The following is a 71,321-nucleotide window of genomic DNA, read 5'->3' as shown; positions in this document are numbered from 1 at the left end:
TTCTTTTTGTTTTGCTTCGTTTTCTCCAGTTTGGTTTGGGGTTCTCACGGTTTCTTTCGTAACCATGTGGGGCTTCAGTTGAAGGGGAAAATGGTGTGGCTTGCTGAAACTCGCCCTTGTCGGGGTTGCAATTCTGGTACCCTCACCTCCCTCTCTTTTGCTCAATTGCTGCCAGCTACAGCAACGCCCCAAACTCGGACTGGTTGTAGCCTCCTTTTCTTCGGCCTGACACGGTCTGGACCGAGTCTGGTCTGTCAGGAGGTCCCCCTTGCGTATATTGTCACCAAATGCGATGCATAAATTCGTGCAATATGGCACGTGTTCGATATGCTTAAATTGTCATAATTGCAAATATCAAAAAAAGGGCACGATTACTTGCGTATTGTTATGGTTGACCAATGTCACTTGGCACTTGTACATAATTACATGTTGTGAATGGAAATGAGATACATAAATATTGTCATTTATGTTTGATGATTGTGCGAGGAAATTTAGAATATATTGTATTCTTGCATGCTCGCACTTAGCACACCATGGCACATATCATAGACTGTCATTTGCTTACATCGAGTGTCGTGTTGAGTATCGTGCGCTATCATATCATAAGATGCACCATGTCACTAGACCCAACTAATGCTTATTTATTATTAAGTATTGTAGTTTGTCCTTGTACGCTATTCATGTTTGTCTAATGTATTACATGTGGATAACCCACGAATTCATGCCGCACATTATGTACTTGATGTGTCCCGACAAAGGTTTAGGATCGAACACCACGTTAGGGTATTGACATATTTTTTAATTGATATTGTTGAACCCCATATGAGTTGCGTTGGGCGATGTTCCCGCATTCACGAGTGAGCTCACGTGTCGTAATACCCTTAAAACATAAAATGATGTGATATCGCCTTCACCGGCGAAGTGCTCATCTTGACGTTGTTGTATTAGAGCACGTGAATGAGCGGGCTAGATCCTTGTACATTGTTCGTGTTGCCTTGAGGGGAACACAAGGCTAGATGGGCTTAAGTACCTCAAGAAGAGGAAATGTTACTATAAGTCACTACCCAGTTGCCCTTTTCACAAACCGGTTTGACTTGAAGAGTGTTGTTTGAAATATGTTACCTATGCGAGTTTTTTTCGCATACCCGAAAGAGTAAGTAAAAAAGAACATAAACAGAAAACTATCACATGCAGACTCAAACTTGCTAGTCTCACTTGTTTCTTTATATTAGAAATGCTTAGTTACATGTGCTACATGCTTAGTGTGTATCGTGGTTTCACATCCTTGTAGGTGTCTTACCTTGATTACATGTTTCTGACTATCTCATCGTGATACTCATAGTCATGTTTTCATAGTTTTTGAGTCATGTCATTAGTTGTTATTATGATTCATATTTTTCTTAAAAATGATATGTGGTGAATGGTTTATCTCACAAACTCGCAAAAGTACTGATCATACTTTATGAGGATACAAGTGATTACTAGTGGTGTGTAATTGATTTTTGAGGATTTTTGCTTGGATTATTCAAAAAAAAGTTTGACGCTCCACTTGGCAGCATAACACCTATCCAATTCAGGCTTTGGCCTAACAAGTGTTAACTAATTATTCATATGTTTTGTGGGGCTCAACAACACGTGTCTTGCAGTCAGATGAGGCCCACATTTGTTTTGTGCAATGTGATTGCACCCGATTACAAGTCTGCCAGGACTTAACTTGGATTGTAAGAGACTGGGTTGATTCATCAGTCAACCAAATCCACCCTAATTAGCTCCCACATCATCGCCGCAGAAGTCACTAATTGACAGTGATGGCTTGATCATTGAGTTCAAAATTTTGCTCCAATTGGTCAATGTCTCCCACCTCATTTGGCACAACATTATATCCTGGCATGGTTGGCAAATTCATAAGCTACACTCATAGGTTCTAAACCCATAATTAAAAATTTTAAAACAAGCATTTCTTTTAGCTAAGACCCCCTAGATATGGTCTACATATTTAGTTCAGAAAGAACGATCTTTTTTTGACATTTACACAGAGAAACCACCCTAAGGATTAGACACTTAGTTGTGCTGGCTTTGCCTGCCATACTTAGGGTCGCTGTCTAGCAGAGTAAATTTTCGTGGGCTTACCCCTTGCCCCTAGTGAATCACCACGTTTTGGCTTATGCTAGGGTTGACACCCATGGGAATTGAACCTAGACCACCTGCCTGGCGGCCTAGGTCCTATCCCAGCCAAACCCCTTTGGGGTAGAAGGACCAATCCCTAGAACATAATTTTTTAATATGTATGTAGGACTTTTCATGGCTTGAAAAATCAATGACCTATAATGTATCAAATTTTCATCACCCCTCAAAAATTCAAATTTTATATTAAAAATGTAATGGTCCATGATTACTATTTGTATGGCCATGCCTAACACATGGATTCACTGAAATAAGAATTTTGAAAAGCACAAGAGCGAGTAAGAATTTTCGAAATTGGAATTTTCAATTCCACTTTTAAAAATTATAAAGGTAGGCGCTAAATGTAATTAACAAATTTTTGGTTATCTTTCTGTAGATTACTTTTTTCTATAATTCACTTATATCTTTGAAAAAACCAACCCAAGATCAGAGACCTAGCCGCGCTGGTCTGTCTGCATGGGCTTACCCCGGGAGTCGCCAAGCTTCGGCATGCTCAAGGGGTAATGCCACCTGCCTAGTGGCCTAGGTCACATCCCACTACGCCAAACCTCTTCGGGCACTCTAGTTAACTATTGAAAATAACAATTTTAACCTGTTTTCTTTTTGAATTATTGAATGTCACTTTTTTAGCCATCTACTTTTCCAACTATATTTAGCAGTAAATAAGTAATTTTGAAAATCAAAATAAACTAAGGCAATAATTTGAACAATTTCTTGAAAGGTTAGGCGTCTATATTAAATATTTAAAACCTATGGCTACTAAAACGCAGATTTGTCATTTGTTAGGTAAATTACCCCATATTTTCTTAATTTTTATTTACAGCTTTTTTCTTTGTTATTTAACACTATTTACCATAAGATTGGCATCTCAACATTGAGATCTCCATTACATGTATTTTCTCGTATTGTTTCATATCTATCGATACAGCGTTACAATGTTGGTTTCACTAGTATAGGACAATAACGTATTCAAAATTATTGTCACAAGCTAATATATAACCAACTTATCGTTTTCTATTAATGTCTCATATCAGCCATGCCACTAATATATCAACAATTTAACGATATCAAAGAGAGGAAAAAGTGGAAGTTTTTAAGAACCCAAATCTTTTGTGCCATTGTCAATCAAAACCTTTTGAAAGCTTTAGAGTTTCCATGATTCAACCTAACAGATAGTCTGCAGGTAAAAAATGTTAAAATGTACAAATATCAGTAAAGAAACTTAGTGGTTCTGCTTTAAATGTTGAAATATACCATGATAAGTTTTAGTCTATAGTCTTTCATCCGCTAAGTTTGTTTTAGTGCAATGTTGTGCCTCAAGTTCTTTTTCATATATATGGACCATATAGTGTTAAAAATCGGATCCCATAAATGAATTCGATGTGATCCAAATAGTAGGAATCAATTCTTGGATCGTAATTTTTGATGGAAAAAATTTTGGTAAATTCTAAGTCAGTTTTTTTCAACCCCCAAAAGTCTTACACCTCTAAAAAACATTTTTTAAAAGCTAATCCCTACTAAACCGAACATGTAGATCACATTTGAAGAGTCCGATCCACAAGAAATAAAAAAGTTTTTGCAAAATAATCGCCACCGTATTTGCGATTTGCAAAATAGTCCCTGTCTTTTCATTAACCCTTGCAAATTAGTGGTTGATGTTAACAACCATTTGAGGCAGGCAAAATTGACAATTTTGCAGTCGCAAGAGGACCATTTTGCAAAAACTCAATAAGACAGGAACTAATTTGCAATAAGTGAGTAAAAAATGACTGTTCTGCTTTCATCGAGGACCATTTTGCAAAAAAAAATAAACAAATAGAGCAGAAACTGATTTGAAGAGGGATAAAATACTTTAGAAGGTAGGATGATCTTTGTTTTTTTAAAAGGCAAGCTGGGGTTAGTAGGGATGGCAGTGGACCCCGTTTCATGTCTTCCATCCTTGTTCCGAACCGGTATCTTTTCTCCCGGTCTACTGCCATCATCCTTAGGGATTAGGCAGACCCCTACCAGTTATAAAATTACACCTTGGGGTTTGAACCTGCAACGACCCAACACAAGGTAACGTGCACCAGTTGCTCCTACCAGACAAGCTAAGCCCCCATTGGTGTATAATGATTTTTTTTTTAATATATAACCGTGGTAAATTGCCTCTGACTGTGGTTAGCTTGACGTCAACCTAACGAAAGGGCTATGTTGCACTAATGGAGCAAAAGGTGGGAAATCAATTTGCAAAACCCCGTAAGGCAGGGCTTTATTTTGCAAATCGACAATAAGGAAGGGAGTATTTTATAAAAAAATACAAAAAAATATTTTTCACTCGTTTTTTTTTTTTTGAATAATCAAAGGGAAAACCCCAGCTGCATATTGGCTCGCCTCCTGTTGGTAACCCTCTTGAGGTCCCCCTTCCCTTGCCCAACAGGGTGTACACCCTTCGACTTTGTGACATGGGATGGCCCGGTTATTAACGGGCTCGGGTTTGAAGAGCATCCCATGATCCAACCCATTGATTCAATGGATCAATGTGAAGTGGGCTCGGCCCGGCCCAAACCCATTTGTAAGATATTTTTTAAATAAAATTAATAGATAATTAACAAGTTTTCATGTACCCAACTAATTATCTTTCTAGTTTCTATAAAATTAATGCAACTAATTGGGTAAATAATAATAGTTGCAAAGTTACTATGCAATCAATTAACTTTTTAGCTTTTATATTATTAAAAATTAATAAATAGGTGGTAGCCCACAGGTCGACCCAAATTCAGACCCAGACCGGACTCGGAGCTTCCGCCTAGCATACACTGCCAGGTAACTTATAGGCACGTAGGCCAGGAGGGAAGAGTGATCCCTCAGGGATCCACCACCGCAGGATAGTTTTTCCTCATATACACAAACAAGCTACAAAATTTCATTTTAAAAAACTCATCATATCAAAACTTCTCATAGGCAAAATTTTCTCTTCCTATGAGAATTTTTCTCACTTTCAAATGTGCCCTTAAGTATCGTTTTGGTGATGCTCAAAACCTGTATAGAAACTAGGTTTGCGGTGTATTTGGTAACCATGTTTTGTCAAAACCTGAATAAGTGGAAAAAAAAAACCTCCCCGGTTTTTCAACTGTGTTTATCAATAAAGGGATTCTACCACCACCCCTCCCCAATGTCCTCTACCCCTCTCCCCTAGCCAGCATAGAGTACCGCCATCGGCCTTAAAGTGGTCGGACTGGTACTGCTTGGCCAGTCGTCCGACCATTTTCAGTTGGTGGCGAGACATAAATTCCCCTCTTTTTTTTTAAATGTTGTTCGCCCATTTTCTGGTTGGTGGTTGGCCGAAAAATGACTTGATTTCTCTCTTTTTTTTGTCTACCCACTTTTTGGCCAGCCACTGACCAAAAATAGCTGAGATGGTGTCGTCTAAACCTTTTTTTTTTAGTTTTTAGTAACCAAAAATGTTTTTGGTCAACCAAATAAGTAAACAACTTGGTTTGTTGGCAATCCAGGTTTTGCCAAAAAATAGTTTTTTTTTTTAGAAAAATCCAATTTTCTCAAAACCTCAAAACCAGGTTTTGCCCCCTATCATCCAAATGACCCTTTAGGGTTTTACGCTGTCGAGCATGGTGATCATAGTACATTAGGGCCTTCCGGCACGGTAGGTCTTTCTATCCAAATGTCAGTTACAAAAACGGAAAAGACCTAAGTTCCTGTGATTTAGATCAAAGATCTTTGATTTGACCTTCTAGGTAAGGCCAGAAACCTTGAATATATAAGGGGAACTGGGTTTATGAGATCCCTCGTTTGAGGGAGGATCAGGTGTAAATGCAATGTAATTGCACACTTTTAGTATCTGCACCACCCTCCAATCAGATCACAACTGTGTTGCAGTAGCTGAATTTAGATAATCAAGTCCAAAACCCATTGAAGCTGAATCGCGGATATGAGATCCAAAGTTTAGGATCGCCTATACCAGAGTAAGGACACCCTGCTACACCGAGAGGCTATTATAGCCTAGGCGCCTCTACTATGCTTGAGCCTACCTGATGCCGTCTTAAGTCCTCAATCTTAACCTATTGGGTCCATTATGTTATCCCAGGTCCACAAAACCCCAGTCGCGCAGAAGCTTTGTCGGATTCGCTTCATGCTTGTCAAACCATCTAGGAGGGCTACCCAAGCTCGTGGTGAGCACTCTTACTCTCATTTTTACCCAAAGTTTCTGTGGATACCGGTTATGAGAAATGAATGAAATAAAAATGATCTTCAAACGGATCCGGCCCTGACATACGAACCAAAGCAGCGAAACCACAAAAACTCCTTGCATCACTGACCTCTCACCACTTGGAGAGAAAATGCAATCAACTTGCAAACCAAACACCCACATTTTAGCAAATATGATTTTAAAACCTTGTTTATCTTTTTAAAAAACTATTTTTTGGTGGAAAATCAACATATTCATAGTATTGTAGGTTCTTCCAATTTATTTTCAGAGCCTTTTGACAACTCTGCCTTAATGAATTTCAAGTTAGGCAAACTTTCTTCTCCAAGGACATGCTCTTGGGGCCTAAATCGCTTGTCAAATCCAAAGGATGTCTTACATATGGCAATGTTGTTGCTGATTACTTGGTGGGAAATATAAAAGGACCTCAACAACAGAATTTTCAAGGAATCAGCCTCAACACCACGCTCATTGCTTGCTCAAATGTTGGTTTTACTTTTTGTTCCAAAATCTCTTTAGCCTATGTGGTCCAATCCAGAGTTGTGAGAGACGTGTATGGGTACGAGATACTGGATTGGGTAAACAAGGCCCTCAAAAGTTTTTTTTATTGAAACATGTATCTAAAAATTTTGGTAAAAGTTTCTAATAGACATTAGTACGAGATTTTGGTAAGCAACTTTCTTGATGATGATACGAGTTTATGAAAATTATACATCATTTATTTAAAAATAATAATATCATCATATATACTGTAACAAAAAAATGTTAAGAAAAGCAAAAACACTAAAAGTCAAAATATCACTAAATTTTATTATGTATAGCTATAGCAATGAGCCAATGTCTCAAGCAGCATGTAAAAGCAAAATATTGAAAGCAATAAAGAAAAAATAGAGAGCAATCTTAAGATGTAAGGGTGTCTCCTATAAGAATTTATGAAAAGTATATAAGTATGAAATTGATCTCTTGCATGTCTTCTCAAATCTCAATCATGAAATTGATATAAAAAGTAAAAAAAATCATATAATAGATGAAAGAGAAAAAAAACAACCTCTCGTGGAAGACTCAATGGAAGTAAGAGAAGCATGATGATGGTTTCAATGGAAGCTAGATTCACACATATAAGAAAGGTGTAAGAGGTGTTGGATGTAGGAAGAGGAGAGGAGGGAATTCAAATAAAGAAAATATTGATGACCACTCCTTTATGAAGTATGCTTGGACTTTGATGATGTCGAATAGTCCCACATTGAAGAATCTCAAGAAAGTTGTGTGATTTATAACCTACATGGAGATTCTAACACTTATTCTAAAAAACAAGGGAGTGGGATGACTACCACACACGTGTGTGCCCGCCCGCTCGAGCTGAGCCGGGTTTGGATAATTGGCCCTTTAGGGCTATATCCTTTCTAAGTCCAATGTTCTTTTTGTCCGGCATTACCGTTTTTTTTTTATTTGGATTAAAATAAAGAGAAAAAGCAAAATGGATAACGGATCGATCGATTGGATCATCACATCCGTTGGATCGAATGGTAACCAGTCTCTTCCACGTCTTTTGTAACCGTTCAAAGGTTATAAAAGGGCGTGGTTAGAGGGTTACTGCAGAGACATTCACAGAACGTGAAAGGTTTCTACTTTTTCTCTCTCTCGTACGTTTCCCAGAAAGGGGTTTTGAGAGGTTGTCGTTGAAGGGCGATCTACCATCGGAGTGCACCGATCCGGATCGCTGAAGCTATTGTATCCTGGGGGAAAGACGTTGGACCCTTTTTGCACCGCATGTAGGGGTGAATCTTCTCTAAGGGGAGTATTTTCATACGCCTTAGCCTGTTACATAGTATTAACATGTTACTGTTGTTTTTATTATGTTCTATGCATCTGTTTGGTCATTTGTATTTGTCTAGATTTTGGTATAATATGAAAATCGACATTTTGATCTATGTTTTCATTTTGATCGACTGTTAATCATGTTTATTATGTTAATACTTATTCGGATTTATATCATGATGTTGATTATGAAACAATGTGATCTGAAATATGATCCAACAAGAGGCAGGTGCAAAAGTCTTATTATCCCATGTCTTACCTTGTTTGAGAGAGATGGAATAAGTTTGGTATTGTTGACACTCAATTTTGGACTAAGATGCTTTCTATACAAAAAATTCAATGTTTTCAGGATATTTCAATGTTCTGATAACTTCAACTTCACTTTTAACCTTCAAAACATCATCTTCATTATTTTTATCCAAAAGGTCAATTGAACTAGAGGATTTTTACTTTTCAATAAGTCAAAATTGGAGTCAAATCCAAAACTTTTTCCTGTAAATTAAAACCTTTATTTGTGGCAACATGCCTTGAACATATCTCATCTCAACCATTAATTAAAAAACAATCAGGAGTCGTTCATTGCAATCTAGATCGGATCCAATGCTTTGGATCTTGGATATGCAAAAAATATATGCAAATCCACGCAAAAACTATAAACATGGATGTTCCACCCTTATTTCAAATCTTGCCCTTGCATTCCTAGCACTATCACTCTATCAAAATCATGTCAAAGACTATACTAGCCCACGTGGCCTAGCCAACTAGCCTAGTCCTAGTTCATATTAAATACAGTCTAAGATCCAAATCCCCAAGCTCACACCTATATTAAGCTTGTGTCAAGCCGAATTGTCGCACAAGCTCTCATGTTGGTCACGTAGAAAGGGGCTACCTAAGCCCAAGGTGAGTTTAATTGTATTTTAATTATTATTTTATTTATTTTATGTGTTTTATTAAGTTTAGATTGTTTTAACTTAATATATTTCAGCCTTTTCGTGTTTTTTTTTTCAAGTTTTGGTGGTTTTCACTACCAAACTTGTTTTTTCTTAGAATTTTGTGCCCAAGGTATGCTCTCTTTTTCAATGCAACTCCAACAATGAAGATCTGACATCCCTGATCCTGCTTATCCTTGCTTAACGGATGGGAAAAAATGCAAAGGCCTGAAGAACTATTTTCTAAAACAAACTTTTGGTGAAAAACTTGCATTTTTGCTTTTAAAAATTTAAGGATCCACATATATTGGTTTCACTTATATAAGAAATTGATCTCTTATATTCTTAGGAAAAAGTTTCATATATGCATTTGTAGATGAAACTAGGTTTGGTACTGTTTTCACTTATATAATAAGCGGGTTTCCAATATTATTAAGAATGAGTTTCATATGCATTTTGAAACAAGTTTTTTGGTGTTTTTGAAACCAATTTTGTACCAATACTAGATAATGATATGCATGAAACGAGATACGTGGAAAAAAATATAGTTTCTATGCAACTATGGTCCAATCTAAAATCCTACTAAATTTCTCAAAAGGTAATAAACCAAGCTCATTTTGCATTTATTCATAATTACCAAAGTGAGATTAATCCAAATGCCTAATGTAAGCAACTTAGCATGTTTTAGTTTAGGGCATCCTTGAGCATTCAGCTCCCTAGATAGGATGGCATGTTGTACTTGTGTAGATTTCAGTGGTTTAAGGACATCACTTTAAACAATATGTGGACAACTTTGGATTTGTTGAGATTTCAACAAAACCCACTCTTCTCTAAGATTATTAAGTCCAAAATTGTCATTATTCATCACTAAAACAGGAATATTCATTTGCCCTAGAGCATCCAGGTTCCACTATCCAAAGTAATCCTCAAGAACAATGGTTTTTAATAAATAATGGTGTGAATGTGGACCATGGATTCTGGAATCTCTTAAAAGACATGACTACACATCACTTTTAGACTATCGTACACTGCTTTTATTAAATAAATAAACCATGTAATGATGTTTGTAGGCCTTGATTACATTTAAAAAATGCTACAAAATCCGTGAGGCCTACTAAACAGTATGATAACAGCCAATGTGTACACCTTTTGGTATTTTTGTTTAAGCCAAGGAAAAATTCTTAAGGTCACCCTTGCTCACTTGATCTAGCTTCCATCTTGACAGCAAGGGATGCTGTCTGTTAGTTTCGAATTCATAACCTTCCATCAACTTTGTGACTTTCCCTAGTCGCTCCTGATCTTTTTAAAGTATCTTTTTTACAAAATTTAAATTTAATGTTTTTAAGTATTTTTCACCCTTCTATTTTTTATGATTTACAACTTGGTTTCGATAGATGATGGCAGAAGTGGTTAGTGCACGTCACCTTGTGTTGGGACGTTGCAAGTTCGAATCTCAATGGTATATAGTTGTATAACTCAATGTTTTAAAACCCAGTGACTCATCACTGGTCTCGTCTTTGAGTGACTCGTTCGGGTCAATTCTGTGACTCGGCTGGGTCATGTTAACTTTTATTTTATATAAAATATAAATATATATATATATAATCTATATTTTATAGTATTTTACTAATAAATTATATATAATATATATTATATGATATTTTTTATAATATATTTAATGTAAAATTGTATTAATACATGTATAATCATATTTTTATATATAATATACATAATACATATATTATATTTCATATAATATATGTAATTATATATATATATAATATAATATATATTTATATATATATGCATGACTGGGCCGAGTTTTGTTAAAGCCGGGTCACACATAGTTTTTGACCCAGTGACTGGGCGTTCTGGGCCAAGTCAACCGAGTCACCAAGTCAACCCGGCGAGATTTTAAACCTTGGCATAACTGGTAAGGGTCGGACTAACCCCAGCTTTTTCTGTAGAAAAAAAAACTTGCGACTTTTTTTCTCCCCGCTACTTCTCATCCTTATTCTAAAATTCCAAAGTTATATTTGGTTATTAGCCAACCAGGCACCAAATCAAATTCGGGTGAGATGAACAAAAGAACTTGTTTATTTATTTACTTAAAGAGTATTAAGGGCATGAGGTAATAATGCAGATAATAGGTCTCATAAGACTGCTGAGTTTGGCGCTCACTCTCTCGCTTAATGGACGGCCAGTGAAACAAATAATAAAAAAATACTAAAAGTGTTTCTAGCAGCGGTTTTTTATCACTCACTGTTGGGACCTTTAACGGAAGTCAAAACCATCGCTAAAAGGGCAAAAACATGTAAATAACATATTTTTGCTTTTTATTGTGATCGTCCATCACATGTGCACCTAAGGGTTATATATATATATATATATATATATATATATATATATATATATAGAGAGAGAGAGAGAGAGAGAGAGCTAAACATATTAGGCACCTAGATGTATTTAACATTATCGATTTAGTGAGAATCGACTCTTGAACCATGTTTTTTCAGTGTAAAAATATATTTTTATGAGTCAGGAAAAACTGGCACCTTCGTGTCCATTGATTTTGGATCACTAAAAAAAACTTTTATACAAGTCAGATTCTAGCAATACAAACGATAGTTCCCACTAAACAAAACCTATAGATCATATCTACCGTATTAGACGTGATAAAAAATACTTAAAACTATAAATTTTAAAGGGCCTAACGAGACCTAACAAAAAAGGAGGCCTAAAAAACTGTATAGTGAAATGCGTAGTTGCTTGATGCATAGCTGCTTGATGAATAAAGTCCTTGAGCACCTACTTAATCGCGCTGACAGTCCATCACACACATTGATGGATGGTCAGCGCGTAGAAAACGGGAAAATGCATTTTGGCACAAAAATGGGTGAAATAATCTTTTAGTGGCACTTCAAAAAGTGCTGCTAAAGGTCCCAGCAAAATTGATAAAAAAGGATGTGGTATTACAAAGTTATAATGCCGTGCACAGCCTTTTTTATGTTTGCGGCACTTCAAAAGGGTCGCCAAATGGGTTTTTTTCCTGCTCGTTTGTGTCAAAATGCATTTTTTTAGTGGTTTTTTTTCTGACCGTCAATCAAGTGCATGATGGACGTTAGCACGATTAAGCATGGGTTCAAAACTGCACTAAGGCGCCTACCTATCTCTCTCTCTCTCTCTCTCATATATATATATATATATACCACTCAGGTGGTAAGTGGGGTCCTATGTGAAGTTGAAGGCTCAGGTTCGAATCCCTCTGCCACATGGGGCTTAAAAGATACCTGGTATGGTCTCCCAACTTGCCTTTCAAAAATATATAGAGAGAGAGTTCCATCTTCCCCCTCTTGGATACAGAAAACAACGGGAGTGGAGGGTTTTCTTGAAAGTATGTCTTCATCTTTTGACAAGAAAACCTTCGTTTTTTTTCCTAGGCCTCCGTGTTTCTCTTCTGAAGCTTATATCCTCTTCTTCATTTCAGGGTTTCCTTCCATTTGTAGGTCTGCACTTTTTTGCTTCATCTTTGAAAACACAACCACCGCCAGGAGAGAGAGAGAGAAAGCGCAAAGAATATTTTGGATAAAGAAATTCTTGTGGGGGAAGAAATGGAGGATGATGAAGAATTTGGAGAAGGCCAGAGAAAGCAATTCCAGAGGCAAGAAGTAATATCGGCCATCGCCGACGAAGGGTTCTTGGGGGATGAGGATGACGGCTATGAAGACCTTTACAAAGATTTAAACGTCGAAGAGGGCTTTCACCAGACCTTGCAGAGGAGCGATTTGGGGTTCAAGAACGAGGAGGAAGGGAAGAAACCCGATTCCGAGGCCGAATCCCGGAAGAAAGATGAGGGCGAGGCCGTCGTTGCTCCTGGATTGGGATTAGGATTAGGTCAGGTGGGTGGAATTGCGCCGGAGGGAGGAAATGGATTCAACGCATCGGCTTCTAGGCCGCCCAATGAAATCGGTGTGTTTCCCGGTTCGAGGCCGGAGAGGGCAGACGGGCAGGTTGGGAGTTTAGGGTTTAGAGGCGGAGGGGATGCGCCTTCGAAGGGTTCGGCCACCGGTGGCAGCGCTGGGGTCGATTTCAGGCAGCCGGCAGTTGGTGGGCAGGTTGTTGATAATCCTGAGGTGTTGAATAGGGTTCAGATTTCAGGGAGGCAAGTTGGTGTTGGTGGTGGTGATAGCCGTGCCGCCGGTGGTGGAAATGGCGGGACGGTTCTTTTCGTCAGCGAATTGCATTGGTGGACAACCGATGCCTGTCTTGAGACTGAGTTATCAAAGTATGGTCAGGTGAAGGAACTGAAATTCTTTGAAGAGAAGGCCAGCGGGAAATCAAAAGGGTATTGCCAAGTTGAGTTCTATGATCCAACTGCTGCAGTTGCTTGTCAGAAAGGTATGAATGGTCATGTATTTAATGGCCGCCCGTGCGTCGTCGCTCTGACTTCGGCGCATGATGTGTGGAGAATGTGCGAAGCTCAGATGAACAAGAACCGGGCAGCCCAAGCTCTTGCGCAATCGAATGAGAGGATGGAGATGGGTGAAGCCGGCAGTAGGGGTGGTGGTGAGATAGCTGGCAATGCTAATTATCAGGGGGGAGATGGAGGACGCAATTTTTGGTGGATGGGATATGGAAGGAGTGGTCAGGGTATGGTGGGCAGAGGACCGAGAGCGCAGATGATAAACAGAGTTGGCTTTGGTGGAAGAGGTGTGATTCCAAATGGTGGGATGGGCAGCCATGGTTGGGGTGGTCCCTTTGGTCAGGGTCTTGCTACCCCTCCTCTGATGCATCCACAAGCAATGATGGAGCAAGGTTTTGATCCCACATATGGGGCACCGATGGGAAGAGTGAGTGGTTATGGACGGTACCCTGCAGCGGCACCTCCATACGTCGGGATTCGGCCTTCGTTTCCGCCGGTTGGATCAATGGCTCTTCCAGGAGTTGCTGCACATGTGAATCCTGCTTTCTTTGGTCGAGGGGTGCCAACTAATGGAATGGGAATCATGCCACCCTGTGCTGTTGATGGAAACACTGCTGGGCTTTGGTCCAACACAAATATGAGTGGATGGGGAGGCGATGAGTATGGAGGAAGGACAGCGAAATCAAGTTACCGAGAAGATGCTGCTTCAGATAATGGTTATGGTGATAACGTAGACCATGAAAGAGCTGCTAGATCTGGTGGTGCACGGGAAAAAGACAGAAGTTCTGGTAGGGATTATGGAGTGAGTTCCGAAAGAAGGCGCAGAGATGATCGGGACATGGGACGGCAACGGGAGAAAGATGCAGGCCATGATCAAGAATGGTTGGAGAGAAGGCAGGGTGATGACAGGGATAGGGAACAGGAATGGGAACGAGGAAGGGATCAGGATCGAGAACGAGAACATGACCGATACAGAGATGACAAGGAGAAATATGCAGATCATCACAGGCACAGGGATCGTGAGCGGGGAAATGATGATGACAGGGATAGAGGCCGCTCTTCAAGATCACATAGCAGGCCCCGACTGTTGCAAGAGGAAGAACATTGTTCAAGTTCGAGGGATGCTGACTATGGGAAGAGGCGAAAAGAATGATTTGTTCTGACATTACTCACCTTCTATTCTGCAAACTTCATCATAACACGCTTGGACTTTTTGAACCTGAATGCAGGAAATCGCCACTAGGCTATGTTAGGGATGGCATGTTCTCTTTCGTAGGCCAGCAAGAGGTGCTTTTTTTTTTCCTCTACTCTTTTTTCACCTTTTAATTTTTTTCTCACTTTGTTCTTTAAACTCAACATTAAAGTGAAACATTTGTTATTTGTTTGGTTAACTCGGCTTCAGAATCAAGTGAATCAGATTTATTGTATTTTTTTTAGAGAAAGATAAACTTGATTTTAATAATGAAGAAGGTGAACAAGACCTGGATTTGGTTCTGATCCAGATGGAATCAGACCTGGTCACGATTTTTTGGGTATGGTATCAGGTCCGGACCTGGATTTAATCAGACCCATCATAAGAAAAACTATACCCAGACCCGATAAGAACTACATGAACAAGACCCGAGCTATACCTGCTAAAACAATAATTTTTATCATTTTTATATAGCAAATTTGTGGGTCTTAATCAGGACTCGGGTTGGGTCCGAGTCTGGTGTAAAATTTCACAAACTATACCCAGGTCCATGTATTAATCGGACTTGACCCAACCCGGGTTTTAATCAGGTCTTATTACTTATCACCATACCCGGGCTCTATAGGGTTTGGTCAGGGTCCAGTCTAAGTAAACCCGACACATTGACACCCCTAGATCCAACCCACGTCCTCCCTTGGCCACTTAGCAAAACCATATGAAAAACATCCTTAAAGAATGTGTGCAATCAAAGAAGTTGCTGGTCTGCCCTCAAAGGTCCTTGAGTTACGCTCAGAATGTGTGCAATCAAAGAAGTTGTCGGTCTGGCCCTGCCCTCAAAGGTCCTCCAGTTACGCTCTTTCAAAACCACTCACCAAGTAGTCATGAATATAGTTTAAAAACTTGCCAGTTTTGATTCGTGACTAAGTTGACTCAGCCCAGATTGCTTAGTCACCTGGTCAAGAAAAAAGGATGTGACCCGGCTTTAACAAAACTCAGCCAAGTCATGGGTGAGTCATATATATATATATATAATTATAAATTAAATATGTTAAAAAAAATATCATATAATGTATATTATATATAATATATTACTAAAATACTATAAAATATACATAATATATACATATATTTATATACTTTATATAAAATATAAAGTTAATATGACTGCGGCCCAGTCAAGTTGACCCGACCGAGTCACGAGTCACTCAAGGATGAGCCGAGTGACGATTCACCGGGTTTTAAAACATTGGTCTTGAGCCAACATCGGAAAACCAAAACCACTTGCTACCCTTTGGCAGTAAACTCGTCCCAGCACCAGTTCTCTTACTGCGAAGATGGTTTCCCCATTCCACATGAAAAAATGTGGACATATAGAACAGGGAACTCATGTCTTCTCTTGCTGGAAGGGGCATAGCTAGGGACTTGAAGGAGTGTGTAGGGGGTCGAAGAAGGTTTGAGGAGCGTGTGTGTGTGTGTCTATATATATATATATATATATATATATATATATATATATATATATAGAGAGAGAGAGAGAGAGAGAGAGAGAGAGAGAGAGAGAGAGAGAATTTAGCTATGGGGAAGCCTTGTCTCTTTTGCAACTCAGCTGCTATATCATTGTTGCAACCAAAGATGTGTTATTTGTTAGATTTACATTTTTCCTAATATTTTTCCTATTTATCTTATGGTAAATATTGTGTGTAATATAGACAGATTACCGTGAATCCCTGTGATTGAGGTCAATCAAAAGGGGTTTTCTTTTTCTGTTATCATGTATATATTTTTTGCATTCTTTCTATAAAACAAAACAATAGAAAATAAGATTTCTTCTCAACTATGTTTTCTTCTTCTATATTGTTTTCCAACATGGTATAAGAGTCACGCGATCTAGAGGGAGCGCTGCAAAGCTAAGGATCACCCAACGTAGCTGCATTCGTTCTTCTTCAGTTGTTGTCATCGTGTGAACCCATATTTGTTTCCAATGGTTTATTTGTAGTATTGTTTATCTTTATTCACCAACCATGTTCCGTAGTACTCACAAATTTTTTAGCATTTATTAAAATTAATAAAAATGAATTTTATGTCTTAATTATGAATTTAATTTTGAATGTACATTTAGTGTATACGTTAAATTAAATATAAATCTCAAGTTAATGTGAATTTTAATTGAATCTAATTTGAAGTTTGAATTTAATTTCACACAAATTGGAATTTGGATTTAATTAAGCATGAATTCAAATTTTGGATTTGATACTTAAATATGGATCTAGATCTTATTTAAAAATAATTTGAATTTGGATTGGATATAGGATATAAACTCAATTAGATTTGGTATTTGCATTTGAAATCCAAAATAGAAATTTTAAGGAATTTAATTAGTTAATTTAAATTGAACGAATTCGAAAGGTATACCAAGTGGGTGCCCCCCCCCCCGGATGTGGGACCATCTTAACTAGGCACAACTACTTTTTAAGATAATGAATTACCTAGGATCTCATATCAAAACCAAAAGTCAAAAGTTTCCTATTTAAAAATTAGGGTAGCTAAGTAGATAGTTTAGGATATTTAATTTTTTTTAAAGCAACTTTGGGATCCATGTGAGATGCCCCCTAGGTGAGCCCTCCTACATGGGAGGGAGTCCATGTGGCATGGACTTCCATATGGTAACTAAGCTTCAAAGAGGGGTGGGACGTCTCCACCTACCTTGCTATAAGGGACATATATATAATAAAATAAAATAAAAACAAAAGAAAATTAAGAACTTGGAAGCCAAATGCATCCAACACAAAAAGAGAAGAAAGGAGGGAGTTACCACATGGGTTGAGAGGCTCCATAGGGTTATAAAAACCTTATTCACGCCCCATGTTCCTATTTTGATCTCTCTCTATTCTCCTTTCTTTTTCTTTTCCTTTTTCTTTCTTTCTTTCTTCTTTCCCTTCCACACTCCTTGGGAGGTTTAGAGCTCATCTTGGAGGTCCTCCATTGTTGGTGCTACCAAGTGGAGGAAGGTGTTCACCAAGAGAAGGAGCTTCCCGGTTTTCAATTTTCTCAATTTTTTATTTCAGTGTTATATTTTGGTTCGAGGTAGGTACATTCTAATTATAAATGCATATGATGCTCAACGGCATATGAGTGCTATGGGAGGATCACATTAATATAAATATCAATCATAGGAAGATTGATATTGTATTGAGGATGGGGTTTTTAAACTCTGAAATTGTTTGTACCAAAATCGTTTTTTGGAGAGTTGCATAAAATCAATAAAATTCTTTCATAAAATCGATTTATGTGATTCTTGATCCATGCCTTGTGTTAGATAATTCATGAACATGTGGTAGATTAGATGCATGTTTGATTTAAACATTCATGAATAGGATCCGTTTTTATGAAAACTGATTTTTAGTTTGTGAAAAACCTTCTTTTAGAAAATTAGTTATGTGGAGTTCTTAATTTTTTTGTGGATCTTTATCATAAATTTGAACTCTGAGATGTCAACATGCTTGAATATATGCATACATGTTTATGATGTGTTATATTAAGTGAAATCATGTATAAGCATGTTTATATGGTTTAGTTAATGAAAAACAAGCATTTAATGATGTATTAATTGAAAAACGTATTTTGTTCGGGATTCTCATTCCAACCAATTTGAAAGAATAGATTGGATCTCAAAAACAGTGAATCCAAAAATTCTTAAATTTTAAAAAGATATTTCAGACAAGTAGAGGAAATCCTAAAAGAAAATTTTGCTTCTTTTGAGGTCTTGATTGAGAAATACGACCTCCGCAAGTCAGCAGAATGTTTGTCCTGGCAGAAATTCTGTAATGACTGCACGGTCATGTTGATTTTATTTGTCCCAATACGCTCCATGTTTGTGGTCAAAATTTTTAGCAGTATTAGTTTACATATTGATGAAGACACTGTAAAAAATTTAGCATAGATTCATTCTTATTTGTGAATTAAAAATCATGAAAGTTAGTTCCATAAACCCAGAATATCTAAACTACATACTGTCCAATAACAAAACGGGTTGTAGTGCGTAAATATTAATTTTCAGATGGCATGACGTTTAGACCTGATTTCTATGAGAGATTTTGTCAGATGTTCATCTAACTACAATAAAATTTACAGAATTTTTTTCATTTTGTAAATTTGATAGTTGATGCTTCTTCGATAAGACCGAACCGGACACATTTGTTCAATTAACAGAAAACCAATTTTAGTAAATGATTTATTTCTCCATAGTTCGAATTGATTTTGAGGCAAGGTTTATAGCTATAGTTAGCTAACACATCTTAGCATCTACTGTAAAAAAATCAGATTTTATTTCACTGTATTTCGCTTGTGACACAATTTACACTCACTGATAAATTATGTTCATGTTGTTTCGAGTTGGAACTCATGTTTGAATGTATGTCATAGTTCATAAAGTGAATCAGCTAGACGTGAATGATGTCCAGAACTGAACTAATTGGATATTTACCTTATTTAAATAGACTAGGTGGTCCAAAGGATGTTAATTATGTTGGTGTTTGATTATGAACATGTGACTATGCCTATGTTGTAATTTTCAATTACAAGGCGAAATGAATGCATGTCATGTTTACATGATTAAATGAGAATGATATGCAACATATGTTTATGACATGATGTTAGGGCATGCATCATAATGTTAATTGAAATGGCTATGCGCTATTATATATGAATTGCATGTTGCACATGTAAATGCTCTCAGATGAGCTTCTCGGTTCAAGGAACCGATTTGTGCTATGTGAGCACAAGCTAAGAAGGTTATGTATGCTTATGTAAATGTGCATTCAGACATTAAGAGACATGTCTGAACTTGCCAATTGATGATGCATGGTTCAAGGAACCAATGAAGTGCCATGGGTGCACGAATGTAACTCGTTGTGGGATGATTGTTATTATGCTATAAGACGTGTAAGACATGCACGCACACAGGATCGTTCATGAGTGAGAAAGGGGTTTGATAAGAACCCAATGAAGTGATGAGTTGCACCAAAATATGAAAATGAACTCACCATGCAGACACACATAATAATATGGGATCGCCTTCACAGTGAAGATGCTCGAATGATTTAAAGAATCTAAGCATAATGAATGACTTATGTAATTTATTAAGCTAATGAATTGTGTGCCTACCAAGATGAGTATATGTTGCAATTGCCTAAAAGGCAATCTAAAGTGACCCTGGAAGGATACTTGAGATTTTGGAGCCTGTGGTGCTATATAGGTAAATGAGATAAAAACATATGGAACCTTGTTTTAATAGCAACACCTAATAACCCAATCAGATTCAGGCTTACCTTGGAGAGGGTAAGTGGTACAAAACTCTATTGGATCATCTTGTATTTATTTAAGAGCAATGGCATCTCACTTGGGTCCCTAGTTCTTGGAGTTAAGGAGCCAAGATTACCAATATATCATAGGTGGTAGGTTTATATCTTCTACAAAAGTGGTTATGGTGCATCCTTGGAATCTCGACCATTGGTGGGTTTTCTCTTAGTTATGGACTGCCTTAAGTGAATCAGTCTCAATAAGTCACTCAGAGAAATAAAATATTTAGAATAACAAACACCCAAGTGGTATCCTTTGAGGCTGCGATTATATCGCAAGTACCCGCAGGGGTAATAAAGAGAAACTTAAAGCCTTAAACTGAATAACATTTATGCATGAAAATTTGTGTGAAAATATGCCCTAATAAGTCAACTGCATATTCATAATATTGTTCTTAATTTATGGCATCTTACATAGAAATATGATTTGTGTGTGTTCAGTTGAATGCTATATGGTTTAATTATGTAATATAATGGTTTCAATTGATATTTGACATTATGTGCACTTAGTTTGTATATATGTGCTTAGTTATGTTATTTTTTACTGAGACACCTTGTATTTTGACCCCCACCTATTTTATAATTTTTCGGATAAAAAAGTATGAGTGGATACAGGATTGACGAGGAAAGAGTCATGTGAACCAACAATTTGAATCCCAGGAACTTACTTTTGAATTTAATGATTATTAAACTTAAGACTGGATTGTAATAACTTTTATTTATTTGATAGATACTTTAAGTTTATAAATGATGATGTATTTGAATACATGTAACTCACCCAAAATGTTTAACCGACTTCAAACTAATGATTTTCGATGTGATTTCAAAATTATTTGATAGAGTTTTTAAAATTGGATGTCTTCTCTCAAATTCGGTTCTAAGAAGTTATTAAACGTTGGTGTATGTGCAGGTTGACTCCTTATAGCTTAATTCGATCAAGGCAATGCCATAAATGAGACCACGTATTAAAATGCATATTTTATATATAAAAAATAATTTTATAAATTTTCAGGTTAAAATTTTGGGGCGTTACATGTTGTCTAGAGGAGCTGATAACCAGCTACAAAGCAACACGACTACAAAGTTCAATCCTTAACCCAAAGAAGATTTTTCAAGGGAACGCCAGGCTCGAAACTAGCTCAAATGTGAGTATTGTGGCAAGTTTAGGCATATTAAAGCAAAGAGTTTCTACCTTTATGATTTTTCAAGTTGTCAAGGGACGTCCTCTAGTGCTCGAACAAGTGGTCAAGCTAATGTCAATGTTGTTGGTGCTCAAACCAATTTCAAAGTTTATGTTCTCCATAGTACTCCCAACTCCACGATTTTGGTACCTCAGTTCACCCATGATAAGTATGAAAAAGTAAAGTCGTTCATTCATCAAGGTAACCCACAACTTAACCTAGAAGGTAATCTCTTCTCCCATTTTGCACCCAAATAGTTATATCTATATATGCTATGTTTCAGTTGATTATATGTGATATATGGGGTGGAAATAAAACTCCATCATTATTCTAGGTTCCTCACTATTGTTAATGTTTTTAGTCATTGCACATGGGTGTATTTAATGCAATATAAATAAAAAACTCAAAATATTCTTCAAAATTTTATTGCCAGGGTTAGCAACCAGTTTAACTATCGTGTTTTGAGCATCAGATCTAACAATGGATTTGATTTTTTTAATGAAATGTAATCATACCTTAATAAAAAAAGGATAAATCATCAATATAGTTGTGTTGGAATGCCACAACAAAATAGTGTCGTCAAACACAAACACATAGACCTCCTCAATATTGCCCGAGCACTTAGATTTCAAGCCAATTTGCCCATACAGTTTTGAGGGAAATGTGTTCTTATATCTGCCTATCTCATAAAGTGCCTTCCCTCCAAACCGTTATATGAGAAAATTGCCTTCAAGGTCCTCTACAACAAAAAACCCTAGTATAATCATATTAAGGTGTTCAAATGTATTTTCTATGCTCATAATATGTATCACTTGCATAAATTTTATAGCAGGGCTTGAAAATATATTTTCGTTGGGTACTCTCATGGTCAAGCCGCGTACAAAGTTTTTGATATCAAAAAACAAGAAATATTTTCTAGCAGAGATGCATTTTTATGAAAAACAATTTTATTTTCAAAGTCAATGCGACAAAGACAATTATGAGAATAGTGTCATTCTCATTATCATATTTGAGCCAATTGAGACAGATTTGAATGTAAAATTAGTCCAAAATCTACAAATTGCATATCCTGAAAATCAAGAACATGAAAATCAAATTCAGCCAAGCCAAGAATCTCAAAATCGCTCCATAAGACCTACAAGAAAATCTCAAAGGATTCTCACTCAACCATCATATCTTCGAGATTATCAATACTAAGTTGCAGCCCCTGTTCTCCAATTGAACGATTTGAGTGATAAGGTTAAGAGCTCATGGTATCCCTTGTCTCAATAGTTGAAATATGAGTATTTTTCAATAATACATAGTGTTTTTCTTGTTGCCATTACACAAGTCCCTGAAAGTGAGTCTTTCAATTAAGCCATAGAGCACAAGCATTGGCAAGATGCCATGATCGCAAAAATTGAGCACTAGAAGAGAATGGTACCTTAACGATTGTGAATCTTTCAAAAGGAAAAAAGGTCATCGGGTGCAAATGGGTCTATAAGACCAAGTATAGATTATACAGAACTATTGAGAGACACAAAGTTCATTTTGTTGTGAAATGATATACCCAAATTAAGGGACTTGACTACAATGAAATGTTTTATCATATCATCAAACTTGTCACAGTTAAATGTCTTTTGGCCATCGTTGCCATTCAAAACTAGTACCTTTACCAAGTTGACGTAAGCAATGCATTCCTCCATGAAGATCTAGATGATAAAGTGTATATACATCTGCCACCAGGCCTTGATAATCAGAGGGAGTGTACGGTTTGCTGACTAAATAAGTTCATTTATGGACTAAACAATCTTCACGGAATTGGTTCTCTAAGTTAACATCATATTTAACAAAATTTGGGTACGTGCAGTCAAAGGAAGATTTTTCTTTGTTTTCGAAAATGTTAGGAGCATCTTGTATATTCTTGTTAGTCTATTTTGATGACATTATTATAGCAAAAAACGATGTTGACAACGTTGAAAAGTTGAAGAAAAATATCAACGCAAAATTTAAACTGAAGACTTGGGCCAGCTCAAATATTTTTTTTGGGATAGAGGTGGCCAGATCTAAACAAAGAATATTCTTATCCCAAAGAAAGTATTTTGATATTTTGAATGACATAAGATATCTAGGAGCAAGTTCATGTGATTTTTCAATAGTGCAATAGTTGAAGTTAAATAATGAGCATGGAGAAATTCTAAATAATGAGACATTATATCAAAGGCCTATTTACCATGTGGTAAATATGGAGTGCAATCTTATCTTTTGTACTAGATAGATGTTTGTTTTTTGATTTGCTGAAATTAAGGAGAAGATAGATTATTGTGAATCCCTTCATTTGGGATGTGATAGAGGTCAATCAAAAGGGATTTTCTTTTTCTTTTATCATGTATATATTTTTTGCATTCTTTTTGTAAAAGAAAACAACAGAAAATAAGAGTTCTTCTTTTCCACCAAATTTTCTTCTTCTTTCATATCCTTTTCCTATATTATTTATAGTCTTAGTGACTTCTTGGAGGTAAAAAGTAGTTTGTCGGGCTTAAACCTTCGAAATTTTCAAATGAATAAAGATCTGGACCATCTGTGCTAGAAACCAATGTCTTAATGTCTTAGTATGAATGCTTGAGTTTCAGTAATCACACTGAATAATTCCTTGTAAAAAAGATAATTTGTTATGCTTTTGCTTAACCAAAAAAAAGGAAAAGAAAAGAAAAAAAAACTGGTTATGCTTTTGCTTAACCAAAAAATAAAGGAAAAGAAAAGGAAAAAAACAGTTGTAACGGCAATTCACAGATTTATGCTGGTATGGTATGGACTCACGGCCAGGCTGCTGGTGGTTCTAATTTTACAGGTGTGTTTTGAATACCTCATATCTAAGATCCGAGGGGATCTCAGATTATCTATTTGCTTGCAAATGAAATTAAAAAAATTGACTTTTAATTCTCTGTTTGATTACCACCAAAGATTTTTAGATAAGATTTGGACAACAATCATGATGCAACTGAAAAAATGAAACTAAAAAAAAAACACTAACTGAAGTTAGAGAACCAACATGGTGCAACTGAAAAAATGGAAAGATCACGATGTATGTGGATGCCTCATCAGATATGATAGACCATTCAACAGCCATCATGCACAAGAGAAAAAACTCATACATGAGCAAAGAGCTTTAATGTTTTTTTATAAAATGGAGGTATAAATATAAGATCCATAAATAGAAATAAAAACAAAGATGCATGATTCATATATACATAAGACACAAATTCACTTCATTTGCCTAAAACTCAGAAGGTTTCTAAGAAATGCCAACATAAACAAACTAATCAAGACCCTTTTCCCACTAAATGCTATAACACCATGTTAAAAAAAAAAAAACTCTTTTGAGGCAAACAAAACGGAGAAAAACACCCCCCACACCACAAATTACAACCCGAAAACTCTACGATCATAACCACAATATGGCTCCGATTGAAAACGAGATCCATGCTCCACTAAGACACCCACCTTCCTATGTTATTACCCGGATGAAAAAAAGGAAAATTCAAGGGCTTGACGATTCTTTGTGTGCAAAATTTAATCACTCAATCTCAGCAAAATACACACATGAAGACATCATAAAAGAAAAAAAAAGCTCACCTGATTACAGAGGAAACCACGTCTGGAACGAGCTCCCACAAATACAAGCCAGAGAGAGAGAGCAAAAGGGGGAATAGGGTTGAAGGAAAAAGGTGGAAAGTCTCCCGCACGGATTAGGGGCTTGTTTGGTAGCGCAAGATGTCGCCGCCGTTTGAAACGCCGCTGCCGGAACGCCGTCCTCCACGTCCGTTTTCATGGTGAAATACCGTTCCACCCCTGTTACGACCAGAACATGGACGGGGAATGGTCGAAATAAAAAAAAATAGTCGAGGAGAGGGGTCCCCCGACTCTCTCTCTCTTGCAGCCGGCGTCGAGGCCACCCGGAGCAAGTAGCAGGCGGCGAGAGGCCCTGGTCTCTCTCTCTCTTGTGCAGCGACCGACGGCGATACCAAGGTGTTGTCGCCTTAGTCTCGCTTCTCCCTCTTCTTTTTCTTTTTCTTAAGATCTTTTTCTTAAGATCAGGGCTACACGGCTTCGATTGCAGTTTTTCTTTGATTTGATTAGGGTTTTTTTTTAATTATTGGATTAGAGCTTTGAATCAAATTTTTTAAATTAAAGCGTTAATTTAGGTTTTTGATTTGATTTTCTTTAAAAAACCCTTGAATCAAATATTTTAAATTAAAGTTTTTATAATTAATTTAATTAGGCTTTTCTTTGTTTTGATTAGAATGGGTTTTAAATCAAATTTTCTAATTAAGATTTTTTATAGTTAATTTGATTAAGGTTGTTCTTATATTTGATTAAGGTTGTTTTTTTATTTTAGGATTTGAATTAGGGTTTTCTAATTTAATTTATAGTTTATTTTTCTTATAGTTTAGGGCTTTTTGGTTTATTTATGATTTATGTTTTTATATTTTAAGGTTTTATGATTTATTTATGATTTTTATATTTGTATATAAAAATTATGAACTCTTATTTTTTCTCAAATTACCCAAAATTTATGCATTTATTGTACTTGAATCTGAGATTCATATTCAGGGCTTAATCCATAATTTTTTGATAAACGTTTATAATTAGATCTAATATGACATTGATTAAAGTATTTATATATTAAAAAATATCAATTATTTTTTTAATTACTTAAAATTAAAAAAATTAATATTTAGATCCAATCTAATATCCATATCCAAAGTTAAAACTCATAATAAACATGTTAAAATACTCATATGATTGGGCAGATGAAGTCCTATTGTCCAAAACAAAGCCATCCAACCCATTATCACATAGCAGATCTAACAAACGTTGGGTTTTAGAACATAACTTTAGTGTATAATCAAAACAAACGTTGGATAAAGTACAATTGTTACAGAATAGACAAAACCTGTGTTCTGTCTATTTTGTTCTCTCTTTCTGTCCAATCGTGGATAAGTCATTTGTGTATCTTTGGTCCGACCTTTCGGATTAGAGATACTCAGATTTCAGGTCCTTCACAGATTTTGGGTCCAGGGGTCTGATGTTTGATTAAAGCATGGATCTTGGGGGGGGGGGGGTGGGGGGCCACGCCAGTTCACGTATTCAAAGAAGGGATGTGAACGGGTAAGATTCAGGTGGGAGTGGGATGGAAAACAGATAAAACTGAATCAGATTCGGATTTGAAATTGGATGAAAAATACAAAACCGAATCCACATCTGACTAGTCTAAAAGCTGATATTTACACTTAATCAGATTCTGATTCTGATTTCAATGCAAAATTAATACTGAAACCAACTAATTGGATTGAGATTTGGATATCAGGTAACATCAGACCCATTGATATCCCTAATTCAAACGCACTTTTATGGTTTGGTACCATTGTCACAAAAACCATCACTGACTGCACATTGGCAAGCTTCTTGCTTGTAAAAATCATTGAGGTCCCTTATGTTTACAATAGAGTAAGTAAACTCATATAAGAGACGCTGGGTTTGGAACCTGGTGTCCAATTCAGTTGACAAACCATTGCAGTCCCTAACCAGGAAGATGGAACCCTTGTGGGAAAAAACCGGCCATTTTTTTTTTTAATTTCACTTATTAATATATTGGAATGACTAAAGTTCTCAAGCTTGTTCACTGGATCTGCTCCGCCTGTACCTGCCCCAGTTTTGATTATGAGTGACTGCAATTTGAACATCTTAACTGGGGGTGTCAATGGGTCGGGTTTGACCTTGACCCAACCTGTACCAAACCCTATAGGGTCATGGTTTAGTGATAAATAAGAAGGCCCAATTAGAATCCGGGTCGAACCAGATAGATCTGATTAATATATGGAGTCTGGTATGGTTTGTGAAATTTTGTACCAGACCTGGTCCCGACTCGAGTTCTGATTAAGATCTGCAATTTTTCAATGTAAAATTGATCAAAAAAATACTAATTTACTGGGTGTGGTCCAAGTCTGGATCATGTAATTCTTTATAGGATCTGGGTGTGGTTTTTCTTATGATGGGTCCGATTAGACTTGGGTCCAGACCCAATACCATCATCTCAAGTCAGGTTTGGGTCTGGTATTACATGAATTCGAACCAAACCAAACCCATTAATCTTAACCAGTGGGTCTTGGGTTAACTCACATGCCTCCCATCGGCACTTCTATGAACTCTTGAATCACATTTCTATGAAGGGTGGATGTTATGCTGCGGTGTCGAACGGGCGCTGAGAACTAGGTCTAAGATGGGACAGACTAGACCCAGAGCTGGAGCTTAAGCCTGACTGGGTCTCGTGGTCAAATGTGGAAAGATGGCATCTAATGTGGGCTTTTCTTCATTAGCCAGCCTGGTCCAATTCTCTTTACCCATCTTAATTGAACCAATCTGAGTTGATATGAACTGCATATGGGGAGCTTGTTTAAGTTCCAAAATCAGCCAACTTTGGGCTGACTGACCCAAAAGGTTTCTGTGCCAAACAAGTCAAAACAGTGGTTGACTGGCCCATGGGGGTTCTATGGATGGTTTGGACCTTGAGGCATTCAAGTTGAGTCTGACCCATTAAGCTTCTGGCAGCCTTGAGCTTGCAGAGCCAGGGCCTGACTTGGACTGGTCAGACATTTATTTGTTTGCTCCAAACTTCAAAGCGCACGTTAGTCAAATCAGGCGTGATGATGGTTTTTCATCAGGTTCTAGAATATTTTAGACGTAACCAGTGTCCAGCAAAGGTGCTGTGGTGTAGTCGGTTATCACGTTAGTCTTACACACTAAAGGTCCCCAGTTCGAACCTGGGCAGCACCACCCACAGTATGTTCTAATTTTTTATTTTTTTAATGAAATTCCGTGAATAAATTTTCCAAATAAAATCAGATATATAATGATTACAAATCATTCACCGTATGATAAAATCCATAAGTCTCCATCATTCCATGCCTGAAAGTTCCCAAAAATTTTGGGGCACTTTCTTTATTCGTGAATTTTTTTACGGCACGTGGCAGTAGCTAACAAAAGTACTTATTTTACCAACTTATCCATCACTGTAATTTTGTAGTTAGCACTAATTTTAATCATTTTCATGTTCCATTCATTAATTTTCCATGTGTGAGTCAACTCCAACACGATGTTTCTTGTTATTTTTAAACCATCCTTGACTTGAAGAATTGTTAGCCGTTGAATTTTTTACCACCTTGAAAGTTGAATGTAATGACATATTGGAAATGATTAAGCCAACTAACATAGTAAATAAACTTTAACAAACGCATTTGTGTGGTTAAATCTAACATTTCCTAGCTAAGCCTTTGAAAACAGAAGCATGTGCCACCAATGATATCATGGTTCAAAATCACAATAGATTTTCTCAGTCAATTGTGCCATGTGCTTTGGAACATGGCTTGTCTCTGATTAGACTAGATAATGCCCAAGTAGAGTGTATGGGCCAGATTATGGTAGATCCAAATTTCAAATCCAAGAATTGTGAAACAAATCCTAATATAGATCTGACCTAAAATGTTGTAGAGTTGAATCTGAGTCCAATCTTTAAACCACGATGGAAAAAAAAAGGTAATGTTGAAAACAAGAAGAGTGCATATGGTTCAGATTTTGTCTGCATCCAATTGTAGATCTGACAGAAAGAAAATAGATATCCAGATCTGAATCCGACTCCAAAAGATTTGATCATGTAACATCTTATTTAAGATCCATAACCTCAAATAATGTGTCAGATTCAGAATGGACGTTGAATCGGATCCATTTGCGCCCTTGGTCTAACCTTAAGGAGTGTGGGTATAACAATATGCTCCATGATTCTGATCACTTTTTGAGTAGCGATCCAATGAACCTTACTGAATTTTAGGTTTGGGACCAAGTGGGCCTGGTTTAGGGAGCTTTTAACTTTGGACATAGGAGATCTCATACAGATTTGGCTTATAAACATTCAAAACTAAATCCATGGCAAACTCTTACTCTCAACAAAAACGCATAGCCCTACAAGTTTTTTCATAAAAGACGAGAAACCACACCCAGAGTAAGAGACCTGGTCGCACCGGCTATGCCGGCCATACCTATGGTCACTCCTCCGACGACATAAAACTGTGGGACACCTCTTACCCCCAGGAAGCAGTGGCACACCTCCGATGGCATAAAACCATCGATGGTGATCCCTTTGATGTTGCAATGCAGTCCCTCCCAGTAACACGAACAGGATCTGCCAACTAAGAGAGCCAAAGTGCTTCTACCTTGGGCTCCACATGGAGACTCTCCTTCTTTCCACTAGAAAAGCAGAAAGCACTTGCAAAACTACATGAGCCTTGAACCATTTACAGCAAAGCAAAACCAAATGAGCAAGCTGCAACTGAACAAGTAGGTCTAGTTCTAGACAGCTAACATTTTTACAAACTTTAGCATAGCAATGAGAATGCAATCCAGCTTCAAGCAAAAGGGACTAACAGCACAGTGAATGTCAATACATCAACTTTGATTCTAGTCTGAAAAAAGAAATTTCTAGCATGGAAAATCAGATTCTGTCTCTACATATAACTGGAGATCTGTTCATGCTCAGGACAAATAACAGGCATTCCACTCTGTCCCAGTCTGAAAAACAAGCTGATCCATCCAAAGTAGGCATCCACTTTGTAGAGAAGCAGCAGGAGTAAGAACCTGAAAGCACAAAAAATTGGTGCCACAGCATATAGCTCAGAGTTAACGCCCACGGCCACGACCACGTCCACGCCCACGGCCACGACCACGTCCAACAGGTCGCCCTGAGATAGTTTCAAAATACATAATGTGTCACAAAGTGGGACTAATCTAACATTCCCCCTTTTGTAAAAAGACATTTTGCATGCACAAGGAGACTGAAAACAGATGGCCTATTTTAATCCTCTCTTGGCTCAGGTAGCCATAGTACAATCACCCAAGCCACGCATGGCTGAACAAAATCAGAATGTGCTCATGTAGCAGAAACGCAGAATTACCAAAATAACGACATCTGACTTGACAGATCATTCATTTGACAAAAATCGCAACCATATAAATCAATACCTCCTATCTAGTCTAGTTTCATCGGAAACATGTAGATAACCAGTCCATGGAGGAAGAAAAGTAAAAAAGAAAAAAAGAGGTGTGATAAGAAAGAAAAGAAAGGTGAGTGGATAAGTACCTGCAGTAGGTTTCTTGGGCTTCACTCTTGGCGTCTCCTCAACCAATAAAGTCTCCAGGTTCAAGCTGTCAGGGAGGATATAATATCGAACATTGTTACCTCGCACACTGAGGTGATCAAGAGCCACCGGATTTTTACCTTTTAGGGTTAATTTCACCGTCTTCAGATGTGTATTCATACTAATATCCACCCCTGCCACAAGCAAAAAAAAGTTACAATTGGCATTGTCACCAGCAACAAAATAACAAATGATCTATGTCACATAGGTGTGGGTGCGGGTACGGCGATGCAGCACTTTAAAAAACTTGGGTGCAGGGGTGCAGGGAGGGTATATATATAATTTTTAACAGTTTTAAGTTAACACTAAGTGTATGTGTGTGCATTTATGTATTTATATATATAAGATAGATAAAAATGGACTTGATTAGGGTTAACTTAATCTACTTTTTGATAGAAATGGACCTCAGTGTGGTGGACTTCACCTAACACAAAGGAAGTTGTGTCCAAGTGTCGCGTGTGTGGTGCCCTGTTAGAAGAGTCTTTGTGACATAGCAAATGATCCATGTAATTCTTCCAACACTGGGAAAACCATGCTTTTGCTTGTGTGCTGTTATAGTGTAACATATTTACAACATGCCACAACTAGCAGATGCAAAATGAACACCTGCACAACCAGCTTTATAGACAAAGGAAAATTATAACCTAGTGATGATAAGGATTGAAGCCAGAGCTTTCTTTCGTTCCAGGGTGTGATTGCCTAAGCAGCAAATTGTGTATGATGACAAACAAGTTTACGATCAAGCCTTAATTGTAACATCTTTCTAGAATACTGTGCACAGTATCTCATTGAATAAAGCAAACAAAACGCACACACAGAAAACCTGCCAAGAACACAAGAACCCCTCCATCAGTGTGGCTGGAGTGTGCCTTGCAACCAAAAACAAATGCCCAATCGGTTAACATGAGTCTTTCCCAAGAAAAGTTATAAGCATCATCACATTCTTTTCTATCCATTTCACACATTGTAAAAATCAGACGGTTGAAGGAAATCAACACTATGTCTAAGCTTAATCCAGAAAAATGTTCTACCCCAAAGTATTTCAGGTCAGTTTAATTGGGACGCCTCAAGATCATGACAGAATATGCAAATAACCAAAAAAAGATGTTTACCATGGAATTTCAGAATTTGTTATGGACAAAGAAGACATGGCATATTTGTCAACATCCACCGTGTGTGTTCCACCCTGCCATGTTGATTCCTCCTTACTTGATGTAAATACCTCTTAGGACCCCTGTGAGTGCTCTATAAATGGCCTTTGGCCTAAGATCCCCCGTTAACCAAGAAAAGTAACGGGTCCCTCCCCCCTCTCTCTCTCTCTTGCTCTCCCCTCCCCCTTTGTAATTGCCAACTTATGAATGGAAGTTGCTTTCGTTGCCTATGTTGCTATCTCTCTCTCTCTCTCTCTCTCTCTCTCTCTCTCTCTCTCTTTGCTGCCCTCTTTGAGATTGTGTATGCTCGGATGTGATTAGACACCCTTGTGAGGGGTGTTTGCGTGCTTTCTGAACTAGGAAGGCTGACCTGGTTGGGTTGCCAGGTGCCGCACGTGGCTTCCAAAATAAGCCCGTGACAACTGGTACCAGAGCCTAGTTGAGAATTTGGGAAGTAGAAAGGAGGGGTACTTGTTGAAACCCTCGTGACGTTCAAGAATGGATACTGAGTTTGGTGAACTCGTCGGAAAAGTTCACAAAGCGAAAAAGGCAGACAAGGAAAAATCTGTTGTAGAGTCGACAGAGATGTCTCGCCTTGAAGAAACGGTTGGTCCTCTAGATAAAAGAGTGACCAAGATGGAGAAAAAGATGACAGATTTGACAAGTGATGTTCGTGGTTGCTCAGCTGCGCTAGAAGGTGCACATGAAGATTTTGAAAAGTTGAATGAGGATGTGAGGGCTGAGGCCGAAGAGCTGAGGGCCACAGTCCAGGAACTATCTGATCGGTTGGTGGCTCAGGAAACTGACATGCGGGAACTTCGGGAACGATATGGAGTCTTAGAAAGACTATTGGGAAATGGAATTGGTGGTGTGGCCAATGCCGGGAATCGCGGGGGTAATGCAGTGGTGGTTCATCATGAACGACCGAAATTGAAACCGGTGGAACCGGCAAAATTCAAAGGTGAAAGGGATGCCAGAATCGTGGAGAACTGGCTATGGGACGTAGAACAATTCTTCGATCAAGCAGAGATTGAGATCGATGCTGATCGAATACGCACGGCAACCAGGTACTTGATTGAGAACGCTGATGTATGGTGGAGGACGCAATATCGTGGCATGGAACGTGGAAGGGTCCCTATTGAATCATGGGATGACTTTAAAAGGGAACTCAGGGGGTATTTCCTTCCACATAACGCTGAGGAGCTTGCTCGTGACAAATTGATGGCCTTAAGGCATACAGGAAGTATTTCGGAATATGTAGCGGCATTCTCCACAATGATGCTTGACATAGAAGATATGTCAGAAATGGATCGCATGTATTGCTTTAAAAAGGGCCTACAGTTCTGGGCTCAACAGGAATTAACTCGTATGAGACCGACAGACTTGATAAGTGCAATGACTATAGCGGAACAGATAGTTGAGAACCCAAATCGCGGGGCCGCTCAGGGACGGCCAAATCAAGGCAATGTTGTCGGAGGTCAAGCCAGGAACCAGTATCGACCCCCCCCTAGAGACCAGAGAAATCAGCAACAAGCACGTCAAGAGGGGATTCTAGGGAACAGGCTGATTCACCCAAATCTTCGGTGTTGGTATTGCAGCGGAAATCACTTTGCTCGAAATTGCCCTAATCAAAATGCGGGGAATGCAGGAAGAAGGGCGGCTAATGCCATTGAGATGGAGGAAGCCCCGGTAGAGGAGGACGTCAGGATGGGGGCGGTACAAAGGGTGAATGCGCTAGGAGAATCTTCTTCTGCAGCCCCCACGGTTAAGAAGGAACTAATGTACCTAGCGATGTCCATCAACGGAAGAGCTACGAAGGCAATGGTCGATACGGGGGCTACTCACAATTTCATGGCCGAAGATGAGGCCCGAAGGTTGGGCCTACGATGGGAACAAAAAGTTAGTCGCATAAAGGCTGTGAACTCTGCAGCACAACCTATTCTGGGAGTCTCTCGAAATATGACAGTTGGGGCTGGTCAGTGGGTTGGCAGAACAGACTTCTCTATTGTTCCGTTGGATGACTTCAAAGTCATTTTGGGGATGGAATTTTTACGAGCAAGCAAGGTTGTGCCTATGCCTCACTTGGATGTTGTCAGCTTTATGAGTGAAGAATCGCCATGTATGATTCCTGCCTCGACGTTGGGGGCACCAAATGTTCGTTTGGTTTCCGCCCTGCAAATTAAGAAGGGCCTCCAACGAGGTGATCAAACATTTCTAGTGACAATGAGAGAGGAAACCAGTGAGAAACTTCCTACGGAAGTGCCACCACCTATAGCCGCAATATTGGAAGAATTTCAAGAAGTAATGCCCGATGAGTTGCCGAGACAGTTGCCACCGCGAAGAGAAGTAGATCATCAGATTGAGTTGGTGCCAGGTGCACGACCCCCTGCCATGGTGCCTTACAGAATGGCCCCACCCGAGCTGGTTGAACTCAGAAGACAGTTAGACGAAATGTTGGCTGCCGGAATCATTCACCCTTCAAAAGCCCCTTTTGGAGCCCCTGTCTTATTCCAGACCAAGCATGATGGGTCCAAAAGGCTCTGTGTGGACTATCGGGCACTGAACAAACTGACTGTCAAGAACAAATATCCCCTGCCACTGATCGCTGATTTATTTGACCAATTAGGGGAAGCCCGGGTGTTCTCGAAATTGGATCTGCGTTCAGGGTATTGGCAAGTCAGAATTGCCGAAGGAGACGAAGCCAAAACCACTTGTGTGACGAGGTATGGTGCTTTCGAGTTTTTGGTGATGCCGTTTGGCTTGACGAATGCTCCTGCAACGTTCTCTACACTGATGAATCAGATATTCTATCCTCACTTGGATCGTTTTGTGGTTGTATACCTCGATGACATTGTGGTGTATAGCCAGGATATGGAAGAACACATGCGACACCTGCGCATAGTGTTCAAGATTTTAAAAGACAATGAGTTATGTGTAAAAAGGGAAAAGTGTATGTTCGGCCAGGATGAGATAAGTTTCTTGGGCCACATGATCGGGAAAGGCTGCTTAAGGATGGATAGCCAGAAGATAAGAGCTATTCAGGATTGGGGAAGTCCAACCAAGGTTCCGGAGCTTCGATCCTTCTTAGGTCTGGCAAACTACTATCGGCGCTTTATCGAAGGATATTCAGCTATCGCGGCGCCGCTAACTGAATTATTGAAGAAAGACAAAAAGTGGGAGTGGACAGAAGAGTGTCAGCAAGCCTTCGAAGGTCTAAAAGACGTCATGGCCAAGGAACCAGTGTTGCAATTACCGGACCAAGGAAAACCATTCGAAGTCTATACAGATGCGTCGGATTTTGCAATTGGAGGTGTACTAATGCAAAATGGTCACCCAATAGCTTTCGAGAGTCGAAAGTTGAACAGTGCTGAGCAGCGATATACAGTGCATGAACGGGAAATGACCGCCGTAGTCCATTGCTTACGTGCCTGGAGGCACTACTTATTGGGGTCGACATTCATTACCTACACCGACAATGTAGCCACGAGCTACTTCCAAACTCAGAAAAAACTTAGTCCAAAACAAGCTCGGTGGCAGGAGTTTCTAGCAGAATTTGACATGGTTTTAGAGTATAAACCTGGAAGGACTAATGTAGTGGCGGATGCCTTGAGTAGGAAGGCTGGACTGGCGGCCTTGTTGGAAGATGCTAGTAGAAGTACTGGACCTCGAAGTGACCTCCTTGATAGAATTCGGGAGGGCTTACGGAAGGATCCCATGGCGCGACAGCTGCTTTCTCTGGTGAAAGAGGGGAAAACCAGGCGATTTTGGGAACAAGATAGATTGCTCATGACAGTTGGGGGTCGAGTTTATGTTCCCCGGTGGGGGGCACTGCGACGAGAAATATTGAAGGAGTGCCATGACTCCCTATGGGCTGGTCACCCAGGCCAAGAGAGAACCTTTGCCTTGATAGAGCGAGTTTACTACTGGCCGCAGATGCGCGATGACATAGATGGGTACGTGCGTACCTGCTTGGTCTGTCAGCAGGACAAGGCCATGAATCAGAAGACAGCAGGATTGTTGGAGCCACTACCTGTGCCGAGTCGACCTTGGGAAAGTATCTCGATGGATTTTATTGTCAGCTTACCAACAGTTGAGGGATGCAGTATCATCTTTGTCGTGGTTGATAGATTTTCAAAATATGCAACATTCGTGCCAGGCCCAAATCATTGTTCGGCAGAGGACACGGCTCAACTCTTTGTGAAGCACGTTGTGAAGTATTGGGGAATTCCAGAGAGCATTATTAGTGATCGAGATGCTCGGTTCACAGGTAAGTTTTGGAGAGAAGTCTTTCGGTTGTTGGGATCCGAATTGCACTTCTCTACCAGTTTTCATCCCCAAACTGATGGCCAGACCGAACGCATTAACGGGATGTTGGAGGACTACTTGAGACACTTTGTGAACGCTAATCAGAAGAATTGGAAGGATCTACTCGATATAGCTCAGTTCTGCTATAATCTTCAAAAGAGTGAATCATCAGGGCATAGTCCCTTCGAGATTGTGATAGGACAGCAGCCTCAGACACCGCACTCCTTAGCTGCTCGAGGTCGAGGAAAGGCGCCCTTTGCCTATAATTTTGTTAAGAACTGGCATGATCAGACAGAACTAGCAAAGGCATTCCTACACAAAGCAGCTAAGCGAATGAAGAAGTGGGCAGATCAGGGACGACGGGCCATTGAATTCCAAGTTGGGGAGAAAGTGTTGGTCAAATTATACCCTGAGAGGACAGCTATATTTCGGGGGCACCATCGGGGACTCATTCGAAAGTATGATGGACCCTTCCCCATCGTCCAGAGAATCGACAAACTAGCTTATAGACTAGACCTCCCTCCCAGCTTTCAGGTATATCCTGTCTTTCATGTATGCAATCTGAAGCCATTCCACGAAGATGAAGAAGATCTGAGTCGCAGTCTGCCTCAACGAGCTCCTATTCCTCAACGAGCCCCCTCTACAACAGTGCCAGTCTCACGAGAAGTTGATTTTATCATTGATCATGTCCATAACTATCTTGGAGAAGTGAAGAAGTATCTAGTGAAATGGAAAGGTCTACCAGTGAGTGATGCCAGTTGGGAGACTCCACGAAATATTCGTCAGTTTCAGCAAGCAATCGAAGACTATCAGAAAAAAGATGGCGCCGAAGACGGCACCAGTTTGGGTGGGGGAGTGTGTTCCACCCTGCCATGTTGATTCCTCCTTACTTGATGTAAATACCTCTTAGGACCCCTGCGAGTGCTCTATAAATGGCCTTTGGCCTAAGATCCCCCGTTAACCAAGAAAAGTAACGGGTCCCTCCCCCCTCTCTCTCTCTCTTGCTCTCCCCTCCCCCTTTGTAATTGCCAACTTATGAATGGAAGTTGCTTTCGTTGCCTATGTTGATATCTCTCTCTCTCTCTTTGCTGCCCTCTTTGAGATTGTGTATGCTCGGATGTGATTAGACACCCTTGTGAGGGGTGTTTGCGTGCTTTCTGAACTAGGAAGGCTGACCTGGTTGGGTTGCCAGGTGCCGCACGTGGCTTCCAAAATAAGCCCGTGACAGTGTGTGTGTATTATTCTTTCTTTTGTTTGCCTGTGTGAAGTGTGTGCTTTATTAGAGCCAAATTTTAGTACAATATCATTTCTTTGAAACTTCATCATGAGAGAAACACACTAAAAAGCATATATAGGTATCAAATGTGTATCACATCATCCATGGGTGCACCAGAACCATTACCACAGTTGCCATAGGCAGGATCATACAAGACCAGCTCGTTTACCCCAAATAGAGAACATGGCAACTGTGCCATAAACATACTATTTAAAGCCTATGCTCATCATCAACCTAGGATCACATAATGCAAGACAAGTTAAATCAGAACAATGAGCACAAAGTCCATGGGTGCAAGAAGTGATTATGGTCTTAATAGCCACATAATAAAAAATAAATAAAAAACCAAAGTCTGGACTTAGAAAAGAAAGAACATCATGTGCATCACAATCTTGACGACCCAAGATGATGTTCAAGATTATTGGTTTGTCAAAAAAAAGTGACCCCTTTGTTGCTTTCCTTTAGGAGGATGCCCTTAGCATGAAATTCATCGAGGAAATCTGCCAAATTCCTCTTGCAAATCAACCACAATTTGAAGAACATGAGTGGAAAACCATCAGGCCCTGGAGCCTTACCCTTTAGTTAGCATTCAAATGGCAGGTTTCACCTCCTCGTCATCTAATGGAAACTCAAGAGAGGAAGCTTATGTAGGCACCAGGATAGAGAAGGTAGACTTAACAACCTCTCACCCAGTTCTTGAGCCCTTTGAGCCCTCGTGAAACAATTTTTGAAACAGTTTGTCACTTCCTGCATTGTATCCTTCTTTTCTGCTCCCCCTACATTAATACATGGGATATTATTAATCCTCCTTCAATTGCAAGCTTTCATATGAAAAAATTTTGTATTTTAGTCTCCGTTCTAAGCTCTTTGGTTCTATCTAATTTCTGTAATGAAATGGATTAAATCCAAAATATGTCACTTATGGACTTGCAAAAACATACTTCAATCAAGTATAAAATACGTCACTTATGGACTTGCAAAAACACACTTCAATCAAGTATAACACTTGATTGAATAAGTGATGCAGGGTAGGACCTGATTGGACCCATAGTGCCGCCCGATCTACCACAAAGGACAGATGAGCTGCCTCGCGTGTATAATCCACTTGCAGGGACGGAGCCACGACGCAGGGAGGTACCCCTGCGCACCTACTCCAGGCGTGGTGGAGTTCGCACGACCCAGAACCAACAGCAGATGGAAGATCACCCGGATCGCGGGTCGGATCCAATTCTGGACCCGCGACCCGGGTCCACTAATTAGCCTTTAAAAGGCTCACGCCTAGGGTTGCGTGGGTAGAGAATTTGGAAAAAAGGCTCAGCCATCACTTTCTTTCAGCATTCTTGCTTTCCTCATTTATTATTTTGCATTTTTGTTTCTTTTCCTTTCAGTTCTTTACTGTTGACTGTTTTCCCATTGATTATTGAACCTTATTGAGATTAATAAAGAGTTAGAGCCACACCGATTCACGGTGGGCTGCTGTTTTCTTCACTCCTCCTCCACTTGGACTGCATCAAAGTGGTATCAGAGCGTGCGTTCTACCTTCATCAGCGGTATGGCTCTTGAGGCGGGAACCGATCCGGTACAAGGCGAAGCGCGTGAGGAGGCGAGCAGCGAAGATCCAATGTTGCGTGTCATGGAGGTGTTGACGAAGATACAGGAGAATATGTTGTGCATGAGTCGGGATGTCGTCGGCCTATCGAAAAGGCTGGATGGGATGGATAATCGAATGGCAGCATTCGAGTCGCGCAAGGGGTCGCGTACAGTACCAGATGCAGGCTTCGCTGAGGGTGCGTCTGCAAATTTTCCCCATGTTGCCGAGTCGTCTCAGCTGATGCCCCTACAACAAGGACCTACCGCTGCCTTCCCAACAGTTCCAGCGTCCATGCCTGACCCGGACATCCTTCAACAGCACCAGGGGATTTCGGCGAACAACGATTCCCTGGTAAGAGTGCCTCATTCCCGACAACGAATAACTGCGTCTGTATCACAGGTGGACCCGAACCTGCAGGGCCCCAGCAGTACGCTGGGTCCACCTGCAGACCAGAGTTTGTGGCCAGGCGTAACAGCGATTGCGCAGAAGGTCAGCCCGAGCCTGCAGGGTCCCAGCGTTGCGCTGGGTCCACCTGCAGGCCCGAGATCGTGGCAGGATGTCACGCGGGCTGCGTCGCAGGGGGAGTTGAGTCGACAGGGGCCCAGTGTCACGCTGGATCCTGCTGCTGGCCCGGTTTTATCAGCCCACCGTGGGAGGGACTTACCTTTCTCCCCCGATCCCACACGGGGAGGCTCTGTAGTCGCATCCCTACGAGCTGGAGTTGGCGAACCCTTGTTGATTGGGCCAGACCCGAGAGGAATCAATACAATTTTTGATGCAACAGGACCCAGGCCTGTTTCGCTGGGACCAACCATTGGGTCTCAGGGAACGGGTTTGGGTCTAGACACTGAGAAATCAGATGTGGGAGTCACCTTACTATCGTAGCAAGAGATAGAGAGAGAAGTAAGAGGGAAGAGAGAAAAAAATGTTGGGCGTAATGTCTTCTCCCCTTTCCATTGATATTTATATGTTGTACGAGTGGTACAATACAGTACAATAGTACAATACAGTACAGTATGTTGTACAATACAGTACAATAGTACAATACAGTACAGTATGTTGTACAATACAGTACAATACAGTACAGTAGTACAATACAGTACAGTATGTTGTACAATACAGTACAGTAGTACAATACAGTACAGTATGTTGTACAAGTGGTACAATACAGTACAGAAATATATTCATTTACATATACATATTTAACAGCCTCCCTCAAGTTGAGGATGATCTTCAATCATGCTCAACTTGCCCTTAAGTAACCAAAATTGATGACTAACCAATCCTTTGGTAAAGATGTCTGCTACTTGGTCTTCTGATCTGACATACGAAGCCTCAATTTCTTCTGTTTCAATCTTTTGTCTAACAAAATGCTGATCAATCTCAATGTGCTTCGTGCGACAATGATGAATAGGGTTAAAAGAAATATTAATGGCACTTTGATTATCACATAAAAGCAGAGAGGAAGAGATAGGTTCATTCAACTCTTGAAGAAGATGCCGTACCCAAGTGACATCAGCTGTCCCTGCTGCCATTGCCCTGTACTCTGCCTCAGTGCTGGATTTAGCAATGGCCTTTTGTTTCTTACTACTCCAAGTGACAATATTTGGGCCAATAAAAACACAATATCCTGAAACCGACCTACGCTCATCAGGGTCCCCACCCCAATCTGCATCACAATATGTAAGTAAACGGTGTCCTGTAGTGAAGCTTTCATCTTTGTGATAGAGCAATCCATCTCCAATAGTCCCTTTCAGATATCTAAGAATACGCTTAATACATTCCATATGACAATCAGTGGGAGCATGCATAAACTGAGATGCTTGATTTACAGCATAAGCAATGTCAGGTCTTGTAAATGTAAGATATTGCAACATACCAACAATGCGGCGATATAAAGTGGAATCATGATATAATTGGCCTTCTTTTGCACTAAACTTATGATTTAAGACAGATGGGGTGCCGAGAGGTTTACAATTAATCATACCAGTGGTGTGAAGAATGTCAAGAGTATACTTGTGTTGACTTAGAGTGAGTCGATCATCTTGTCTATCGACTTCAACTCCCAAGAAGTATCGCAATGGGCCTAAGTCCTTCATCTTGAATTTGGCCATGAGTAAAGACTTGACCAAGGAAATATGTGCATCATCACTCCCAGTGATAATGATGTCATCAACATATATAAGAACCCAAGTAGTAACATGATCATTCTTATACATAAATAAAGAATGATCAAGTATACTCTTAGAAAAGCCATGCTGCTGAATTTCCATGGAGAAACTCTCAAACCAAGACCGAGATGTTTGTTTTAAACCATAAAGAGACCTTCTCAATTTACAAACCCATGTAGCAGCATCATGTTCACTATATCCAGGAGGTTGCTCCATATACACCTCTTCCTTCAAGTCCCCATGTAGGAACGCATTCTTGACATCCAACTGGCTAAGAGACCAACCATGCTGAAGTGCCAAAGTGAGGATCACACGAATGGTGCCAATTTTGACAACAGGGCTAAAAGTTTCCTCATAATCTTGCCCATATTGTTGTGTGAATCCGCGTGCAACAAGGCGAGCTTTATATCTTTCAATGCTACCATCTGGTTTACGCTTGATCTTGTAAACCCATTTGAAACCAACAACATTTCTATCAACAGGTCGAGGAACAATATCCCATGTATGACATTCATGAAGTGCTGCCATTTCTTCGTTCATAGCTTCAACCCAAGCTCGAGAATGGGCTGCCTGATGGAAAGTAGACGACTCTTTCTCTTTGGCCACATTGGTTAGAAACAACTGAAAGTCAAGAGAAAAATTGTTGTAACTAACCCAACGATGGATAGGATGCCTTTCACGTGTGGATCGTCGAAGAGGGGGAGCCTCGTGAGATGGAGTTGAAGGGGCTCCTCGACGGGCATAAACCAAACCTGAAAACCGTGAAGGTGCATCCTGGATGATGGAGTTGTCTGCTTCAAACTGAATTGGTTCATCAACAACAGGATCTCTGATAGAGTCATATAGCAAAGTATCACAAAGCCATGGATCATAAGTAGTTTGCTCATATACCTGAGAAGTATCACAAGTGCTGAAATGGTCATCATCAAAAACAACATTTCTAGACACCTTAATCTTACCCAAAATAGGATCATAACATCTATATCCTTTATACCCATCGGCATATCCCAGAAATCTGCACTGAACTGCTCTGTCCTGAAACTTGTTACGTAAAGAATGATCCACATGGACATAACAAATGCATCCGAAAGCATGCAAATCATCATAAGAAGGGTGAGAACCGTGAAGCAAATAATAAGGAGACTGATCTCCTAATAATTCCATAGGCAACCTGTTAATGATATGCACTGCAGTGTGAAAGGCCTCAGTCCAAAGAGAGAAAGAAATATCAATATTGTGCATCATACTTAACGCGGTTTCAACAATATGCCGATGCTTACGTTCTGCTACTCCATTCTGTTGTGGAGTGTAAGGACAAGAGGAGTTACGTGTGATGCCATGGTCCTTTAAATATTCACTAAAATCATGAGATATGTATTCTCCACCACCATCACACTGGAAATAAGTGATATTTGAATTGAAAAGGTTCTGAACAAGAGCATGGAATTGTTTGAAAAGTTTGAACACTTCAGATTTAGATTTCATAAAGTAAATCCAAGTGTAACGAGTGAAAGAGTCAAGAAATAACACATAATAACGAGAGCCAGATAGAGATGAAACAGGAGCTGGGCCCCAAACATCAGAGTGAATAATTTCAAATGGCTTGGAAGCTCTTTTATTGATACTTTGAAAGGGAAGTACATGACTCTTGCAGACATTACAACTAGGACACTTATGATCTAATTTGACTTTGGGAATAAAACCCTGAGAAGACAATTTGTCAAGGAACCCTTGACTACAATGACCTAACCGACGATGCCAAGAAACTGGCTTATTACATTGCATAACAGAAGAAGACTGACTCAAATAAGCAGGAAAAGATGGAGACACGGTAGATGACGTCTTCAAAGTCCCGGGGGCTGCTTCGAAGACGTACATGTTTCCGCGTCGTTCACCCTTAGCGAGCATCTTCTTGGTTCGAAGGTCCTTAAGACAAACAGAAGACGGAGTAAATTCCATGGATGAATTTGTTTCATCAACCAATTTAGAAACAGATAAAATGTTTTTCTCAATGGCAGGAGTGAGTAAGACATTTTTCAATGGTAGTGTAGATTGTGACAAAGAGAGAAATGCATTTCCAGTATGAGAAATAGGGTGGTGGGAACCATCTCCCGTGACAATAGTGCCAGTGCCAATATAAGGAACCATGTTGGAAAGTTTACCTGCATCAGAAGTAACATGTGCGGCTGCTCCAGAATCAATATACCAAACTCCATCATCATTATGACGCAAATTCATGTTGTTAAATGCAGTCATCAGAATTTGTTGCACATCATGTGGCAACCCTGCACTCTGTCCCTGATCAGTACCCTGATGTGCTCGAAAATTTCCCTGCGGCTGCCCCTGAAACTGTCTAACATTCATCTGTCCAGCTCTTGGTCCTGGCCTCCCTGCCTTATTGCGATTCTGTGGGTTGTGCCAACAATCTGCTTTCACATGGCCACGCTTGTTGCAATGGAAGCAAGTAGGGACACGGGTACCTCTAGTGGCAGGTGGAGCAGTAGGAGTAGGAAGGAGTCCTCCACGGCCCATATGAGCAGCAGGTGGACGAAATGAGGTAGACCCAGATGTAAACATGACAGGATGAGGATCATCAATAAGATGATCTTGAGTCAAACTAACTTCATACTGTAGGAGTTTGGCCTGTAAATCCTCAAAGCATGGAAGTGTAGAGGCAACCTGTAATGCAGTGCAAAACATACGATATTGGGGCCCAAGGCTTCCCAATACCTGCTGAACAACATCTCTGTCAGAAACAGGATATCCAATAGCGGCCAACTGATCAATGATAATTTTGATATCCCCTAGAAATTCAGTAATGGTCTTAGTTCCCTTTCGCATAGATTGGAACTGCCATTTCAGTTGAAGTGCACGTGATTCAGAAACCTGTGAATAAGAGTGAGCAAGATGTCTCCATAGTTCTGCAGCAGTAAAATGGTCAGAGATAGTTTGTAATATACGATCAGATAACGTGGCAGTCAAATAGGCAACCACAGATTGGTCCTTCTGAAACCAAACATCATACACAGGATTTGGAATAGCAATGCAACTCACCTTCCCATCATTACCAGTTACCTCTTGCGTAATAGTCATAGGTGGGGCGGGTGATCCCCCATCCAGATGCCCGGAAAGACCATGACTTCGGATAAACGGCAGAATTTGGTGTTTCCAAAGTAAGTAGTTATCATGAGTTAATTTGTGAGAAACAAGTTGAGAAAGAAATCCGGTGCTGATTTTAGAATCCATAAGGAAGAAGATCAAAGATGAATCAAACAGCACGACAGAAATTCGTAGGTTGTACGGACAGAACCGTACGGACAGAAATTTTTGAGTTTTGGAAATCACGATTTTTTAGTTAATCGTGCAGAATGTACGATTTATCAACTATATTGCAAGAAATAGATAAGAAATCACAAGAAGTTTGAGAAAAGAGGCACTTTTGAGAAATGAGGGTTCCCAAATTTGGGGAAAACAGAAATTAGGGTTGATAAAATTGGGGATAACAGAATATGTAAGAAGGAAAAGATGCACGATATGAGGAAATGAAGAAACGACGTCGAAATATAGTGATTCAACGGAGAAACAACAGAGAAAAGATGAAAAAAAAAAACACTTTCCTTGAGAACGCCCAAAAACGCACGTCAAGGTCCTTAGGGGCCTTCCAGATGATCGTGATTACCACGCCCTTGGCTCTGATACCATGTGAGAAATCAGATGTGGGAGTCACCTTACTATCGTAGCAAGAGATAGAGAGAGAGGTAAGAGGGAAGAGAGAAAAAAATGTTGGGCGTAATGTCTTCTCCCCTTTCCATTGATATTTATATGTTGTACGAGTGGTACAATACAGTACAATAGTACAATACAGTACAGTATGCTGTACAATACAGTACAATATAGTACAATAGTACAATACAGTACAGTATGCTGTACAATACAGTACAGTATGCTGTACAGTAGTACAATACAGTACAGTATGCTGTACAATACAGTACAGTAGTACAATACAGTACAGTATGTTGTACAAGTGGTACAATACAGTACAGAAATATATTCATTTACATATACATATTTAACAGACACCCCTTACCCAGCCTACCTAGTTGGTTCCGGTTTGCGGGCAGCCCCGAACCAGAACCAACCCATTAATTCTGACCCTCAAAATATACCTCATGCCGACCATAACCCATATCGGACCCGGACGGAGCTCCAGTTTGGATTTGAGCCGGGTCAAAACCAGACCCATAATCTTATGGATCGGGGATCGAGTTCAAACCAAGCCTATTATCCCCACAACGCGAACCCCGATCCAGCCCACCCCTATCTGGGTCCGACGAGTAGTGTAGGAATGGGCCCGATCCATATCCCATCGGGCGAGTCAACCCATCCATATACCCACCAAGCCCCATACCCATACCCATACCCATACCCATACCCAAACCCAAACCCAAACCCAAACCCACCTGTTTACCCAACCCTGGCCCAAAACCCAACACAACATCCGACCCAACACCATACTCCTAACCCACAACCATATTATAACAATTCTACCCGCCAGGAACCCGAACCTCACCCGAACCCTCCCCCCTACCTTGGACTTCCCGTCATTCCAGTACCACGATACCGGCCACAGGTGGTGCCCGCCCACGGGCAGACCAGACCGCGACAATGTCAGCAGGAACCGGCGCGTCCTGACCGCCGACCCCCCATCGGGCGAGTTCGACAGCACCAGCATTCCGACGAGCAATATCGTAGTACGGACAATGAAGCAGTATGGGACGACGATATTTTCTGGAACGAGCATCCTGCAGGAATGGTGGAGCCGCGACAACAGAGAGCACCAGACCACTCCTCCACTTATGGCGTGAAACTGGATCTTCCGGAGTTTGCGGGGCGATTCGACGCGGAGCAGTTTTTCGACTGGTCTTATGCAGTGCAGTTCTTCTTCGACTACCACACCGTCGTTGAACATCGTCGTGTCTCGCTAGCGTCTACGCGATTGAGAGGCCTAGCACAGACATGGTGGGTGGAGCTACAACGATCGAGGGAGCGGCAGGGATTAGAGCGCGTCCAGTCGTGGGAGGAAATGCAAAGACTGATGCAGTCAAAGTTCGTGCCTTCGGATCACGCCGAGCGAGCCTACAAGGAATACCTGACCCTGCGCCAAGGTAAACGAATTGTAGCAGAGTACACCGCGGAGTTCCATCATCTGTCCCTGCGTGTGCAGATTGAGGAAACAGCGCGTCAGCAGGTCACGAGGTACATTTCGGGTCTCTGTCCTGCTATATCTGATGATTTTAGTTGTGTCACAGAAGAGACATTAGATCAGGCCAGCAGTTACGCCATGAACATCGAGGACAAGCTGAAGAGGAGACAAGAATATAGGACATCCCGTAGTGAACCCACCAGTCGACCTAAGTCGAGTTTCCCAACCAGGGGAGCAAGCTCCCCTAGTGACTCAAAGCCTAGAGCAGACCTTAGCAAAGTTGACCAGTCAGGCCCAGCTTTCAACACTCGGTCCAAAGCCAAACCTAGTGAGTCAACCCTTCGTTGTTTTAGATGTCAAGAGTTAGGGCATGTCACGTCCAAGTGTCCCACCGTGAGCAGGAACACCCATCTTGTTGAAGGAATTGTAGAGTCAACATCCACAAGTGAGAGTGATAGTGATGACAAGTCATTTGTTGAAGACGAGGATGAGAGGGGCGTTATAGAGTTCGACGGTAACGTCGAAAGCTTGTTGTCCATCCGTCATGTGTTGACCACACCCCGAGAATCGACCCCATCAAAGTGGTTAAGGAATAACATCTTCAGGACCCGGTGTAACTGTGAGGGTCACGCTTGTGATGTCATCATTGACACCGGAGCATGTGAGAACATGGTGTCTGAGAGTGTGGTGTCTACCTTGAAACTCAACACCAAGAAGTTGTCCCAACCCTATAAAATGGCCTGGTTCAAGAAAGGAAACGAGGTTCCCATCACTCAGCGATGTCTAGTCCGATTTTCCATGGGAGAACACTACCACGATGAGGTGTGGTGTGATGTAGCCCCTATGCATGCGTGTCACATTCTTTTGGGACGTCCCTGGCAGTTTGATCGCCAGACAACTCACGATGGCCGCAAGAACACATACTCTTTTATCTTTAAAGGCCATAAGATAGTCCTTCTACCTATCAAGGAGACCGGCTTTCCCACCGTGGACAAACCTGAGCGCATCCCCCGTCTCGCAGGCCTCTCGTACCGGTTTTTCCTAAACCATTGTCAGGAAGACGGTTATTGTTATGCCCTAGTGGCAAAGCCAGTGACGAGTTCGTCAGTGTCCATTACCGCAGACGTTGCCCCTCTTCTAGAGGAGTTCCGCGACATTATGTCGGATGACCTACCTGATGGATTACCTTCGACAAGGGTAGTTCAACATGCCATTGACTTTGTGCCAGGGTCGAGTCTACCCAACCTTCCCGCATATCGCATGAACCCCTCTGAGCACACTAAATTATTAAGACAGGTTCAGGAATTACTGAAAAAGGGTTTCATTCGCGAGAGTGTTAGCCCTTGTGTCGTACCCGCCCTACTCACTCCTAAGAAAGATAGGTCCATGCGCATGTGTGTCGATAGTCGTGCGATCAATCGCATCACAGTCAAATACCGTTTTTTCATTCCCCGTTTGGATGATATGTTTGATATGTTATCTGGTGCCTCCATTTTCTCTAAAATAGATCTAAAAAGCGGGTATCACCAGATTCGTATACGCGAAGGGGATGAGTGGAAAATGACATTCAAGACACGTGATGGATTGTACGAGTGGCTCGTCATGCCGTTTGGGTTATCTAATGCCCCAAGTACCTTCATGAACATGATGACCCAAGTCTTGCGTCCGTGTATTGGGAAGTTTGTTGTTGTCTACTTTGACGACATTTTGATCTATAGTTCATCATTGCCCAATCATTTGAGTCACCTGGGTCAAGTCTTAGGTATTTTGAGGAAGGAAAAATTGTATGCCAATGCAAAAAAGTATGAGTTTATGACGTCCAGTGTTGTGTTCTTAGGTTTTATTGTGTCAGCTGATGGCGTCAAGGCCGACCCCGCCAAAGTCCGCGCGATTGTCGATTGGCCTACCCCAAAGACTATAGGAGAGGTCCGTAGCTTCCACGGGTTAGCCACTTTTTACCGACGTTTCGTGAGAAATTTTAGTACCCTCATGGCCCCCATCACGGAGTGCCTAAAAGGTACTAGTTTTCATTGGACGCCCGCGGCTGGAAAAGCCTTTACGCTCATCAAAGAAAAAATTACCAGTGCTCCTGTCTTAGCTCTCCCTGATTTTAGTGCAGTCTTTGAGGTTGAGTGTGATGCCTCCAAAGTAGGGATTGGCGCTATCCTGAGTCAGAATCGTAGACCCGTTGCCTTCTTTAGTGAGAAGCTGACTCAGGCCAGGTGCCAATACTCCACTTACGATGTTGAGTTTTATGCTGTGGTACAAGCCCTTCGTTATTGGAGACATTATCTCATTTATAAGGAATTTGTTTTGTACACGGACCATGAGGCCTTGAAGTATCTGAATAGTCAAAGGAAGTTGAGTGCTCGTCATGCCAAGTGGGTCAGCTTCTTGCAAGAGTACACTTTTTCACTTCGCCATCAATCTAGTACCCTGAACAAGGTGGTTGACGCTCTTAGTAGAAAGAACAGCCTTCTGATGACTATGTCAGTGCAGGTCATTGGCTTCGAACAATGCAAGGAATTATACCCCACAGACCCGAATTTTCACAAAGTCAGGGAAGGGTGCATTTCTTCAGATCACACCCTCGACCCCCGTTTTTGTATTGATAATGGTTACCTCTTCCGTGGGAACAAATTGTGTGTGCCCGATTTCTCCCTTAGGCTCCACTTGATTTCTGAATTACATGAAGGAGGGTTAGTCGGGCATTTCAGGCATGATAAGACGTTCGCTCTCTTAGATGAACGACACTTTTGGCCTAAAATGCGCAAAGATGTTGTCAAGTTCATCCAAGGGTGTCATGTGTGTCAAGTGTCCAAGGGTCATCGTCAGAATAGTGATCTGTACACTCTGTTACCCATTCCTGAAAGGTCGTGGGAGCACGTATCCATGGATTTTATCGTGGGCCTTCCCCGAACACCACGTCGTGTTGATTCAATTTTAGTAGTTGTTGACCGGTTCTCCAAAATGGCTATCTTTGTCCCGTGTAAGCGAACCACCGATGGCTCTTTAGTTGCCTCCTATTATTTCAAGGACGTTGCCCGTTTCCATGGCCTACCCCACACAATCACTTCTGATCGTGACACGCGTTTTATGAGTCACTTTTGGAAATCGTTATGGGCCCTGTTAAAGACTAAGCTTCAATTCAGTAGTGCGTATCACCCCCAGACCGATGGCCAAACCGAAGTTGTGAATCGCACCTTAGGAAATTTGTTACGGAGCCTAGTGGGGGAAAATGTCAAAACTTGGGATCTCGTATTGCCCCAAGCCGAGTTCGTATATAACAACTCCATTAACCGTTCTACTGGTAAATCTCCGTTCCAAGTTGTGTATGGTCGGTCACCCACCCATGTCGTTGATCTAGCCCCTGTGTCAGATCTCTCAACTCCAGCTCTGGATGCCTTTGATGCCGTCGAATATATGCGTGACATTCACAGACAAGTCCGTGCCAAACTTGTTGAAAGCTACGAGGCCTACAAAGCTTTCGTAGATCAAGGTCGTCGTGATGTCCACTTCCAAGTCGGTCAACTCGTCTGGGTGTATCTGCGTCCAGAGCGTTTTCCTGTCGGCACCTATAGCAAATTAAGTCCTAAGAAGTATGGTCCTTTTAGGATCCTTCAGCGGTTGGGTTCGAATGCCTACCTCATTGAGCTGCCCGATGATTGGCATATTTCCCTTATTTTCAACGTGGTTGATCTATATACTTACTGTGGCAACAACAAGTCGTCAGAGCCGACTTCTTCCCAACCAGGGGAGAATGATGCAGGGCAGGACCTGATTGGACCCATAGTGTCGCCCGATCTACCACAAAGGACAGATGAGCTGCCTCGCGTGTATGATCCACTTGCAGGGACGGAGCCACGACGCAGGGAGGTACCCCTGCGCACCTACTTCAGGCGTGGTGGAGTTCGCACGACCCAGAACCAACAGCAGATGGAAGATCACCCGGATCGTGGGTCGGATTCAATTATGGACCCGCGACCCGGGTCCACTAATTAGCCTTTAAAAGGCTCACACCTAGGGTTGCGTGGGTAGAGAATTTGGAAAAAAGGCTCAGTCGTCTATTTCTTTCAGCATTCTTGCTTTCCTCATTTATTATTTTGCATTTTTGTTTCTTTTCCTTTCAGTTCTTTACTGTTGACTGTTTTCCCATTGATTATTGAACTTTATTGAGATTAATAAAGAGTTGGAGCCACACCAATTCACGGTGGGCTGCTGTTTTCTTCACTCCTCCTCCACTTGGACTGCATCAATAAGCCACACCACCCTCTCAAGGGTCAAATATTCTTGTTATTGCATAGGAAAGCTCTCTTAAGAGAGTAAGTAATACAAGGCCTTAAAGGCCTATTTATAATACATGAGACCACAAGGGAGCAGCTCCAACAGCTAAAAGCTGAAAAAAAGTACAAAAAAATAAAAAAGAATAAAAGGTGGTCAGTCCCTAATGGGCGCCTATTACAGTGAAAAGACCAAAATACCTTGATGAGTATTTCGGTTTACATGAGTATATATATATCTTAACACCCTCCCTCAAACTCATGGTGGAACAACCGAGAGTTTGCCAAGTGGGAAGTAAAATCTTGGTAACAGGAGTGCTTTATTAAAGAAGTCTGTTAGTTGATACTCAGATGGAACGTAAGGCAATGTGATGGTCTTCTTTAGAAATTCTTCACGAACGTAGTGGCAATTCATTTCAATATATTTTATTCTATCATGGAATGTATGATTGCTTGCAATGTATACAGAGCTCTTGTTATCACAACATAATCTTCAGGGTTCTACAATGTGAACTCTCAAGTCCTCTACTAGTTGTCTCAACCATACTAACTCAGATATAGTTATTGTCATGACACGATACTCAACTTCAATGGAAGAGAGAGACACCTTCTGTTGCTTTTTGCATCGTCATGAAATTAAAGAATCACCTACAAAAACACAAGAACCAATGGTTGAGCGTCTATCATTCACATCCCCCAGTTAGAATCAGAATATGCAATGACTTCTAACGAGGAAAAGGATGATAGAAATATTTTATAATTGATATAATTTTTAATATATCTAATAATTCTCATTACAACACTCGTATGTACTGTAGTAGGAGCATGCTGAAATTGACTAACAGAATGAATAGCATGAGAAATATCAGGACGAGTAATGGAGAGATAAGACAAAGCGCCAATCATTTGTCTGTATGGGGTTGGATCCTTCAGAGATTCTTCATCATCTTTCTTCATTTTTGCATTTATGACCTCTGAAGTATCTAACTCGTTTTTTATCTGAGAGTCTTGATCGTTCTGTGATCTATGTTGCATACTTAGTCTGCGACAAAAAATAACCACGAGGTGAGTAAGTCACTTCTATTCCAAGAAAGTATCATAAAAAACCAAGATTTGTTATGTCAAAGTTGTCTTTAAGCACATCTTTGATCTGATTAATTCTCTCTTTGTCATCTACATAAAATAGTAATATTATCATTCTCGCATTGGAAGACTTAACAAACAACGCAGTGTCACTATAACAACATTTAAAATGAAGTTGTGTCATCACACTACTGAATCTATCATACCAAGCTTTGGAAACTTGTTTTAAACCATACAAGGCTTTTCATAACCGAATGATTTTCCCATGTGCTAATCTTAAACCTGGTGGATGATCCATGTACACCTCCTCATCCAGATTATCATTCAAAAAAGCATTTTTTACATCCATTTGAAAGATTGGCCATTTTTTAATTGATGCTATAGAAATCAGAGTTCTAACAGTAGTTATTCGAACGATTGGAGCAAACGTCTCGTTATAGTCTATCTCATATTCTTGATTGTATCCCTTGGTTACTAGCCTATCTTTATATCTTTTTAATGTCCAGACCCATTTAGTTTTTATTTTTTAGCCTCATCTACATCCTATAGTTTTCCTTTAAGTAATGTTTGGATTTTTCAGGTTTTTGCTTTTTTTAAGACTTCTAATTTATCATTCATTGCCTTAATTCATTCTTGATGATTTTTAGCTTCATAGTAGGATGTTGGTTCTATATATGAGTGTATGGCCATTAGACATTATCTATACTTTTGTTCAAAAGAATCATAGGATACAAATCTACTAGGAGTTTTTGAAATTCTTACGGATTTTCTAATACTAGAAGAATTTAGATCTTGATTTTGGGAATATCTTTCTAAAGCACATGGTGGATGGTCTTCGGTACGTCGAGTATAGGTTTGTATGTTACAATGAAATAGATTTATATTATTAAGACCTTCATTTGCATTCTCATTTGCATCATGAGTGTCTTTATTTTCACTCTCATACATATCATGAATGTTTTCACACCTTTCATGGTCATTGACAAGGTAAAAAAGAAATGAATAATCACAACTCTCTTGGATTTTTTCTTTGCTAAAACCATTTTTATTTTCAAGAAAAATAACATTTTGTAAAACATATAATTTGTTTCTTTCAATGTCATAACATTTATATCTCTTTTGATTTTCGGCATAGCCTAAGAAAACATAAGGGATAGTTTTTGGGGAAAGTTTGTTATTTTTATTAGTAAGGACAAAACATTTACATCCAAAGACACTTAACCTTTTATAATCGGGTGATGTTTTAAGTAAGTTTTCAATAGGAGAGATATTTTTAATATTTTTTTAAGGCATTCAGTTTATCAGATAAACTTCCGTAAAGACAGCTTCGGCCCAAAAACTTTTTGAAACATTTCTTGATATAAGAAGTATTCTAATTGTCTCAATGATATGTCTATGCTTTCTTTCAACTAGTCCATTTTGTTGAGTGTATGAACAAAAATTTTGATGAATAATCCCATATAGACTAAGGTAATTTTTGAACTCTTTTGACACAAATTTTTCCTCAAAATCGATTCTAAAGATTTGAATATTGGTTTTAAATTGAGTCTTTGTATAGCAATGAAACATTTTAAAACAGTCAAATACTTCTAATTTATGTTTAAGAAAAATATCCAAGAGTGTCTACTATAGTCATTTACAAACACAACATAATAAGATACACCTCCTTTGGATACAACTGGAGTTGGTCCCACACGTCCGAATGTACTAATACAAATGGATTTTTAGATATAAAATGTCTTGGCCCAAAGGGTAAGGACTTCATTTTACCAAGAATGCAATCTTCGCACATAAAATCTCTTTCTTTATAACTTGTAAGAAATAGAAACAAGTGTAATTTGGACACACTAAGATGTCCTAGTCTTTTGCATTAATTTTTTATATCTTTATTTTTTACAAAATTACAAAAAATATGTTTTGATAACTCAAGATTGTCTATTACATAGAGATCTCCTCTTCTATGGCCTCGCCCAGTCGGCTTCTCGGACTGGAGATCCTGTATTAAATAATTATTAGATGAAAACAAGACTTTGCATCCATGATCCGTAATTTGAGAGACAGATAAAAGATTTAAATTTAATTTTGGTATTACTCTAATATTTGGTATGTGAAAGGTTGGTTGTTTTTGAAAAACTCTAAAACTGTGAATTTTCAAAGATGTTCCGTCGGCAGTTGAAACATAAAAATTATTTGAGTTAGTATGACATTCGGATAATATGAACTTATTTGGAGTCATATGAAAAGAGGCACCAAAGTCAAGGATCCAAAAAGTCTTACTAGGGTTACCACTTGTGGATACGACCGTTCCGAAGAAAGAAGAAGCTTGAGCTTTAAACATTGGTTGTAGTGCCTCCATTAGTTGAACCAAAGATAGTGAGCAGATACATTTGGAGTCATCTACATCATTCCTTTCAACCGAAGCAACTCTTTTATCATCTCTATGATCTTCTTTCTTTCTTTTGGGACAAAAAACTTGATGTATTCCGATTCATAACAATGATAGCATATGATTTTGCCACCCTTTTTGTATTCATGGTCACCTCTTTTGTCGCTTCTTTCATAGTTATTGGAGTTTATTTCATTCTCATTTTTCACAAAGTGACAAGGTTTATAACTCCTAGTGTGATTACGGGGCTTTGACATAGCAAGCATGGATTATTCTTCTTTTGAGCCGGTTGGCTTCTTTAATCTATTTTCTTTTATAGTTAACTCCTCAAGAGTTTCGGCTATGAATGGTACACCTCCTCTAAGGAGAGCCAACTTGGTCCCTTCAAATTCGGGCTAAGCCCATTAACAAATTGGTAGAAATGCTCTGTTTTAATTTGGTTTTCACAGAGTTCTATATCTTGAGGGTAATGTCATTTTGGCTCAAAAATAGTTAATTCATCCCAAAGGAGAGAGAGTGCATTGTAATATTCCCTTGTGTTCATCTCTCTTTGAGTCATAGTTCTTACTTTATTTTGAGCATTACATATGTGAGCAATATCTTTAAGACTATACATGTCTTTAAGATATTTTCACTCATCACTAGAGAAATCAAATTTCGCTAAGTTAGAGCACTTGTGTATGTCCACACTATTGATGAGCCATCAAATTATTTTGGAATGACCCATCGTCCACTCTTTCCATTTCTTTTCATAATCGGAAACGGCTTTAGACATTTCTTCTCCTTGAAGAGCAACTTTCTTTCCATTCTCAATTTTGGTGAGAATGAATTTAGGCTCCTTTTCGGTACCATCCACCAAACCCCATAGACTTTTTTCCCATATTTTGTGTTTTACTATGGATGCCCACATCACATAGTTTGTATCACTTAGGCGTATCGGAATGGAGACGATTACTTCCCTTTCATTCTCCATTTCTTTACAATAAGGAGAGAGAGAGAGAGAGAAATAACGAGAATACACAATTGATTGAGAGATAATGTGCTTCCCGATGCAATGATCCACGATTCGTTGTTTCACCAAGCCCACGATCCTCCTCTTGATGCTATCACGATCCTCCTCTTGATATTATTGAAATAATGCCTAAAAAACACCAAAGCTATGATACCATATAATGAAATGCATTAAATCCAAAATATGTCACTTATGGACTTGCAAGAACACACTTCAATCAAGTATAACACTTGATTGAATAAGCCACACCAGCCGCACAAGGGTCGAATATTCTTGTTATTGCATAGGAAAGCTCTCTTGAGAGAGCAAGTAATACAAGGCCTTGAAGGCTTATTTATAATACATGAGACCACATGGGAGCAGCTCAAAGTAGCTCTCGGGCTGTTCCCAACGGTCATAGCAGCTCCAACAGCTAGTTTGAGCTGCCCCATAAATACAAAAAAGCTGAAAAAAGGTACAAAAAAATAAAGAAGAATAAAAGGTGGTCAGCCCCTAATGGGCTGACGCCTATTACAGTGAAAAGACTGAAATACGATGGGTATTTCGGTTTACATGAGTATATATATATATATATATATATATATATATATATATATATATATATATATATATATATATATATATATATATATATATATATATATATATATATATCTTAACAATTTCTTCACTTACTCTCTACTCATAAATTTTAACTCCCAAACCCTTGATTTTCAGGCCCACATTAGACAATTCCTTTGAGTTCAGCTCATGCATCCATTTTTAAAGTTCTAGCAGGTTGGTCGCCCAAAGAGCGATCACCTTGAAGTGACTGCAACCTCATCTTTTGGCCAGGAAATAATATTGGCCCTAGTTTTCAAGGTTTCCAAACAAGACGAAAGCTAACCCACTATAACTCCAAGATTTCAGCGGACTAAGCACTTTCTTACATAAACCAGGTACCCACTTCAACCAATCTTTGGATTTGAATCACCTCTTGACAGGAGCCTCATGACACAACTCGAGGATGAAGCACCATGTTTGGATATGCATAATTAATGCGACAATGCATAACCCAATATACAATGCCTGAAGTGGAAGCACAATTTAACCAAGGTCTGTATCCAATAACTTATGTCGTTGTCACATAGTTTGACTCAAAGATTTGATCAAATTTCAATAGATCATTGATACAATTGGCATCTTGAAACACCAGTGTTACACAAAGTACAACCACCTTAATTCAGTCATCAGTGACTTTAACAAAGCCAGAATTAGATCAACATAGGCCCCCCAAGACTGAGAAGATATGCCCAAAAAATCTATGCATTTACCTGATATTATGTTAACAGACTAGGTAGAAAACCATCATTTTCTTTTTTATTCTATCAGATAGATGACCTCAGCATCAAAGAATGAGAACCAACTGAACGTCCCACACACAAGGGTGGAGCCACATTACAGGTGAAAAAGGTGCAGGATCCGACCCGATCCATGTCACCGTCCATGTATGTAAACCATGTATTTAGTTATCGGGTCTGGATATACCAGACCCGACCCATATTGTAATGTAACATTAAATACATGTTTAGGTCACGATTTCTTTTACAGAAATCGTGACAAGCCGCAGTCGATATCTTTCCTTCTCTCCCTCTCTCTTTCTCTTCTCTTTCTCAATACAGGAACAAAAGAGAAAAACTTACATGGTATCAGAGCGAAGATCCAGCTAAGGGTTGAAGTGGATTCCGAAGTTCTGACAGCTCCTGGTCGTTTATCTTTGAGTTACTCAGCGCAAAAAAAAAAAAAAGAGGAAGAAGGCGATCAGCAAACCTCTCTAACTGCAGACTGAGCACTCTGTGAATACTCAAAAAAAAAGGAGGTTTCCTTTCTTATTACAACTCCTTTTTCATGGATCTTCATTCCCCTTCATCCAATCTTTCCTCAAGTTTTCTCACTCAACTCGTTTCTGAAAAGTTAACTACCTCAAACTTCTTGATTTGGAAGAGACAAATCATTCCTTTTATAAGGAGTCAAGGTCTCTTAGGTCACCTTGATGGAACCACTCCCGTCCCACTCGAATTTGTTACGAGAGAAGAAAAAGACGACAAAGGAGTAAGTTCAATTGTGTATGTCAAGAATGTTGAGTACCTCAACTGGGAAAGGAAAGACCAATCAGTGGTTGCATACATAACTTCCACCTTGTCTCAAGAGGTCCTTGTTGCCATTCCCGACAATTGTACTGCTCTACAACTTTGGGAAAAATTGGTTCAAACATATTCACAAGTTTCGCAGGCGAGAATGGTTTTTCTCAAGAGGGAATTTCAGATGTTGAGAAAAGATTCCATGACCATCATGGAATATCTGAACAAGATGAAGACTATCACAGACCAACTTGCAGTTATAGGATGCGCGGTGAGTTACAGCGATATGGTACAACAGACTCTGAGTGGATTGGGATCCGACTACAACATGATCGTCACTTCCCTATTGTGTCTTCCTGCCCTTCCTACCTTTGATGAGTTGCGAGCAAAATTAATTCAGTATGAGATGACTCTGAAAGGGTTCTCTGAGGAATCTCACGTTCACACAAATTCTCAGGAAGTTTTCGCCACAGGGGTAACTTATGGTAGAGGACCCGGACGAGGAGGACAAGGGCGAAGTGGACACGGAGGGCGTGGTTTGCTTCCTATTCCAAATATGTTAGCTCATGCGCACGGGTCAAGATCCATTCCTACCTGCTTTCTTTGTAACAAAAAGGGACATATCAAGGCGAATTGTTGGCATAATCCAGAGAATAAAGGAAAGGGTCCACAGACAGAAAACAAAAGGAAGTTCTCAAGCAGTGGAGAGATTAAAGATTTGCTGATATCTGCCTTGTCAAAGTTGAAATTGAAGCAGAGCGATGAAGGCACCTGGTTTGTCGACTCAGGGGCAGCGACTCATATAACAGGTGATGCAGGTAAGATTTTTAATCTCATTCCTTATTTTGGAAAAAGTAAGATTGTCACTGGAGATGAATCCCACCACCCTGTTTCTCATGTTGGAAAAACTGTCATTCCCATGTCAAATTCCACTCTTACTCTTTCTGACGTTTTTCATGCTCCTGACATTAAGAAAAACATTGTCACTGTTTCCAAACTTATTGATGATAATAATGCTTCAGTTGAATTCACTCACTTCTCTGTGCAGGTCAAGGACCTTCGCACGAGGGAAACATTCGCTGAAGGAAAGAGACGAGGCAATATGTATGTCTTTGAAGAAGCTCCTTATCATGCAGTTCGCCCTGTCCACCTGAGTTCAGAGTCTTCATTAGAGTCGTGTTCATCCTCTTCTGCTAATGTTTTTAGTATTTCTGAATGTAATAAGTCATTCTTATGGCATAGTCGATTAGGACATTGTGGGGGTCATTTCATTGAGAAACTTGTATCTAATAATCTCATTCCAAAAGAAAGTCTAAATAGGGATGAGAACAGTCACAAATGTTCCAGTTGCCTTTCCTGCAAGAGTCATGTATTGCATTTTCATTCCATTAATAAGAGAGCTTCAAAACCTTTTGAGATAATCTGTTCTGATGTATGGGGACCTGCCCCAGTTGCCTCTGGATCTGGGAGCAAATACTATCTAATCTTTGTTGATAGCTATACTCGATACACTTGGATATATTTCATAAAAAATAAGTCGGAAGTCTTCTCTTTGTTTCAAAATTTTTTTTCCCTTGTCAAAAATCAATTTTCTGAGTCCATTCAATTTTTCCAATGTGATGGAGGTGGGGAATTCTCATCCCGTGATTTTATCTCTTTTCTTCAAAATAACGGAATAGGAAGAAGGGTGTCTTGTCCTCACACCCCTCAACAAAATGGAATTGCTGAACGAAAACACGAGCATATCGTTGAAAGTGCCATGAGTATGCTTCATGACAGCAATCTTCCCATCAACTTATGGACAGAAGCTTTCCATTCTACCGTGCATGTGATAAACAGACTGCCTATGGTTATTCTGGAAAATAAGTCTCCTTATCATTGTCTTTTTGGAACTTATCCTAGTTATTATGATCTGCGTGTTTTTGGATGTGTTTGCTATGTGCATATCGATCAGTCCCTGAGAAACAAGTTTCAAGATAAAGCCCAAAAGTGCAGATTTGTGGGATATGCAGATGACTACAAAGGATATAGGTGTTATGATCCCACCAACAAACGTATCAGAACCTCAAGAAATGTTGTCTTTGATGAATAAAATTTTGATCACAGAGCTGACACAACAAATATGCCACCTGAAATTTACTATCCTTGGCTAAGCTCAGAACTTTTTGTTGGCTCCAATGAAACATGTTCCTCAGATTGCGCGCAACAAGAAGAAGAGGTCTTTGAGGACACTGGGACGTCGGGATCACAGAATGTCGAGGAGGTACCGGGCAGATACAAAGGCATTGTCTATTCCAGACAGAAACCGACAACATCAAGCCTTTTAGATCATGTCTCAGTCGCCAATCCTACTCCTTCTAATACCCTCGCAGTCAGAAAATCAAATCGCATACGGCATCCTATTGACAGGTGGGTTAGTTATAACAACTTCTCCTTGGATTTTCAACTGTTTTTAACTGCCATCAATAAGGATGAAGAGCCCATCATGTATTATAAGGCAGCAGCTTCTATGAAATGGGTAGAAGCCATGAATGATGAAATGCAAGCCTTGCATGAATGTGGAACATGAGAAGTTGTTCCCAGACCACCTGACAAAAATGTTGTCGAATGCAAATGGATCTACAAAATCAAGTACAAGCCAGATGGAACCATTGAACGATATAAAGCAAGGCTTATAGCAAAAGGATTCACTCAAGAAGCAGGGCAAGACTATGATGAGACCTTTAGTCCGGTTGTAAGAATGGGAACGATTCGAATTATCATTTCCCTGGTTGTTGAACATGGATGGAAGTTGAGTCAGCTTGATATAAAAAATGCATTCTTACATGGGGATTTGAAGGAGGAGGTATACATGGAACAACCCCCTGAATATCAAGAACAAAATTGTAAAACCCATGTATGCAGGTTAAAAAGAGCAATCTACGGCCTGAAGCAAGCATCTCGCTCTTGGTTTGATAGCTTCTCATCAGAGATTCAGAAACATGGATTTTCACGTTCCATGTTGGACCACTCATTATTTATTTTTAAAAGTCAGTCTGTGACTACTCTATTATTAATTTATGTCGATGATATTATCATCACAGGAAACTCTGCGGACCACATCCAAAAAATAAAAGACTTATTAGGTCAAAGGTTCAAAATGAAAGACCTTGGAGTTCTACGCTATTTCCTTGGTGTAGAAGTTGATAACCAGGCTCATGGATTGACACTCACTCAACACAAGTACACCGTAGATGTTCTCAGCACGGCAGGCATGAAAGACTGCAAACCTCTAGGAACTCCGAGTGTACTTCATCAAAAACTTAGCGCTCATGATGGAGATCTGTGTGATACCCCACCAGGTATCGCAGCATAATAGGAATGTTACAATACCTCACATTCACTAGACCTGATATTGTCTATTCAGTCAATCAAGTGTCTCAATTTATGCATGCGCCACGTACTGGACATATGGAAGCGGTCAAGAGGATCATTAGATATCTGAAAGGGACTATTGGGGATGGATTGATATATTTACCACAGTCCCATGGCCAAAACAAGCACGAAATTACTGTATATTGTGATGCAGACTGGGCAGGAGATCCTGACGAAAGAAGATCTACATCAGGATATTGTGTCTTCATTGGAAGAAATTTAGTCTCTTGGAGCAGCAGAAAACAAAAAGCTATAGTTAGATCCAGCACTGAGGCTGAATATAGATCCATGGTTGCTGCCACTGCCGAAGTCACATGGATCAGGCATCTTCTAACTGAAGTAGGAGAAAAGATCTCCCACACTACCTTGCTCTGTGACAATCAAAGTGCTATCAATATGTCATTCAATCCAGTACATCACAGTCGTGCCAAACACATTGAGATCGACCAACACTTTGTGAGGCAGAAGGTTGAAGAAAAAGAGATTGAACCTGAGTTTGTCAGTACTGAAAGACAGGTTGCAGACATATTTACCAAAGGGTTAACCAAGGATCGCTTTTGGATGCTTAAAAGAAGTTGTTCATGGTCCAAAACCATGATCAACTTGAGGGAGGGTGAAAAAGGTGCAGGATCCGACCCGATCCATGTCACCGTCCATGTATGTAAACCATGTATTTAGTTATCGGGTCTGGATATACCACACCCGACCCATATTGTAATGTAACATTAAATACATGTTTAGGTCACGATTTCTTTTACAGAAATCGTGACAAGCTGCAGTCGATATCTTTCCTTCTCTCCCTCTCTCTTTCTCTTCTCTTACTCAATACAGGAACAAAAGAGAAAAACTTACAACAAGCAAGGTGGGGATGTGCCCACCCTGACCCGTAGAAATCTCTTAAGAGGATATGGGTAAGGGTGGATAGTGCCCACCCTGACCGGGTCAGGGTGGGCAGTGGTGCCCGACCCATATTGTAATGTAACATTAAATACATGTTTAGGTCACGATTTCTTTTACAGAAATCGTGACAAGCCGCAGTCGATCTCTCTCTCTCTCTCTCTCTAGCCCTCTGCCCTCTGTGAGATGCTCCGCCCCTGACCCCAGATGTGGTCCCCTTGGCATTTGGTGAGTTTCTTATTGGTTTCCCTGTAATGAAATATGCGGAAAAGAAATGTATGTCCTACAATGGACATTCACACATAGAAATCAAAGAACAAGTCCAAAAGAGGACATACACAAAAGCCAATAATGGCTAGAAAGCATAAAATCTTATAAAGGCACAAAGAGGCTTGAAGAAGCCACACATTACAAAGGGGGAGACCCCACTTATTTATAGGCAAGAGAGGAGTGAGAGAGAGTTAGAGAAAAGAGAGAGAGGCACCATTGGGAGTCCCAACAAGGTGTCGTTGGGCTCCCAACGGTCACAATTGTGACCGTTGGGGGCCCAACGACTCTTTGTTGGGGCCCCCAATGGGTGTGCATTTAATGCACAAAAAATACAAAAAAAAACAAAAAAGAAATAAGAGAAAAAGAAGAAAAGGGAAAAAGACTACAATGCCCCTATTGGGCGAATTTACAAAACTACCCCTTATCGGGTAGGTGGATAAATATATTTATATGTATATATAAGTATATATATAAGTATATATATATAAATATATTGATTGCATATATTTTAACATTCCCTTCTCTTAGTCTTTTAATATCAATTTATTGAAGATTTTGGGCTTAATCAGTTGGAGTTTTTGTGGGGGTTTTGAGATTTTTTGCTTTTGATTTGGTCAGGATTACGAAAAGCAGATGAATAATCATGATCAAACTCGTTTGATTTTGTGATCTGGTGAATAATTAGGGTTTTAAGTTTTATTTTATGCATTTTTTTAGGGGATCTGATGATTTTCTGGAAGGTGCTTAAACTTAATCTCTTTAAAAATGACAAATGACTTTGTTTTAGAATGGTCGTTGTGGCTTACAGTGAAAAAAATTCAGATGTGGATCATTCTTGCTTTAGTGAGTTCTATGGCTTGATGTGGGGATTTTGACGGGATTTAATCCACATTGTGCTTGTCTTTTTCTTTTTAATTTATCCTTTTGGGGAAAGTTGGGGTTTCATTAAATTCTTAATGTATCACTGGTAAATATGGAATTTTGATGCACAAAAAATAGGGCAGACTGCTTGCCTTGGTTCTTTTCTGTTATATCTGTTCATTTATGATTTTCAGTATTGAGACTTAAATTAAAAGTGTATTAGATGTTTGTCCGCTTGTTTTAAGTTAATTGATGTGTTCGTCATTTTTTGTAAGGCTTTCGATCGCTATGCTTTCATAAAATGTATTGGAAATTGTTGTACATAGGGTTAAATCTTCTCTAGCTATAAATTGATTACTTTTGACAGGAAGGTTGGGTTTTAAAACAGATCTGTTGATTATTTTTTGATTGCTATTGGATGGGTTATATGCATGAGAGACTTTTTTAACATATGTTTCTTTCATAAAGTTCTCAAATTTTGATTTCTGCATTGCCATGAGAATTGATTATCTGTTTTGGTCGTATAAATGGCAATTGAAATTTGTAAGGCCCCAAATGGCATGATCTAATTTGATGTTTCATTTTCCTTTTGGTTTTGCCAGTATTTAGTTAGAGAGGAATTACCATATAATTCTATGAAATGAATGGATTTCAACTATTTCATGCTAACATAATGTGGAATTAACATATCTTTATAGATGGATTATTTAGGACATCGTGGTTAGAAGATTGAAGGTAATGTTAACTCATCCTGGGTCTTAATGGGATTGGGTTGAGCCTAGGTCTTATCTTTCCAAGACCAAACTAGATGTGTTCTTAATAAGCTTGGCTCTGACCTAGGTCTCTTTGGATTTTAGGCAACAATTGCAACCCAATTAAACTAGGGATGTCAATGGATTGGTTTTGGTTCAGATTTCTGGGCAGCTGGCTAACTCTATGTTTATCTTATTTCATATCAAAAACGAAGTTTGATTAGCATACAAGTCAATTGCACATAATAGTGCATGCACCTGTATGTGTCAAGGTGTGTTTTATATGTCTACGGGTGCATCTATTTTTCTCTATTAGTTGCAGCTACATATCAAGAAAGGGATTGGAAGCTTTTGGTGAGGGTTTGAAACATGGCATAATTGATTTGGGGTTGAATATTCAGGTAATGTTGTGATTAGTCAATGTTCATTATAATTTTCCCTACATAGGATCTGGTTTATGGTTTGAACTTTTTTTTTAATGATCCCATTGCCTTAATTTTTTAGCACTATAGTACTATAGGATTATAATATAAACAACTCTAATAGTAGCTTTACTGCAACCAGTTAATTTTAAGTTACTATTTGTTTCATAACTTTATTTAGCATGCAATATCATCTAATCTCTAACTTTTTGATAAAGTTTTTTACATGATTGATTATAACTTTATCAATTCTTTGTTTTGGGGGGGATGGGCAAGTTGAGGTTAGGAAGACCCCTACCACTTACAAGCATACTCTATAAATCAAAAACTTTTATAAGAAGGAAACTAATCTAGTGGTTTATCCTTCCAAACTCGACCAACAATCAGGGTTCCCATCTTAACTATGCTTTTTGGTACGTGATTGCAGTCCTTAGGAATCGAACTATAATGAATACAAGCACAATTCAGAAAAAACTCAATTGTAAGCTTTGACTTTAATAGTTTGACCCTCTGGATCCTGGTTACATACCTGAAGAGGGTCTTCATCTCAGTATTAGGAAATTCCTTTGACTTTGAATTTGATATATGAATCGTTAGTTTTATTATCTTTTGTTCATTGGGTTGGTATAAATCAAAAACTTTGAATTCGATATACGAATGTAGGAGAAAGATTGATATTTTATGTCTACAAGAGACCAAATGAGTAGGTGAGAAGGCAAAAGTGATAGAACCTTGGCGATATAAGATTTGGTATACAGGAATAAATAGAAATAGGAATGGAGTAGCGATTGTTATGAGTCGTGAGTTTATAGGTAATGTAGTTGAGGTCCGTAGGAAGGGTGATAGGATTTTACTTATTAAATTAGTATTAGATACGGATATTATTAATATTATTAGTGTTTATGCACCTCAAGTAGGTTTAGATGATTCCATTAAGCGTCAATTTTGGGAAGATTTAGATGGAGTAGTACAAGGGATATCTTATGGAGAAAAGCTTTTCATCGGCGGTGACCTTAATGGACATGTAGGCATTAGTAGGGATGGATTTTAGAGTATCCATGGAGGTTATGATATAGGAGAAAGGATTTTAGATTTTGGTTTGTCCTATAATATGATCTTAGCAAACACTTGGTTTAGGAAGAGGGAGTCTCACCTAATAACATTTAAAAGTGGGATTAATACGAGTCAGATAGATTTTTTCCTACTTAGAAAGAGAGATAGGAGTCATTGCATCGATTGTAAGGTTATACCGGGAGAAAGTGTAGTTACACAACATAGAGTCTTAATTTTAGATCCTATAATTAGACAATGCAGCAAAAGGGATAGACATAGGATAGATCCTAGAATTAAGTGGTGGGCACTGAAAGGAGCTAAACAAAGAATGTTTGTATAGCAGATAGTTAAGGAAGCTGATTGGTATCTCGAGGAGGATTCAGAATCAATGTGGAATAAGATAGCGGGTGGCATGAGAAAAGGTGACTAAGGAGGTATTTGGTGAGTCTAAAGATGGTGCGCCGCTAGGTAAGGATACATCATGGTGGAATGAGGATGTCAAATTAGCTATTAAGGTTAAAAGAGAATGTTATAGAAATCTAAGTAAGAGTCGTGATAATGAGAATTTGGAGAAGTATATAATAGCAAATAAGGAAGCTAAAAAAATAGTTCGAAACGCGAGGGATAAGGTATATAAGGAGGTTTATGACAAGTTGGATACCAAAGAGGGCGAGAAGGATATTTATAGGCTTGCAAAGATGAGAGATAGGAAATCGAGGGATCTAGGTATGGTTAGATGTATCAAAGATGAAACACAAAGGGTTTTAGTCAAATATGAGGAGATTAAGGAGAGATAGAAAGATTATTTTGATAAGCTATTTAATGGAAGTCATGCTCAGGATCTTGGAGACTTGTCCATTCCTTTTCATGAGATGAATCGTGACTTCATGCGCAAGATTCAAAAGAAAGAAATTGCAGAAGCTTTGAAGAAAATGAAATCAAGAAGGGTAGTTGGCCCAGATGGTATACCTATCGAGGCTTGGAAATGCTTGGGAGAAAAAGGTTTAGAATGGTTGACAAATATTTTTAACAATAATTGGCGGACAAATAAGATACCTAATGAGTGGAGGAAGAGTACTTTGGTGCCTCTATATAAGAATAAGGGTGATATACAAGATTGCACAAACTATCGTGATATAAAACTCATGAGTCATACTATGAAACTTTGGGAGAGGGTGATTGAGTCTAGGTTCAGGAAGGTTGTCATGATATCGAAGAATCAATTTGGTTTTATGCCTGGAAGATCAACTATGGAAGCTATACATCTTCTTAGACAACTTATTGAGAGAAATAGAGAGAGGAGCAAAGATTTGCATATGGTTTTTATTGATTTGGAAAAGGCATACGATAGAGTACCTAAGGACGTTCTCTGGTGGACAATGATGAAGAAAGGTGTTTATCTCAAGTACATTAGTATAATTAAGGATATGTATGAAGGAGTAGTAACCAATGTCCGCACGTGTGGAGGGGTGACAACTGCTTTAAGCCCTTTCCTATTTGCTATAGTGATGGGTGAGCTTACGAGATCAATTCAAGAAAATGTGTCGTGGTGTATGTTGTTTGCTGATGATATTGTTTTGATTGATGAGTCTACAGCTGAGGTTAATGCTAAGTTAGAATTATGGAGACAGACATTGGAAGCAAGAGGTTTTAAGTTGAGTAAGAGTAAGACAGAATATATGGAATGTCGGTTTAGTAAGCAACGAAGTAGTGATGGGAGTGTAGTGAAGCTTGGTGAGCAAGAAATATCGGTGGATGATTGTTTCAAATATTTGGGATCTATCATTCAAAAGTATGGAGAAATTGATGAAGACGTAAATCATAGGATAAAGGTTGGGTGGATGAAATGGAAAAGTGCAATTGCATTGTCGTGTGATCGTAGAATGCCATTGCGGTTGAAGGGAAAGTTTTATAGGACGACTATCAGGCCGCTTTACTATATGGTACGGAATGTTGGGCTGACAAGAGACATCATATTCAAAAAATGAGTGTAGATGAGATGTGTATGCTTAGATGGATGTGTGAAAATACAATAAAAGATAAGATTCAAAACGAGGAGATACGTAAGAAGGTAGGCATTGCACCCATTGAAAATAAGATGAGAGAGAATCGTTTACGGTGGTTTGGACATATTCGGCGAAGGCCTAATGATGCTCCAGTTAGAAGGATGGAGAAATGGGAAAATATATTAGTTAAAAGAGGTCAGGGTAGGCCTAGGAAGACTTGGATGGAGATGATAGGAAAGGATATGAATGCTTTGAACCTCACCGAGGACATGGCATTGGATAGAAATGATTGGAGGAGAAGGATTCAAGTGGAAGACCCAGAATGATTTTCTTTGTTGGTTCATATCGCCGACCCCAATTGTTTTGGGATGAAGGCGTAGTTGTTGTTGTTGTTGTTGTTGTTGTTGTTGTTGTTGTTGTTGTTGTTGTTGTTGTTGTTGTTGTTCATTGAGCTGGTGCTTTCATTTATTGACCTTATGATAAAGATAAATTGGTGAAAGATATACAAATTATTAAATATGTTTGATGTTCCTCTTTGTTTTAAGTGGCTTGTACTTTTTCTAACTATTTATAAAACATTTATAATGTCCTTTGTAAAAATTTTGAAAGATTAACTAATTAATTGGCTATTTATTTGTAGGATGCTTGTGTTCCTTTGTCACATCTTGCTGAATGCATTTTAAGATTGAAGTTTGAGCTCAGTCATTGCATTATTCATGGAAGCTACTTTTTTTGGTCTTTATATTGAACAAAGCTAAATTTTGGAATGCACATGCATGTTATTATAATACTCTGCAGTTATTAAATAATTTTCTTTATTACTGAAAACATTTTTCTTTATTACTGAAAACATTTTTTTAGTTTCAACTAGTAGTTCCTCAACTTTTTTTGCACTTGCTAGTATAGTTTATTATTATAGAAATTATTTTTTTACTGTGCATTTGTGCCCACCCTATCTTAAATTAGTGGCCCCTGCCCACACATGAAGGAAAGAGTGAGCAGTGTGCTTAGCTCATCCATGTGCAAGGAAGAAGTTATCAAAGAACAAACTCAAAAAGACCACGTCTTATATTTCACACCATGATTCAACTAAAAAATCGCACACATCACCATCACCATGAATCCCGCTCCATCTTCAATGGGTAGACTTAAATAACCCAAAAGGGGAGAAAATTCACAAATAGCATATATATATATATATATATATATATATGCGCACATACACACACACGCTCAACAACATCAAAAGCATTATGGTTATTCTCCACTAAACTCGGCTCGGGATACTTGAATCGGGGTCGTTTGTCGTTTCCCCCGGTACTCTCATGCTCTTCGCTATTTGGGAGTTAGCAGGCCCAACACCACATTTCAACACAATTCGCAAGAAGCTGTTTTCGGCAACTCCATCCTCAACACCATATTTTGACAAACCCATGTTTATGGAAATGGTTTTTTCATCTCAATGTAAGGCTCCCAAACAGAGCCTAAATGTATCCTTCAAAACCTTAAAAAGCATCACCCCGAGCTCATCCGGAATGCAAACAGAGACACCACACCACGTATTTTCCGAGCATGAAAAAAACAAACAAAAACTCAATAACTCAAGAAAACGAAACCAAAAGCATAAGGGAGCACAAAAAACGAAATGTAATCATCAAAACCCTAACTTTTAGGATTCGTGAAAAAAAAAACTAACAAGAACAAGAAAAAGCCTGAAGATGCCCGAAAAAAAAGGAGGAAAACACACAAACTCTGGAGCTAACAAAAAACGCTTAAAAGGGTAAATCAGAAGAAATCTTGTCCTGGCGACGTACCGGTGATAGTTCCATGGACGACGGTCCCGTTCTTGAGCTCGATGGTGACCGTCTCGTTGTTCAGTTTCATCAAAAACCTGGTTTCCAGCGCGAACCAAACACAATTCACATTTTTTTCCAGAAAAAATAGGAGAAAAGAACTAGAAGAAGGAGAAAGAGGTTGTTACCTAACAAGCTTCATCGTTGAAAGGAGTCTTTTTCTTTGGGCGCTTGGAGGAGGAAAAGACCGAAGGTCTGGAGCCGCGATTTATGCTATTTTTCAAACCTCCTGTTGGGAGGGTCTGTGAATCCGAAACGAATCGGTTACAAAAGGTCAAAAACACTATTAGAACCGGAGTCGATATCCGAGTCCGAGTCGAGATTTATTTTTTCTTTTCCTTCCCAAATGTATAAAGTCCCCCAATAATGTTAGAGCCGTTGACCATGGCATGAGAACCAACCGAACCCAGCCCAGGCTTAGAATGGTCCAGGTCTCTGTGCCCATGAGCGTCTTATGGAAACAAAAGAATCCTATTTAGACTTTTTCTTTTTAAGTCTTATCAAAGAAGAAAAGTATAAGGGCTAAAGGGGACTTGCTTTTCCTCTAGGAGGGCGATTTAACAAAAATCAGCTTGTTTTTTACCAAGAATGCAACCCTCATGTCAGTTTCAGTTCCATGTTTTAAAAAGGGTTTGAGTCGGTTTGGGAGATAAATGGTTTGAAATATATATATATATATATATATATTAATCATTGAACTTACAATTAATTTTAAAATGTCATGAGTCGTGATGCAAATTGTTTTTACTCAATCTTACTTTATGAATGTGTTCAATATGATAGATTTAGGAAATGTTTGGTATTGTTTCATGATATTTGTCCCATGCAAACGAGGTAATGAATCTCATTGGCATGACCAAACAAACATGGAACAAAAGAAGCGGTGAAACACATTTACATGAGAATCATAATTGCAAGGACATCTTGTGATTATGATTCAAATGACTCTAAAACAAAGTTGGTTTGGAGTCACACATGAACCAACAAACCAAATGAATAATCGAAATCAGCCTTTACATTGTACTTTTTCAATAAAAATATGTTTTTTTTAGCCAGAAGAAATTAGTGTTTGTAGTTGTTATGTGATCTGCATGCTTCATTTGGTAGGAAACAGCTTTTGGATCACTAGAATCCAATGTATATACTGGTTTTTCTGGCAATGAAAAAATTGACAGCCCTAAGGCTCTGTTTGGGAGCTAGTAGTTAGGATAACAGTTCATGCATGCAGAGAAAACATACTCAGATTAGCTTGGTGGTGGATGTTTTGAAGCTAGCAGGTGGATGGAAGTTTACGAATTTGGAACAAGAAGTGTCGTCATCCCCCTTTTATATTTGTATAAAATCCTGAATTTGGTAACTAGCACCTTGACTGCAAAATCATGAATTTGGCAACTGCCATTTTCCAAACGAAGACTAAATGTACCTAACTTTTCCAACTCTAAAAATTATGTTTTTTATATTTAAAAAATACGAACCAAAGGTTGATTCTCATTAACATGACCCAAGAGAATCATAACATTTTAACTTGTCATTGACACAATAAATAACTTTTTATATAAAATGATGGTATTGTACGACAAAAATGGTGTGTTTTTCAAAAACCCTTACAATTCTTGAAAATTTATCTCATATCTAAAATTGCAAATGTTCGGCTTTAAAAATACCATTTTAACTTTCGCATAGCAAATCTCATGAGGTTCGTGCGATGTATCAGTATGCTCCCTGGGTATCACACCCTCTTACTAAAAGGTAAATTCATACATTTTTTTGCGCATTTCACAAAGTTCATAAAACTATATTTGTGAACCTCTTATTAAATTTAAACCTAACAAATTCAACACATGAGCTACTCCTCCTCAAGATTCAGAGCATCATCCTCTTCATTGTCTCAATCTGCCCCTCCATCAACTCCTCTACGTTGATCATCTCTAGCATCCTACAAGATAACCGAAATATTAGTATTGACAAATAAAATAAATTATATGCAATGCACCTAATCTAAGGCAATCAAAGTAACATGGCTAGATGACACATATACTAGCAATAAAGTGAAGGACATTAACAGAATTCAGAGGCCACAAGATACCCACTAGACAGGTTTTAGAAAAATAAATTCAAGAAGAAAAGCAATTCCTCTAACATGCTAAACATGTTCCCAATATTAGAAAACTTCATATTCACATTAATCTCATAAATATCCCAAATTAAGAACTAATTTTAATCTAGGAAAAGAAAAATGGCTTCAGTGCTAGTAAAACTATCATAGTGGATCCAGGCCAAGGGGAATGACAAACCTTCCAACACTATTGTCATGACCTTCCAACTACTTTATTATTACTCTTGATATGCAATCCTGGCAATGATGACACATAGACATTTTTTTTTTAATCATGAATTGTGTTTTAGGTTTTTCTCAAAATGTGCTATTGATAACAAATTAGCTTGCACAAGTCTTTTGCCCGGTTTGTTGATTCAGTTATAGAGACAAATTTAGTAAACAAAAAGCAAACAAACCAACAATCTTGAGGATATTCACATATTCAAATTTGAGAAATCTCTAGACATAGACACACTAACCATCTATGTGTCGTCAAGAATCACTACAGCAGATTCAACTCCCATGACCACATCCAGTCCCTTTTGATGATTTTGGGTACAATCAGCTTGTGAAATAACTTTTGAAACGAAGTATACACC

At 39.3% G+C, this 71,321-nt stretch overlaps 2 protein-coding genes and 1 non-coding gene across 3 annotated transcripts; 2 read left to right on the top strand and 1 right to left on the bottom strand.

The window, feature by feature from the left end:
• Positions 1-12,746: 12,746 nt before the first annotated feature.
• Positions 12,747-14,952, top strand: LOC149848087 (uncharacterized). Its single transcript, XM_090003207.1, has one exon. It carries the CDS (start codon positions 12,747-12,749, stop codon positions 14,709-14,711), a length of 1,965 nt encoding a protein of 654 aa, XP_089859333.1. The 3' UTR covers positions 14,712-14,952.
• Positions 14,953-28,030: 13,078 nt separating this feature from the next.
• On the top strand, positions 28,031-28,104 carry TRNAV-UAC (transfer RNA valine (anticodon UAC)). The gene has a single exon. It is a non-coding gene; the product is annotated as a tRNA-Val (tRNA).
• A 1,607-nt stretch (positions 28,105-29,711) lies between these two features.
• LOC149848085 (small nuclear ribonucleoprotein SmD1a-like) lies at positions 29,712-68,807 on the bottom strand. The gene is made up of 4 exons (XM_090018477.1): positions 68,753-68,807; positions 68,586-68,662; positions 30,461-30,652; positions 29,712-30,062 (listed from the first exon to the last, which is right to left on the bottom strand). Exons 1-4 carry the CDS (start codon positions 68,764-68,766, stop codon positions 30,001-30,003), a joined length of 345 nt encoding a protein of 114 aa, XP_089874603.1. The 5' UTR covers positions 68,767-68,807; the 3' UTR covers positions 29,712-30,000.
• Between the last annotated feature and the right edge of the window lie 2,514 nt (positions 68,808-71,321).

The sequence above is a fragment of the Nuphar pumila genome, chromosome 1 (assembly GCF_984573655.1).
Source record: "Nuphar pumila chromosome 1, dmNupPumi1.hap1.1, whole genome shotgun sequence".
Lineage (NCBI taxonomy): Eukaryota > Viridiplantae > Streptophyta > Magnoliopsida > Nymphaeales > Nymphaeaceae > Nuphar > Nuphar pumila.
Note: the sequence above shows the minus strand (reverse complement) of the source record. Positions and strands in the feature narration are given on the sequence as shown.

What these genes read in the sequence shown, in the direction of transcription:
- LOC149848085 (XM_090018477.1), bottom strand. An exon ending in CGTCCATGGAACTATCACCG is followed by an intron (nt 30,653 to 68,585) that starts GTACGTCGCCAG and finishes TGCTTGTGGCAG; the next exon opens with GGGTGGATATTAGTATGAAT. An exon ending in GCCCAAGAAACCTACTGCAG is followed by an intron (nt 30,063 to 30,460) that starts GTACTTATCCAC and finishes AAACTATCTCAG; the next exon opens with GGCGACCTGTTGGACGTGGT.
- LOC149848087 (XM_090003207.1), top strand. Translation starts at nt 12,747, where the DNA reads ATGGAGGATGATGAAGAATTTGGAGAAGGCCAGAGAAAGCAATTCCAG.